Source organism: Melozone crissalis, unplaced genomic scaffold, assembly GCF_028551555.1.
Source record: "Melozone crissalis strain CALT ecotype California unplaced genomic scaffold, PUWL_Pcris_2 ptg000019l_1, whole genome shotgun sequence".
In the NCBI taxonomy this organism is placed as follows: Eukaryota; Metazoa; Chordata; class Aves; order Passeriformes; family Passerellidae; genus Melozone; species Melozone crissalis.
Window position 1 is genome coordinate 15,736,748 of NW_026535797.1, and position 71,936 is coordinate 15,808,683.

Genomic DNA, 71,936 nt, shown 5'->3' on the forward strand with positions numbered 1-71,936 from the left:
ATGATGTACTGAGTCTGTATTCTCTCAGAAGCTGAAAGGAGCCACTGCAAAGGTGTCTGTGTAAGCTCTGTGATCTGTCTGCTGTTGTTGGCACTGTAGAACAAGATATTACAAAAAAAAAAAAAAGTAGAACGGTTTTAAGAATAAAAAAAAATACAGGAAAGTGGAACATTGTTCTTGTCCCCTCTTTTCACAGTAGTTGTATTTCTGATGCTTAAGAACGTTATGTTTATCATTGTCTCCTAACAGCAGCCAACTTTTAACGTCTTCTTAAGGTATTTGTGCCAATGATGCCTTGTAGCAGTAAATGAATTTTAAAATTAATACCTGAGTGATTTGTTTCTTTTCCAGTTAATTGAAGGTCCTTTGTTTTGCTCTTATTGTTGTTTCATAGTCTGTGCAAGATTAAGTTGGAGTCATGTCAGATTTTTAAAATAAATTTACGAGATTAATATTTTCTGAGTTGTCTGTAGATTTTACTTAACATAAAATTTCTGTCATTCAGAACTGAAGAATTTTATGGGAGTGGGTTTTTTCTCTGTCAATAGTATGCTTTAAAAAGGAAGCTTATGTGAGATTTTTTTTCCCCCTTAGTAACCTTGGAATGGATGTGTGGGATGCAGATGAAGATATTATCCCACCACCACATGCAATGGAAGGATCTGTAGAGCGGTTCCCAAATGAAGATTTTCAGGGGTAATAGGCTGAAAAATGGAATTCAAAACAAAACAAAAAGCCAACTAACCAAAAACAAACAAACAAAAAAAGATAAAAAACCACAAAAGAATTGTTTCTTATTGAAAATACCATAGATACTCAAAAGAGATTTTATTAATATAGCCTACCCATGTAAAATGTATTTACAGAATTTGACAAAACAGCAACAAGATACGGGTAAGAAAGGGAATGTATGCTGTTAGAAGTCTGTAAGTAATTAGTTCACTTAGGAAAATGCAGTTTTACTTAGCCTGTCGTTCTTCATTGTTCTACAATAATCTGCAGTTATTTTTAATTAATTTTGAATCACTGGTTTTGCCTGTTTAACAAGTACTGTAGAGTTACAATTGAATGTTTGTCACAGCTTCTGCTTTAACACTGAGGGTTTTATAATCTTAGATACAGTTTGGATTATTAATACTTTTGATACCTTAATATTTGATGAAGGTCTTTCATATAAATTCTTGGTTAAAAATGAATTGTTTTCATTAATGACTTGTAGCACTTTTAAGTATGATATTCAATACTTCTTAACAGGTCTGGGAAAAGATTAAGAATTTATGATGACCACTCTCACAATGATTTGCAAGGACAGATGCAGCTGCGAGATTTTGACTTCGTTAATAAGGGGCCTGGACAAAGACGAAGGCCATTTCATGACCATCAAACTCAGGATGAATTAAGAGCATCAGTGCAGATGAGAAATTGGGACTACAACAGGGGACCAGAACAAAGAGCCTTTACTGATCACCAGTTTTATGATGATTATCAAGAAGACACGCAGCTGAAGGACCTAGACTTCAGTAGCAAGGGACATGGACAGAGTTTGAGACCTTTTCATGGGCACCAGTTTCATGATGATTTGCAAGCAGACAGGCAGTCTTTTGACTTCAACAGAGGACGGGATCAGAGGCAGAGATCCTTTTCTGACCATCCATCTCCTGATGATTTCCAGGAAGACAGACAGTCAAAGGATTTTGATTTCGGTGGCAGGGGCCGTGGCCAGAGACGAAAACTGTTCCGTGACCACCAATCTCATGATGAATTTCAGACTCAAATGCAGTTAAAAGAATTGGATTCTGCCAGTAGAGGTCCTGGCCAAAGACTAAGATCCTTCCATGACTATGAGTCAAATGATGGCTTGCAGTCACAGATGCAATTGGGAGATTTTGAATTTGTTAAGAGGGGTCGTGGACAGAGGTCGAGACCTTTCAATGATCACCAGCCTCGTAATGACTTAAAAACAGAGATGCAGCTGAAAGATTATGATAATAAAGGTCCTGGACAAAGGTGCAGACCTTTTCATGACCCTCAGCCTTATGATGGCTTACAGGAACAGACTCAATCAAAAGATTTTGATTATGGTAATAAAGGGCACGGACAAAGGCCAAGACCTTTTCATGATCATCCAGGCCACAATGACTTGCCACGTGAATGGTGTTCAGACAGGTAAAGCATCCTTGAGCTGTACGAACAGAAATAGAGCATAAAAATGTAAACCTCAGCAGTTTTAACTTAAATGAAGTATTTTTTTAAATTATTTTTTTAAAAACCAATCATCCTTTTTCTGTATAAATGATCAGTTCATTAACTTCTTGTTTTGACTTACTTGACTTAGGGTTTGATATAAGCTGGAGTGTTGCAGCTTCAAAAGCCAGTGTTTCCTTAATTAGAAGGTTGTGCGTCTTTAAAATTTGTGTTTCCTTTGCCTTTTAGTCAGCTTGAAACAAAACTCTTGTCCCACTTTGTTTTGTACAGAAACTTATGCTTAAAAAAAAGTCCTCTGGACAAAAGAGGATATGAAATTTTATTTATGCCTTCAGCCAAACACAGATAAACAGGAGCGCTACAAGGAAGTTTGATTTGCCTTTGTTTATCCCATGAGTTAATAATTTGTTAGAAATCTGCTTCAGAACTTGCATTATATTCTCACAGATACATACATCACTTACTAATAAACCTATAGGGTTCTGACATATTTCAAAATACTTTTAATATTGCAGAATGTATTTCAGATTCATTGGACTAGTTAAATTTGATTTGTTTCATTGTACAGCTAAAACAGAGAATGTTATTACAGTGAAGCATATGATTTTGAGGTATTAAATGAATACAGTTATTTCAATTTTTATTAAGTAATCTATTTTAAAAGAAGAAATATTTTATTTCATTTGATGTGTATTTTTCCCCAAATCTTACAACTGTCTTCTTAACATGCAATTCTTTTGGTTATTTGCAGAAGTCAGTCCTTTCCTTCCCATGAAAATGTACCAGAACCTCATTTCTCCTCATCTCCTTCACTTCACAGAGATTATGGGTCTGATAATGATGACTTTAACAGAAATTACAGGTAAGTGTCAGATATATACACTGTTTTCTGACTTACCTTTGTAGTATTACTCCCCCTGTTTCCAGCTCAGAAATACAAATTAACTGCACAGTGTAAAAATCTGTGTTAATATTTTTGCTTAAATGCAGTTTAACCCATTGGATCTGAGCACTGAGCAAATGAATGTGACTAATTTTTCCATTGATACTGAGTTTTGAGTGTTATTATTTTGTGAATCTATGACATAATCATTGACATGGCAAGCACAGTTCAAGCTAATGAACTACATAATGAAAATGGTGTGTCAGTGAGCAAAAAAGCAAAGGACAGATGCTATATTTAACTCAAGTGCTGTGCACAATGAGCTAAGGAGTTTTACTGTGCAGGGTGGGCAGACACTGAACTGGGTTGCCCAGAGCCATTGTCCCACATCCTTTTAAGAATGGACATAGCCCCTGTACAAACTCATCTAATGAGACTTAGTTTGAGTGACCCTGGCTACTTCTAGAGATCCTTTCCAGTCTGAGTGAATCTATGGTTCAATAAGGGAGAAGATTTTAAAATTTTAAAGATTGTTTTGAATTGGCTTTATACATCACTTACTTTACCAAACATGGAAGGTATTTAGAGTAAAGAGAATTGAAATATAAATATAAATACATATATACAGTATCTGCATTTTAGACCATTCCATGTGTATTTTATAGGAGAGTGAGTCTTCTATTGCAGAAAAATTAATAATTAAAATATTTTCCAAAATACATTATTGCCTGTTGAGGCTATGTACTAGAGAGCTATTGTTACATATTGTACACAAAAATGAAAACACAAATTTAGGAAAAAAAGTCCCCTAGGTAAAGATATCCTCAGTAAACCAGTAATTTTAATTGTAAACAGCACTTGAAACAAAACTTCATCTAGTAGAATTACTTACTGTAAAGAGCTGTAATTTTAATCACTAGAATTGGAAAGTTAATACAAACAAGTTTGCAATATCCATAGAGAGGATTTTAATTTCAGGGGTTAAAAATGAGAATGAGGGTTTGAATTGTTCTTTCAGTGTTAGACACAGTTCATTTCTATTGGTGGCCAGCAGCAATAAATCAACTGCTTTATTTCTATGAATTTCACTGTTCATATTTGTTCTTGCAGTAATCGACCACATTGTCCTGAAGACAATAGGAGAGTGCATCCCTCAGAGGAATTTCATAGAGGAAAAAACAGATTTGCACCATACTCTTCACGGACAATGCACCCATCTTCATCCATACACCAAGAAGATAGTTCAGTAGACTATGAAAGAAAGCATTTTCAGGGAGAAACTACCAGAAGCATGGAACAAAATAAAAGATTACCAGTTGTAACTGTTGATTACAATTATGGTCTGCCACTAGACTATGGACGTGAAGAGGATGAGAGATCCCATTATGATTTACCACCAAGAGACCACTACAACTGGAACTGAATAAAAAGGACAATGTTTGCTCAGCTTAGAATTGCTTTCACACATTTTATTTTGTATGTGGACCAATTTTTTTGAAAGCAAATTAGTTAAATGAAAATTTCAGTAGTAAAGTACAGGTCTCTATTGTAAGATTAGCTTCTACTGATATTTGGGTCTTTAAATTTATTAGGCTCTATTTGTTAAGTGTCATTGGAGACAATGTCTCTGTACACATGGAATTAAAGCAGTCCTTCCTTTTAGTAAAATCGCAACCCTGAAAGAAACAACCCCTTAAAACAAGCAACTTTCTGAGTGATTGTGTTTATTTTTTGTTTTACAGTTCTTTAAAATATATGTGATTTCCAGATGCATAATAAAACACTGCACTATCAGGTAGACTAGCATTGCAAGTATAGGGAAAATACTTAGAAATGAATGAAGCCAGGTTATGTACAGTTTTGAAAACAGAACTTTGAATTACTGCTAAAAGTCACTGCAGCACCACAGTTTACTTCCATATTATCTATACCATCCACTGAACTGACCTAGTTGCATTCTTTTTCATAGCAGAACTTTTCCCAGATTGCTAAGAACATGTAAACACTTGGAATTTGAATATTCTAAATGTCAAACTTGCTTTTCAGTAATTGGAATATTTCATCCTGATTGTGTATTTTTTCCTGATCCCTTAGGTTATCTATGTTTCAGAACAGCCCACTGCAGGTAAATGTCACCAGTTTCTCAGCAACAAATCCTAAGGAAGGTAGGTCATGTATGTCACCTTCACTGTCTCAACTGGCCAAGGACACTGGTGCCCATGTACTTGCACCTCCTTGTTTGTCAGTCACATCTGCCCCACTCCTCACTTCTGTTGTGTACTAGTTTCTTCTTACAGCAGAGCAATGTAATCAGAACAGCAAACTTATTTCTTCAGGTGAGCTCCTTTTAAGGGTCATGTATTGAACAGTCTCCTGAACTGCCTGTGGCTCTCACAAAGGCAGTGCCACAAGCTGTAACTGAATTTATGCCAGCAGCTGCCCAGTAGCACCTAGAACTCCTGCTATGGATAAGGAAATTGTTCCCTAGGATGAAAAGCTGTAGGTATTTCAATTTACCTAGTTTAATTACTATTAAACTTAGGTAAATTGAAATACCTACAGCTTTCATTACTATTACATTTTTAAAAAGTAATACTTGAAAAGGCATCACAATAAATAAGGATAAAGGTAGAGCATTATATTAAACAATTCAATGCAGGCTACTTAAGTCATACAGTTAAAACACTGCCTTAAAAGCAAAGCTTTAAAGCATCAAGCAAGAGAGCAAGAGGGTCTAGGTATACTCTAGAAAACTGGGGAAAAAAAGTGTTTGTACCAAAACCCAGAAAAGTTTTTTTTGGCTTTCAATGGCAGCATAAAACCCAGACTTCTGAATTCATGGTTCTGTACTAAATAAGAACTAGATTGGAGTATCTTGTAACTCCTGTTGTTTGGTAACACATGCAAACAGTTCCCCAAGTCAAAGGACTCCATGGGTATAAATTCATACTGCAAATGCTTCATTGCCTGTGCAACTGGTAGAACAACTTTGGCTTTGTTCATTGTACAAAGTAAATAGTTTTCTCATTTTCACAGCAGCTTTGTATTTCCCATTAAATTGTATTTGCCATCAAATCTGATGGTCAGCTCCATTCATGTGGTCTCAGGAATGAAGCCCTGTCTATATAAACCAGTTGTGGAACTGAACACTAAAAGTCATGAAAAGGCATTTGTTCCTTCACTTGGCTTTCTTTTTTTTTTTTTTTAACTTGAGCTGTAAGATGAGAATCTTTATCTACACTTCTTTATTTGGAAGAAAGAAAGATCTGCAACATGGGCTACTATAGATCCTTTTAAAAAATCAACAAAAAACACCCTTCCTGGCATTTTCCAGCAGGGACTCAAGAATTACAGACTGATATTATAAGCATTTGTTTGAGGTTTTTTCCTACTATGTATGCAGTATTCATAAAGTGAATAAAGAGCAGAAAACATTTGCCCTTTGTATTTCTGTTTTGGGGTTTGTTATTTAGGATTGCAGTGACCCTAGAATCCATCCTTTGCTACTTCAGACTGGAGAGCTGAAAATATGCTGCACTGGAAGGCTCAGTGAAGAAGAAATATGGCATAAGAAGTTAAGATCAGCAGCAGCTCTTACCAGCCCTTGTCAGTTCCTGCAGGACCCTTTGAGGGCCAGGTGCACACAACCAGGTGGTGCAATTCTGTTATCTAACAAAACAAATGTCACTTTGCTGCTATATTGAATGCCTCTCTTCAGGGAATATTGTTAGACATGATGTTTCCACAAGTGGTTTTGAGAAGTCTATATGGAAATAAACATAGTTTTGTTTGTGTATTTATTTATTTATAATTTAGGATAAGGCTCTCCACCCTATTGTTCCTAATGGAATTATGCAGAACTAAGCCCACATAATGTATTATGAACTCCAGCTGACATTTATCTCAAATTCCACAGATTGGTTCATCACTGTGTGTTCACATCTGTACTATTTAATTGCTAATTAAATTCACATGGTAGAGAATGAAATTAAATGTTTCTTGTTTTTTAAGGGAATATTATATTACAGCAGCACTCATAACTAAAACACAATACTTTTATTTATTTCACAGTTGTACAAAAAGGCCATAAAATTTTGCTGATGTCTTTCATGTATGTTCTCAGCAAACACAGAACTAGCTGCTGTTGTTGTATCACAGAGCATAAAGAAGCCAGATAGTGTTGGTTTCCCACTGCCCTGAGTGTGAAATTCTGAAGAAAAACACAAGAATACAGAAAATTCAGACTGAACACGAAATTATTTAATCAAGTTGTAACAGTTCTAATATATAGAAATGTTGAACTCAACTCTCAGAAAACTTTTCTGTTGCTGTCCTGATGTCTTGTTTTCATAGGATTTTTATCAGATGGTGAATCCTTCATGCCAGTTTGCCCTGAGCTGTGATCATCCTGAGTTAGGAAATGTTCAGGTGATTCCTGGAAAACCCTGAAAATTCACATGAGCTCTGTGCAGAAGGCTGATTCCCAAGAATGGCTAGGGAAAAGGTCAGCTCCAACAGGAAACCAGAACACAAGGATAAAACTAAATTTATATGTAGTAATCTACAGTGTACAGCATTCAATTTTCTGTGTGAAGAACAAGGTTACCTATAAAAGGGCTAGAAAGGTTTGCACGTGATTGTTTTTTCTCTCAGCTGAGGCAAAAGGTAAATGACCTACAAGAAGCCACAAGTGTAATTGGGATCCTTCCCTGTTTCTTTGCTCTGCAGTAACTGCTAGCAAGCTGCAGGCTTTCTCTTTGTGTGTGCAAGAATGATCAGTGATGTTACCCATCAGATCTGGGGGGCACTGCTCAACCAGTGTGCTGGGACCACCAGTTCAGTGACCGGAGCAGCATCTTCTCAAAGATCAATTCTTTCTTCAAAGAAAGAATTCTTATGCGAAGCATCCAGAAATGCAGGCACCCAAAGGTCATTTGTGGCCTAAGAAGCTGCTCAGTGCTAAGAAGGAAGGTATCCCCCATGTGGGGCTAAGCAAGGGGATAGGAATCCTTGGCTGCTGTGAAGAGCAGTTTATTTAAAATGTGTGTGCAAACTAAAAGCAGTAGCTTCCATGCTGTCACCAACCATAGAGCTTGTTTCCTCTCCAGGCTGACTGTTACTGGCTCCAGTTGTCAGCAGACTGTGCCTTACTGGTTCCAGTGGACAGCAATTACCAAACCAGCAGCTCCCTTCCTTCCTCTTGTGGAGAGCCAGAAAAACAGATGACAAAAATGAACCAGGTGAGGAAACAATTTGATTCTTTGTCCTCCTGAGATGAGAAGACAATGCAGGGGTTGTGGGGAAAGGACAGGAAAAGAATTGTTTTAAAAAAGAAAAATGAAGGAGGGAAAATGAAAATGCAAGTGTTAGGGGGAGAGAGTCACCATTGTGAGGGAAGAAAGGTACAAAAGGTGCATGTGTAAAAAGCTGGTGAAGGATTAGTGGGTATAAAAAGAGGACGCATGCTGGAGGAGCAGTTCCTGGCAACTTCTTATCTGGGTCTTCTGAGCTGTGCATGTGGCTCTGTGTGAGCTGATGTAAATAACAGTTATCAAAAAATACAGGAGCACTCAGACCTCTAATCCTAAAGTAAAGTCATGTGGGATCTCAAAACTAATTAAGGCTTCTCTCTAAGCCTTAAATCTAGTCTATGTGTAGTATAATATCCTGACGACATTCCCTGTAGAATCCAATGAGAATTTCAGACAATCAAGTAAGTAACTACTCCACAAACCTATTCCACATGGAAAACAAGTTCAGTTTTTACTGGGTATCAGGAATCCATGAATAAAATTCCATTTGTCTATTACAGGTACATACCTATTTTATCTCACTCTTTCAGGACAGCATAAAAACACACTATAATGTTGCTATTACTGTACCCATCACACAAAACTCACAGTTATAAATTAGTTAAAGTGTAACAAACAAATCTGAAGTAACTCTCTAAGAAGTACAAGCAGGTCAATACAATACATACTGAAAGTAGGAGACATTTATTCCTTTATGAGGAACACTCAGGACTGAATGTTCCACAAAGGAAGATGAAAGAACCCTCAACATAGATAAGTCTGATAAAGTTGTTACAGATGAGGATGTTCCCCATGTAGTTCTTCAAAGGGCCTCCTCTAACATAAACAGAAAGAAGTTTTTACTTTAAGAGTTATACTACCAAACAAAAATCCATAAAACAAGATTAACTCTTTCAGGAGAAGAAAAGAGATATCATTAATATCTGTTTATCTCAGTCCATCTTTGAGATGTACACAGTAAGTTTAAAAGAAATAAAAATGGGTATATCCAAGACCTGATTGATCCTTGTGTGCAGACTTCAGATGAAAAATAGGATGGTCCCATCCTGGTATCATGTTGTAGATATTCAGTAGCAATTCTGGTATACAGTAAATGGTAAATTATGATATTCACACAACATGCTGGAAATCTTTTATAGGCCTAAAAAATATTCTGAGAAACAATATTTGCAAATTAAAGTAAAAGAAAAAAAGTTATTGCTTTCTGACACTTAAATATAGGAGTTAAAATATATAGAGAGCAAAGGGTACGTGCACCAGACTTGTTTTTAAATCTAATTTAAAATCATTAACTGCTGCAGAACTTGTGATGATGGCCACAGATTAGCTTTCTTTTTTATCTTTGAAAAGCAACAGCTTTTGGAAAGAGCTGGACTAAATGTGAAACCTCTGGCCTTGTTTATTCAGCATTATAGTGTGCTTCTGAATCCTTATGTCCCTGATGACAGAGGTGCTTTTCTATTTATGCTCTTTGTATTCAGTTTGTGCACACTGGAATTATATGCACTTTTTTTTTTTTTAACTGCACAGACTAATGTCCCTCTTGCATTAGGTCATGAAAAAATAAAGAACAATCAGAGTACTGAAATTAAATAAAGAAAAAAGCCCTTAAAAGCACACAACTTTAGATAATAGAAAAACTTAGTAAAAGGACTCTAGTTGTTTCTGTCATGTTATTTTCATGTTGCATTTTTCCATGGGGCTATGTAGAAAGACCTACAGACTTATAGGAAGAGTTTGACCTCATTATTTCCCTTTCTCTTTGTGTCTGACTGGCTCCTTTGTGTCTGTTACCTTGATCCAAACAAGCCCAATTAGATACTTGACATGAGCTTTTCTCCCCTTCAGTTTTCTGTCTGGATATGAAATACTAAATTCATTTTTATATAGCTGTATATATGTATGCATATCTATGTATAAATGTAGGTGTATGCATATGATAAACATTAAATATATATAAATGTATATATTTCTATGTATAAATGGAGATCTCTGCTGTCATAAATGTCAGTGAAAGAGCAGGTATATATAAAGATGTAATTGTCCATGGAAGTTATTACTGTTAATCCCTTAATAATGAATTATTAAGTTTATTTACTGAATGTAAATTTACTTTAGTTACTTTCTTGACATAGGAAGTGGTGCAGTTCCATGCACAGAGGGGTCAAACAGGGAGGCTTTAAATGTAAACATAACAGCTTGTTTGAAAAAAAGACCAACAGTATGCAATGCATAGATAACACCATTTCCTAAAAATACCACAGGAACAATAAACTACCCAAACTATAAAATATTTATTTAACTTAGGATAGCACAGATAACTGCTAGACAAAACTAAGAAACTTACAGTTTTTGTACATAAAAGGTTTCCAAAGGGTATCGGTAATTTATGTCTCCATGTGTTCTAAGATAGGGTGGAAAGTAGAGCTGAGTTAGAAAATGGGAAGTTCATAATCATGGAACTAAATGCTGAAGAAATTATAGTGCATGGCTACCAAAAACAAGGTGGTTGTACAACCTTGTACAACAAGGTTGATCAGTTGTACAGAATTTCTCTTTAAAATGGAGATGAGCAAGAAGCAACACTTCTGAACAAGTCTGTGCCACCTCATGAGATAAAATTCCTGAGAGCAGAAATCCACAAGAAAAGAAACACAAGTTTTCCCTCTCTGCCATATCATGAGCCTCTCACTTGGGAAAATTGTCTAAAATTGACAATGTAAAATATGATCAGAGGTAATGAAATCTAATGAGATCATTACACAGCTCTGGTGACACTGGGAATCTTTTAGATGTTGGTGATTTTCACTACCCAGTGGTTATTGCAATTTTGTTTGATGTTGAGAAACTGAAGCCCATCAAACATTTTTCAGAGATGTTGCTGCTGCATGTTGTGGGTGGCAATGCTTTGCCCTGGTTTGTCTCAGAATCCAGCACTTCCTTGGTATCTGAGGTGTTTCTAAACTATGAGAGCTGTCAGTCAGCATCCAGCCTCCAGCCACCAGCACTTACTGTGAAGAACTTAAAAGGAAGGCCATGAACAAGTTGACTTTCTATTAAGAGGCTTTTGAGAAGGTTGTGCAGCTACTAAAAAAACTCCTTGGAATAAAAATAAGACAATTAAAAGCCATGAGAGTTGGCATGGAAACTAGTGAAAAAATAAATACACCTTTAAATAAAAATCAAGCAGAATAGCAAGAGACACTATTAGCTAGCAAGAAAAAAGAGATTACTCAAGAAAAAAAATCCTTCAGCAGTCAGAACTCTGATTTTAACAACACTGCTAAAGGGGGGCCTAACCTACAGAGATAAAATGTCAAATAAGAACAAGGAAGATTAAATAATACTTGAAGAAAAAGCAGTTAAATATATAAAAACAAACAAGAATTTTAAAGTTTAAATGTTAGAAATAGTCTACAAGATATCTAGTTAGTTTGCAGACCTCAGAACAGAAAGTATTTTTAAGAAATACATGTTGGAAAGAACCTGCCCAGTTTACCTGCATCAGTTCATTCTGCAGAAATGTATCTCTCAGAAATGTTTCACCAGATTATCAAAATAATCATAGTGATTAAGACACCAGCAGAGAAGCTGTCTAAGCAAACTCCCAAGCAGGGACAAGCTTCTAAGACTAGCTTGTCTTCAGACAAGATTTCCAAGGGAATTTGGAAATCAAGTAACATAGACACGAAGATACATGCAAGCTATTATGAAAATAATATTTTTTTTATCCGACCAGAAGGCAGCAAATGTTAATACCTACCACTACAGAGAGGCTGGTGTGATGCAGAGCAATACAAATCTACAAACCTTCAGGACACAAAAAACTAATTGGAGGTCAGTCTTCTAAAATTCCAGAACATGTAAAAGATTACGTTATGTCAGGTCTAATCAGGGGGATTCCACCTGAAAAACAGTGCCTCTGTCATCTGCTATTTGCACAGCTGGAGCTCTTGGAGGCTGCACCTTGTTCTGCCTGGGCTCTGGCAGCCAACAGGGCCCATACCCGAGCTGCTGTCACTGGGAATCTGCAGCCCAAGCAATAAGAGTCTGCAGGTGAACACAGCTGGCAGGAGGAAGAAAGGAAAATAAAAACAGTTGAGATGAATGCAGGAAGTACTGATTAAAACATACCAAAGGAGTGAAATTACTGAGTTTTATTTAATTTAGGAGCAGGTTGGAGAGAGTGTACTGGCACACAACAAATTTTCAGGGGGAATTCTTTTAACAGAAGAGGGAAGGAAATGTATAGGTACTCCTTGAAAAACAGGTCAATAAAAATTGCAGACAAAATTGGTGTGACTTACAGAGGCACTGAACAGATGCATGGACAAAGAAGAATTAGTTTTCATAGGGTGTAGGGAAAGGATTGAGCAGAAGATACAAGTGAATGATGTGCTTTACATAAATGTCACATCAAAATACAAATATATATGATGTGATACTTGAATGAATTGTGTTTGTCCAGAATGCCTGCTATAACAGATCATTCTTTCTGTCTTTTGCAGACTGTTTTGCTGGAAGTGCAGTTTATCATAATTTCAGTAAGTACTCAGTGCATGTGACCCACCACCAATATCTTCCCTGCATTTATTTTTATCAGGTAGGAGCTGTTCAAAACAAACTTTATTTCATGTTTGATGTGCCCTCTGCCTTGACTGCTATTAAAACTGTTTCTAAAGAACCTTAGAGGAAATAGGATGTTAGAATTGGAAACATCACCTGAGGATCATTTCAATAACAGCCACAGATGACAGGATGGCTGCTGATTCCTGGCTAAACAAACACGGATATACTATCAGGGATGTTTGCTATACATCCATGTCAACAGCATCAAACATACCAGGAAAATATCTCCACCCTCAGTCTGTTCCTTGCTACTCCCTGCCCCAATTCCCTGCTTCCCTCCCATACACAGCTAAATCAAACATGTACACACAGAGAACAGGGGCAGGCATGTGCCTGGGATCATGGGCAGGGACCCAGGCAGGTGCACCTGCAATGAGGGTATGGGATGGCAGAAAGGAAGGTGTGGGGAGTTTATGGAGTACTCTGGTGAGAGGCCCTTGCCCTCCAGCTAAATCCACTGTACTTTTTGTGTGTATTCAGCTACAGAAGGTATATTGAGCTATTTGAAGGTAGTTACTGCATCAGAACCATGACAAGCAAAAGGCATTACCTGGATCATTGAGCGTAGCAGTGTGACAAAACCCACGTCCACCACTGCAAAACAGGTCTGTGCTTTGCTCTGGCCACACTCTGTGCTCAAAGGCCTCAGGCTGACTCTCATTGCCAGTGTTTGGGGCCACTTCAATGCCAGTTTCCAGCTGCCACCGTGCTCCCACCAAAGGACAGAAGAGACAGGCAGGAAAGCAGCACCCCGGGTGTAGGAAAGGCTGAAGTCTAGGTGGGACCTGCATGGAGAAGGGCAGATTGAAGCATTATCCCAGTGTCCTGATAGAACTGTCAAAAGACAGTGATAATGCACACAGCATTAGAATGTTTGTTTGGAATATGTGCTCGTGGGAACGGAATGAGTGAGCCCAGACATGAAGAGTTAACTCTCTGGGGAGAGGGAGACCAACCAGAAAGGCTGGGCGAGCAGAAATCCCTGGAGAAGGGTTGGGTGTGAAACACGCACAGCACAATGAGCTTCAGAGGAAAGCTTTATCATACAGCGCTATGCAAATTCATGTGTTTATCCAAGTATATGCCATCACAGGAAGAAAAAAAAAATCTATTATTTTGTTTCCAACTTATCACATGAAAGGTTACCTGCGTCAGCTAACTTTATGTACCAGTCTGGGACCATTAATTTAAATGATTAGTCGAAGGCTAATTTCTTAATCTGGATCTGATGGAAGCTGATAGCGAGCACTTGGGAGCCCGGTGTGCCTGCCGGGAACAAGGGGCACTGCCGGGCGGGATTCCAGGATCCTTCAGCATCGCCCGGGGCCCGCCCGGCTGGGAGGGAGGACGGGCCGCTGTCCCAGCCGGGGCGACGGCAGAGAGCGGGAAAGAACGTGGCCCCTCACAGAGCCGGACCAGCCGTCCCGTCGTTGCCTGGCGTGGCCGGCGACGCTTAATAACCCTGGGGTGTTGCCACCCTCGTGTGCCATGGCCCCTCTGCGGTACCAGCCCGCAGTGCCACAGCCGCCCCTCACTGCGGGGGCTCCAGAGCGGCGCCCGCCCGCCCGCAAGGACGGCGGGGCCGCGCGACCGAGCCCGGCCACAGCGCAGGGCATGCCGGGAGTTGTAGTCCCACGGGCAGCGACTTCGCGCCGCAGCACCGGGCATGGCCGATGGACGGCGGACCTCGGCAAGAGGGAGGTGCAGCGTTGGTTCGGCGAATACCGACCGCGCTGTCCGGCCCTGTTGGTGGGGCAGAAGGGCCACCACCCAGTGGACATGGAAGGGAAAGCGTTTACTCCGCGTTCTCGCGTCCTGTTCTCCCCTCGGGGTTCGGGATTGGGGCGCTCTCCTTTGAGTTCGCCCCCCTCCATCGCCCTGCAGATGGAAGGCCCCGGCACAGGCCAGCGCCCCCCCAGCCGGCCCGGCGGGCTCCATGGCCGATCCTGCTCAGTGCGGGCGCTGCGCGCTCCCGCCCTCCTTGCTCTTAGAAGCGCTCCCGCCATTGGCTGCGGCTGGGCGCTCTTGCCAATCAGGAAGCGGCTCTCATGGAGGAAGGGAATAAATACAAGATGGCTGCTCATATAAAACCAGGCATTGGGCTTCGCCCCGGTGATGGGGGAATCGAGGCTTTAACCCGCGCTCCGAGGGTCCTTCGCCGCTGCCGCCCACGCCGCCGCCGCCCCGCCCGGGGGAGCGACACTCCGACCGCCGCCGGCCTCTGCCGCGCTCAGCCGCTGCCCGCGGATCGCCGGCGGGGCCGAGGCCGGGTGCGGCGCCCCAGGCCCGAGCGAGGCCCAGCGCCCTCCGCCGGGGCAGCATCCCGGCTCCCCCGTCCCGCCGCCCGCCGTCAGCCCGGCCCGGCTCCGGGCGGCCATGGCCGTCTCCAGGTCGGTGGGAGCTGGGAAGAATAGGGGAAGTAGGGCCGACAGCGGCGACCCGGCGCTCCCGGCTCTCCGTGTGGCCTCGTGCGGGGGGGGGGAGGAGGGGTGCCCGCGTTCCGTCTCCTTTGGCTTCGGGAGCCCGCGGAGACCTCGGCAAGGCCGCCCCGCCGGGCTCTGGGGGTGGCTGCGTGCTCTGGAGCCTGGGTTTGTATCCCGGCCTGCGGTGACTCCCGTGCCCCCTCCTCCCTCGGCCCGCAGGGGCTCTGCCTGGGGCGTCTCGGGCTTCCTCCCGAATTCGACACCTTCGTTTTGTTGGCCAGTCTTTCCTAGGGTGGTTAAACTGCTAGGGAGTAGGAAATTAGGATATTGAGTCCCAAAAACTGGCAAGGAACTGTTTTTGCGTTTCAGAGCCCTCAGTTGTAACCAAACCAAAATAAAATAGGCTTTCATGGAGAAAAGTGATCCGTGGATTCTGGCTCTGCCTCAAAATGTTGGGCAGTATCTGCTTGCACACATGTGCTCTGGGGTGTGCCAGCGTTTAAAGCATTCACAGATACAGAGGTGTGTCTTAACAGCGCTGTTTTATAAAAAATGCTGAGCACAAATTCCTGGGGTTGTTTTTCTTTTCTTTTTTTTTTTTTTTTCTTTTTTTTTTTTTTTTTTTTTTGTGTGTGTGTATGTGAAACGGGCGGGTTAAGCTTCCAAACAGGATAATTGAAAGGAAACTATAAATCCAAATTAAGCTTGTGATAGATTAGCTCCAAGTCACGTGTTATAGTATCTGTACTTCCAAAGTGCTATCACAAAAGTAAATTCTGTTTCAGTAGCTTTGTGTGAATAAGTTTGCGATTCTATGTAGCAAGGTAAAGGTGTGCACATTTATAATGGAAACCCATTCTTCATCAAAAATAATGGCAGCAATGCACCTTTTAGGGACTTCTAGTAGCAGGTGTTTTGTTTTAAGCTTTGTGGTTTCTACAGAGTATCCCTTTGTTTTATTCTACTCTTATTTTTTTATCAACTTGTTATATGTTTGTTGTGGCTTTTTCTTATCCCCCCAATCTATCCATAAGAACGTGGAAGTAGTGAGGATTGCTGTAACAAGATTACCGTGTACGTTAAAATAAGTCATCATGTAAAGTAGAGGAGTTGTCTAATTACATTAGGTCTGGTCAGTCTGCTTAACCAACTTTGCTAATGTACATGTGATATGGGGGCTAACAGGAATATCAAGATAGAGCTTTTCACTGTGTGCTGAGGCTGTGGCTGCTCTAAAGGCTGCTTTCCATTTCAGTTACCAAGGCTGCTTTAGTGGAAAGCAGCAGTACAGAGATTTGCTTAACACCTTTTGGGAACTGAAAGTAAAACTAGATGTGCCTCATTCTAAGATTCAACGTGAAGCATTGAAAGTTGGTGTGTTAGTAGTATTGTTCTATATTGCTTCAGATGATAGTTGTAGTATCCAAATGTTGCACAACTGAGCACAAGGTACTGAACGTCAGTGGAGGTGCTGTAATACTGGTGAGTCGATTCAGAGTCGTTTCAGCTTCACGTGTAACTTAGGTAAAAGAATACATGTTTCACTGTGCTGTAACATCTTGGCTATTCTGGTGAGCACCAATGTTTCTATAATTGTAAGAAGTGATAATGTGTAAATTTTGTCTGTCTCTCTCCCTTTGAAGTTAGACAGCAGCTCCTGATAAGTTGAGTTTCCTTTCTGCTGCTGGACCATAGGAGCACCGATACAGTGTCAGTGCTGCTTTTGTAAATAAAGATACCTTTCTTCACCTTTTACTTCAGAACATTGAACTCCAAAGGTCCTTTCCTTTCAGACATGTTACAAATAATTGTTTGTGCACTTGTGTATGTAACCACATAACTACTTTTGTTCAGTTTAGTTGGTCCATCATCTGTTCTAATTCCACTTTTCCTCTAGGTAGTTACAGTTACTTTTTTTTATGGACAACTGTAATATTTCATTGTTGAATGCCTCTGTACCTATACAAGTTTGGAGAGTGAGGAAGAGACTGACTCAATTTAATCTTTCTGAAAAGCCCACAGTCCTTGTGGGCTGCATACCAAGCATTACTATTAACAATCGTTTCATTAGGGGTAGTTCTATATTGGAGCAGCTATTTTAAAAATATCTTTTTTTGGAAGTGAGGGTTGGAGTAGTTTTACATTCTTAAACCAATAAATTATCAGGTGGTTGTTTTCCCAGAAAGTTTAGTTTTTGCTTTTTTGTCAATTGAAAACCTTTCTCAAAACTCTAATCTGTTGAGGGAGATCCAAAAAAGCATAGTGAATGCTTTGAAATACCTTCATATTAGATTGAGAAGTTGCAGCTTTGCTATTAGTAAGGTCATCTTAAAAGTAATTGTAACTAATTGTAACCTATTGACAAAAAAGTCTGGTATTTAATTCTGCGTTTGATGTTACATGGATTGAAGACTTCCTTCTATAAAACATTTGTGTTGATGCTCTAGAAAACAGACATAAAGTGAAACAGTAGATACCTCATCCCAAAAGATGTTGCAGAATCTTTGCACTGTACATGTTCATCTCTTTGGTAGTTTATGCTGGAGAGACTGAACACCATCCTCCAGAAGCAGGGATAGGTGGGTGGGAAGGTTGGTATTCCTTCTGTGAATGTGTCATTTGGTAGGCCTTAGCTTCTGTCACTTAACATTATCTTACAGATGAAGTGGTATAATGTTTGCATAGCTAATAAAAAAATCCCAATGTTTTTGATAGTAGAACTGAGAAAGAAAAAAGGAAGTGAAAAGTTTTGGTTCAGCTTCATTCCTACAAAGTGCATGATCCAAGTGAACAATTGCAGTGGCTCACCAGGGATCTTTTGAGATACTTCAGAAGGGAAAGTAATACTTCTAAGAGGATGACAACTGATAGATTACTCAGGATGGTAGAGTTTGAGTAGGTAATAAAATGGTGATAGTCCTTCAGTATCTAATAAAACTTTTTTCCAGTTTCTTAATGTGTTCAAAGGCACCTCATGTTATTCTAGCACCAAGGTGTTAATGCCTTTCTCCTGTTTTGAGTGCCTTTGCAGTATGAGGGAGAACCAATGTACTTTTAAAATGTAAATGTTTTAAAATTAGGAGTCTAATTAGTCTAAAATTAGAACTTAAAGGATACACCAACTAAAATAAAATTGTTTACTCTTAATGTACTCTTAAGGTACATTAAGAGTAAACAATTTTATTTTAGTTGGTGTATCCTTTAAGTTCTCCCTGAAATACCTTGAAGGCAACCTCTTCAGGGTATATTCCAGACAGTTCCTTAGAGAAATATTGAGAGCATTATTTGCTGCTCTTGCAACCCATTCTTGATTTGATCTATATAAGATTAATACTGTTTTCTAGAGTTTTCAGTGGTTTTGTTTACTTGAATTTGTGTATGACTTGTAATATGTACATTAGGGACCTAGTTTTTATTTTGAAACAAATAACGTCAAAAGACTCTGAGAGTAAAGCTCTTGTGAACTAAGCAGGCCCCATGTATTGCTCTCAGCTTTTGAAGTGTGGGGCTGTGACTTCCCAAGAACAAGTGGCTGCACTGGCTGGCATCATTACTGTTGGAACATTTCAAATTGAATACTGCATCCAAAATCTCTTATGTGCACTGCATACCTTTTAGAAATCTTTTTGAGGTTATCACAGACTTTCTCTATGAAGAATTCAGCTTTTAGCTTCTGTGGAAGCTATTACTTCATGGCTGCTCTTGCATAAAAAGCAGGAATTAACCTGAGCAAGTATGTGTTCACTGCTGCTTAAAGGCCTGTGCCCAAAGCATTGGAATAGATGTTCTAGAACCAATGTGCTTATGGGAGTTCAGACTCAAACGGGGGGGAAGAATAATGTAACTCTTCCCTTGTTGGTGGAGATTAACTTGAGGACCAGAACAGGGGACTGCCTTTTGTGCTGCTCTTTGTGGAGGGCTGATACAGCCATGGGAAGGGGGGAAGCAGAGCTGGCATGTGCCCTGCTGCCCAAATGAGACAGAGCTCTCAGTTTCTCACACACACTTTTCTAATGGACTGAAAATTGAAAGTCAGGATTGTGTGCTGATAAGAATGTCAACCTGCTCCTGCAGATGGAATTTGAATAGTCACTGAGGTGTTCACTTTGTAACTTACTGATACACATCTTGTGTTAGTCTGTCCTGACAGCTGCTTCAACTTGCAATTCTCTCTCCCAGGTTTTGTAATGTAATTGGTCTCATTTTGGAGTGCATTGTTAGTTGCACTACATATGTAATAGTTAACAAGTAAAACTTGTACAGCATGAAGTTGTAGGTCATTCATGAAATACATAGTCCATATGGAATCAATTGTACTAATTTTAGCATTTGGTTGGATTCCATATGCAGTGTATGGTACTGTGACCTGGTGTGGTCTTGGAGCTGTTGTTTCATTCCAGATGTTACTTCAGCTGCTGTGTAGGAAACAAGATTTCTTCATTGTCCACAATCCCACCTTCATAACTGTTTGCACACCTAGGAGAAGTAAAATCACAATCCATTCTTTGTGTATCATTGCACTTCTGGGTCTTGTTCTGAATTCTGTTGAGTGGTTTATTTTCCTCTTACTGGCTGATTCTATATTTGAAAGTTGCTTATTTGATTACTTAACTGTTCATGTGAGTGAGTGTTAAGAGCTGACGAAGCTGGGATTTGACCAAATGATGAAGTGACAGCAGAGGGCTGTCAGGTCAACAAGAAAAGTCAGACTCCATTAGAACTTAGGTTGAATTTCACCCTTGTCAAGTCTAAAGTTTAATTTAGGGATGTTTTCAAGGTGTCTGGGCTATTTCTGTATTAAGAAATAGTGCCTGGGAGGAAGTTTTCTGGATGTTGAAAATATCAACTCCTAAGAGGATTCCCTTGCCTTCTGATGGGTGCTGGCTAGCAGCTTTTCACAGAGCTCTAGGCAGAGCTTGACATTACTGTTCCAGGGACTCTGCCACTGAGGGTTTTTTGTAGTCACACAATTTTCATGGCTTGGAGGATATGCAGAGGTAGTTGCAAGGTGTTCATACCAGATGTCCTTTACTATTAGAGATTACTCTCAGGACAGTTTAACATGCTGGGGCACAGAGATGTAAAAGTCCAAACAGATTGTTTCATGGGCAGCAGTGATCAGGTCACTGTTCCTTTTAAGCCTCCACTCACTGAAAGCAACAAATGGAAAGTTTCATCATCTCAAGTCCTGTGGGCACCCAGTCCAGCCAGAACACTTACACTGGGACAGTTGGGATCTTTATACAATGCAGCTGCAGGTATGTTCTTTAGCAAACATTTTGAAGAGACTGTTGCTTACACCTGTATCTTGACATTAATTATGCAGCTACTAGCTTTGTAATGCCTCTGGAGCTGAAGGGCTCTCAAATGCATGCCATCCTGTTTCCTCAGGGGTGCCATGAAGTTCACTTTAAATAGTATGACAACTGCCCCTTCAAATGGAGATCAGCCCTCTGTTTGGGGCAGCAGCAAAGATCTGCAGATCAGCATGAGGAACAGAACATGTCATTCATTGCAGCATTTGCCTCCTGTGCCTGGGTGAGGGTCATGTCTAGCCTGGTTCAATGCTGAATGTGCAAAACTGGTGACCAGAGATGGAATCACTGTGGTACCTGGAGAGTGCCCCCACCTAGGTGTGGTGGCTCTTCTGGAGGTGAAGCATCTCAGATGATAGTGATGTTTCTTCTGAAGCACCTGCATTGATGTCTGTGTCAGAAACATTTCTAAGGGACTCAGTGTAAAAGGTGTTTCTTAGAAGAAAAAATTGAGTGGAGTGCTGATCGTAAGAACCTTGAGTTGTTGCTCTCAGTTGTCTCTTGCTGATACATTTCAACAGAGACTAGAAAAATCTTGAATTTCTAAAGTGAGAGGAAGAAATTATCTCTTTGAGCCAGGTAGTGCTTTATGCTTGCTCACACAGCATGAGTTGATATCAAAAGTGTGTGGTTGCTGTCCCATGGATGAGAAGTAGTTAACATGGTATTGGAGGATGACAGAAGGATATGAACCATTGTTTAAAAATTAAAAGTGAAGAACTTGGTATTTTTAAGTTCTGATTGCAGCAGAAGTAATTTTAGAGATATCTTTGATTTTTAGCTTGCATTGGTATTTAAATTTTCATAATAATTTACAATTATTTTCATAATAATTTATAAACATTTTTGTTTTAATCTTTTTTTTCCCCAAAGTATTGGGGGGAAACATTTTTGTTTTATAAACATTTTTGTTTTAATCTTTTTTCCCCAAAGTATTCCTTGTGTTTCTATTGTTTGTTTTTGTCTTCCATAGGCTTAGAACAATTTTTTTTGATGGAGTTGACAGATTTAATAAAATAATTAAAAACGTTATCTGCATTGTAGAGCATCTCACTCTACCACATTGTTTCACACTTCTGGGAATGATGTGAGGCACGTGGTGCCCTGCTTACAGCACTGTCTAGCGTCAGAAGCAGAGAACCACATGCCCCTAGAAAACTTGGTTCTCTTTGGCTTTAGTAACTTGTTCAGAGGCTGCTAGTTTGTTCTGAAAATGAAAACCTTGTCAGAACTTCCTTTTTAAGCTGCAGGTACTCAAAACTAAGTAGTTTGGAATTTTTAGTGGTTTTTTTCCATTCTTAATGAAACTCTAGACTGAAAGCTTTAATTTGAAAAACAAACCAACTAGCAATGCTGCTCACAGACAACTTTTTCAGTGCTACCCTTCCAACTCTTGCAGAATTCAGGCTCTGCCATACTCTGCTGCAGCAACACCAACACTCAATTTGAAAATCTTAATAGCTCCAAAATATCAGTTTGGGAGTTTTGCATCCTTCTGCAGGAGGAGAAGAGAATGATTAGTGTGACCAGCACTATGGTTAGTCAGATGTTGGCTGTGTTTGCTAATCTTGTTTCCATGTATTTTGCTGCAGTTGAAAGCTGAAACCTTCCTGTAGTGATGTCAGACAAGTGAAAGATTTTTTTTTTTTTGTTTGGTTTGCATTTGTGTGTAGGTTAAGCAGATTACAGTTTAAAATAACAAATTCCAAACCAAGCACACTGTAGGTTAAGGACAACTCCAAGAAAACAAGCTGTATTTTGCAGGTAACACAGCTTCAGAAAGTTGTGGGTTTTAGGAGTGGAGATGTAGTGTTGTAACTACGTCTGGAATTCAGGTTGAGTTTTTGAGGGTAGGCTGACTTAGTGGTTTCCTCCTGTTTTGACTCATGAAGAGTTGTAGCTGGGGAAGTGGTCACAGTTACACATGGTGCTTGATTTTGAGATAAAAAAGATAATTTGATAATTAAAGGAGCATGTGGTACTATATGGCAAACCTGAGTATGGAACACCAAAGTTTCACAGAGAGCAGAAGAATGAAAGGGGTGAGAACAGGCAAGTTGGAGCAAACAGTGGTTCTTCTCAAAGCCACTGTGTTTTGTATTGAAAAATAGTGACTGCTGCAAATCAGGTTGGGTTATTACTGCCAAAAGTACAGGAGAAAAAATACTGACAGCTAATGAGATACCTAGTATGTTTGTCATGACTAGTCCACTATCAGGGATTCAGAAGTGTTGGATCTGTAAAGCTTTTTTCTCCTTGACTGTATGATCAGACAAAATTGCTGGATTTCATATATCTAGGGTTTAGTTTTTGGGACTTTAAAACAACTTTCTAACTAGTAAATCGTAGCAATTGAAACTTTAGTTTTAATCTACAAAGATTGAAATAAGCTCACCTATTTTAGTAGTAGGAAGAGAATTATTTCTGGGATGTCAGATAGCAGAATTGTCTAAAAAGTTATAATTACTTTAAATCTAATGAATACTTAATCTAATACCTCCAGTTATGAGAGTATTTGGGTTTTGGTATTACCTTGGCCCTGCACTGCAATTCCTATTGTATTGTGAACCATTAAGATAAACTCTAAGTGCAGTTTAAGCATGCCAAAGAAAATACAAAATCCAGTGATGTTGGAAAGAGGTTTTGGTGGTTTTTTTTCTTTTTATATTTTTTGAACTAATGTCAAAGGCAATTTACATGAAATGTAATTAGTAGCAACAGACTAACAGGGACAAGGCATTTGTTATTTCCTGTGTGTGCTCAAACCAAGGATGTGTGGTTATGAAGACAGGTTGTCCAGGATACCTGTATCTTTATTGTGCCAGGCTGTTCTAGGTGAGCTTCACTGCTGTGCAAGGTCTGGTTTTGTATTGCTGCAGTTCTTGGAGGAGTACTTTTATGATAAAGCTGGAACGAACTATTTTAATTGCACTGTGTGAACAGGTTCTAGATTGATACTCAGTAATAACCTCATACTGCCCAATAACTAAAGCATAAGCTTGGCACTCATTAGAGAGCTCTGATCAACCACTGATAGTAAGGGAATAATGAATACTTGAAACTCCAGTCATGGATTTGAGTATCTAGATTGTTATGTGAATATATACATAAAGACAGACTTTATTTCTCATTCAGTAACTAAACAAGGAAGAAATGAATTGTTCTACAAATAGATGATTGGAGTCTTTCACTAAATACAGAGTTACTGTGGAAACAGATCTGCTGGTTAAATCCCTGTATTTTGAGGGAAGAGCAGAAGCATCGGATGACTTGCAAACTGTAAACACAAGAGGTTTGGTTTTGTGTATTCCAGGTAATTAGGGGGAAAAGATGTGAAAAGTAAAAATTTGTCATCCTGGAGAGGCAGAGTTTGGTGTTGCAGATAACAGGCTGTGTTGTCAATAGAAGTGATAATGTGCAATAGGAGCAGCTGAGCCCTCTGCTTTTTCTATCAAATAGAATTTGATGATCACTCACAGCATATTTGTTTCAAGATTGAAAATGTTCTATCACAGAACAAAGACAGGAGCAATTAATTTTTTTCTTGTAACTGAAGATTTTTTAAACTAGCCTTTCTAACCGTTACTTTTTTTGTTGCCAAATTAAATGTGCTTTTAAAACAGCTATGCTTGGTGTTAGAAAAATAGTACATTATTCACTCTGCCAACTGACAGTCTTCAGACAGACATCTCTTCTCTTTGAGTTACATAAACTGCAAAATGTGGGGGAATATTAATAGAAATGGACAACTGAGCTATGAATAGCATAACTTTTCGGTTTTTGTCAATCACATTTAGGCTCGATCGTCTCTTTATTTTACTGGACACTGGGACAACACCTGTAACAAGAAAAGCAGCTGCACAGCAACTTGGGGAAGTAGTGAAACTACATCCTCATGAACTGAATAATCTCTTATCTAAAGTAAGCATATGTTTTTCCTTAGTACTTGAATGGTGAGAATCAAACTAGTTTAAAGGGATGTGCTTCTGTGGGAAGAAGAAAATGCATTGTGGTCTTGGGTTTTTCAAAAGTAAGAGAATGAAGAAAATTAGGGGCTGCTTCTGTTTAAGGTACTGTCCTGTCAGCTTCTGAAATGATTATGTGAGGTTTCACTTAGTATTCAATATTGATATTCAGCATTTGCTGTAAGTTCAGAGCTTGTTCTATAAAGAGAAGCTCTGCTGCCTTACAAAGATTTTTTTTCACTTGTCTTTAAAGGTTATTACTTGTGTGATAAAACATTAAAAAAGAGGCTGCATGCCTTTAAAAGGGCTGGAAATTGGGAAGAGTTTTCCATTAGCTTGAGACTTCAGTCTGACCAAGTCTAGTAAAAACTACCAAAAATAGTCCATCTCTGACAGGTGGAATGGTTCAGTGACCTCAGTTCTGTTCTTATGGAACAGGTGCTGTCACCACAATTGATGCTATCAACAGAGTGGCCAAGGAATCACGAATATCAAACTGCTTTCAGAGAAAGAAATAGTTTTTCCAGATGTGTGACATAGTGATAAATTAGTTTAGAAGAGCATATATTGCTTCAAGTGACCCATGTTGTATCTCTTCTTGGGTTAAATTACTTCAGGGTTTTAAGGTCTGTTAATCAATTTTGAACACTTCCTTATAGAAAAAGACAGCAACAAACCAACCAACCCAAAAAATAAAAACATGTCTCAAGCCTTGTTCAGTACCTGGAGGAAATCAAGTTTCAGTTTAACTGATTGGACTAAATATATCTCATAAAGTCTTAAGGTCTGTCTCTGGCAAGTGTTCTGCTAAGCAGTGAGCAATATAGAGAAGGCTGGTGGCATTTCTTGGTTTGTTTTTTTTTTTGTCCTTTATATTTTTGTTCTGAATGTTTTATTAAGTCATAGCATTAAAGTAATTGTGTTTTAATAGAACATAACAGCTGATGGATTGTTTTGGAAGTACATTTTGAGCAAATACTTATTATTAATCTCTCCTTCAAGGTGTTAGTGTATTTAAGAAGCACGAATTGGGATACTCGTATTGCGGCTGGCCAGGCTGTCGAAGCAATAGTGAAAAATGTACCTGAGTGGAATCCAACTCCAAGATCAAAACAAGGTGCTCCTTAAACTCATTCTGTAAAACTCATTGTTCGTCTTATGCAAACCATCTGTGATATGAGACTTTTCAAGGCATTTGTGTCATTTGGTTTTTTATGAGCGTAGACTTTTATTTGCACGTAAGTTGTTTGGAGCAGGGTGCTAATAATGCCAAGGTCAGGGGTTCAGTCTCTGTTTGGGCCACTCACTTAAGAGCTGCACTTGATGATCCTTGTGGGTCCCTTCCAACTCAGACTATTCTATGATTCTGTGAAGTAGGACTGTAAGTAAACCTCTTTGGCTTTAGATGCTCCTGACCTTTATTTCTTTCAGAATTCCTGTTCTTGTCCTTTGTACTCTCATAAAGCTTTTATAAAGAAAAGGAGTAGCTTGTAAAATGGTAATATGTTTAACCAATCAACTTTGTCACGATAGTTTGCAGAAACTCTTTTCTTCTCTGTTCCCTTAATCTGAGCACCTTTCTGAGGAAGGTGAGATAGCAGTTTGCTTGTCTGTTCTGTTTCTTTTCATCTGAAATCATCGTGTTAGGGATGTTAGTTTCCTTAATTGTTGAATTATGGACTAAGTGATTTTGTCCAAATCCATTGGTACTGTCTGTGTTCACAGCTTTGTGGTGCAGATTCCAGGAATTCACCGACTTGTTTAAAAACAGACACATACACACCCTAAAACAACATCAATGAAACTCACATCTGTTTGAGGTGATCTCATATTTGTTTCACTTGGTGCCTCCCAGTTCTGTTGGCTTTGAATTTGACAAGCAAGTTCTGCATTTTCCTTGTCCATTGTCTTTATTTTTGTAAACCATCATTTGCTCTCCTCCAACAACTGCTCTCCATATTGAAGGTTTGCATTCTCTTCAATCTTTCCTCACAAGATGCTTTGTCTTTTAGATAACTTTTTTTCTCTGTCCTTTCTCTTACTTGTGTCCTCCGTGAGATGCACAGAACTCCACGCAGTCTACCTACATCTCTAGAGTACTGAAATTTACACATAGTGACAAAATGATGTGCTTTGTCCTGCCATCAGTGTCCTTCCTGGTGAGACCCAGTACTTTGTTATCTGCCCTGGGTTTCACTGCTCAGTAAACAGATGAGTACAGAAAGCTGTCAGAAATGCCTCCAAGATTTTTATTGAATGCTGTGTTGTGTAGGCACGGTTTAGGTTATTCATTTTACACCTTGTGTACTTATTTGCCCATTAGTCTGTTCTGAGAGTCCTCCTTGGATTCCTTAGTGCCATTGTGACTTTAGGCTACCCAAAAGAGTTTGGTGTCACCTGTGTGCTTGCAGAAGAGTGCATTAGTGAATGTCTTTTCCATCAATTAAAGGATTGGTGCCCCAGAGGACTCCAGAACTAATTTTTACCTTTCAGTTTGTAAAAGGATGTTCTCCCCATCTCTGTGCTAACTTGGTTCTTTTGATTTATTCTTTCATATGAATCCTTGCCAAAAGCTTTTAAATGTATTATGTTCACTGGATGCCCTCTATCCACTTGTGGCAGCTCTTTAAGGACATTGATAATCAGGTTATTAAAAGGTGTTTTTTTCCAGAGCAGTTCTTTTTCCCAGTGAATAATATTTGTCCATATGCTTAATCAATTGGTTATAGAATCATAGAATAGTTTGAATTGAAAAAAACCTTAAAGATCATCTAGTTTCAACCTCTTCTACCACAGGTGGGGATTTTGCTACTGTCTGCTCTGTCTTACCAAGGAGAGAAGTTCATTTCACTTGTCTAGTTCAAGGATTACTTCTAGCATGCCTTTTGTACATGGAAGTTGGGTAACCTGTTAGTCTTAGAGTACAGCACCCTTTTAAATGAATTGTCCAGTTCTGGCACCTCTGCCTATCAGATTGTTAATGAAATTGAAAAGGTTGTGTGTTTAAGAAAAAGGTACTGTTTGACAAGAGCTCACAGCTAGGCATCAGCAGCCCTTTCTCCCACACCTGTTTAGGCACTCTCTAGCGTCCCAGCTTTGGATGCTTGGCTGGTAGGGACACAGAGCAGTGTTGGTGTGTTTGTGATACTGTTGTGAGCTGTGTGCAGTTCAAAACTCCAAGCTGGCCCTGTGTGTACAGAGAAGGCCTGTAGGTCAGTGTCCAAGATTTTTAAAAGCTAAACTTATCAAGGGAAAAACATTTTTTTTTTCTCTTCAGGTACATTTAGTGACCTATTTCAGTTTGTCTTTGTGAAAATGGAGCCTTTATACTTTGAATTAAAATGCTGTATGTCTGCTGATTCTTTGGAGGAGAGATATTATATCTTGTTTTTCCTTTATCTTCTGCCAGAATTTTGAACAAAAATTTCATCATGTTGTCCTTAATATTTATTTCCTACCTAGAACCAGGCTCAGAAAGTCCCAATGAAGATTCACCTTCCACAGACCGGTTGCGCTTTGACAGGTTTGATATCTGTCGCTTGTTGAAACATGGTGCATCTCTTCTTGGATCTGCTGGGGCAGAATTTGAAGTCCAAGATGATAAATCAGGTATCTAGATTTTACTTGCAGACAAAAAAACTTAGTGATTTGAAAAAGTTAGTTGTGGCAGCATTATGACTCTAGCCACTCATGGATTCTCAGAATGTCAGGAAATAATGGCAGAACCTATTCCCCAATGTGTGGTTTGCATTTTCTTCCTCAAGTAACACAGTTTTTTAGGAGGGATATATTGTTTGTTTAGGTTTTTGCCATAGCAGTATACAGTGGGGAAGAAGGGGTGAAAACCTGAAAAAGCATCAAAGATTTCTGTAGACATTTTTAGAAGGGGCAGGCACTTCACTGCTTGTTCTTTACCTGAACAGTGTTCCCACACACAGAAGTAGGATGTGGCTTATTTAAAAGCTTGAAGGTTTCAAGTATAGAAAGACTGTATGAAAAATACTGTGATAGGACTGACAAAGTTGGAAGATCAAATACCAGTGTCTGTGTGATGTTTTTTTGTTTCAAGTGACTTGTCTAACATTTTTCTGTAATTTTTTTAGCTGAGAGTTGGTTTGTCAGTGTAATGGCACTGAATTATTTTAATCTAAGCTATTTTTTTGCTATTACTGTACTTCCCTGTTCTTAGTTCCAGGCCATCTACCAGTTTCTGCACCAAATTAAGTGATGCTTTTGATAAGAATCTGACTGTGTAGCCCTGATTCCTTTGTTCCCTGTGTGTGATGGGTTCTGTGCTGTACTCAGATCAGTAGCTCAGCAAGGAGCAGAGCTTGTGGCTGCTGAAACTTGAGCAGTGTCCTGTCTCTTCAGGCTGGTTGCTAATTTATTGCTTGCCATCTTTTAAGCTAGATTAATAAAGTGGTGTACAAGTTCCACCTTGTCTAATGAAACCCAACACTTCAGTTCATAGAAGCCTGATATTTATTCCAATGTCACATGATTTCATCCTTGAAGTTTTTTTATGTGAAAATAAATAAGAAATACAATATCAAAAAATAAGAAAATGAAACAAAAATCCCTAGTTGCTGCTTTTTTTATTCATGAGAAAATGTACAGTCTGCTTTCTCTTCTGTGTTCTGTAGCAACTTCCCTTTTCAAGTAAGTAGACAACATAAATGGACATAATGTAACTTAATCTTTAGAATTAGCAGTCTTTGATAATTATTCCTGAGATGATGTTAGAAAGCAAAAATATTTTTTAAAGAATGGAAGTTGCTTGTCTTTGCTTGTTAGTTAAATGCAGTTTAAAAAACTTACTGGTATGCACAATACTAACTACTAGTTACTACTCAACCTGGTGTACACCCCAGAATTGTATCAATATTGGTCATCTACTTAAAAGTTTGTGCTGGTAATTGAAAAAAAAATCCCACCACAACACCAACAAACTAAAACAGCAACTCCTTCTGACTGGTTTCTGTACTGTGCATGTGAAGTGAAGTCTGACAGCCCTACCAGCTACAGGTGTTGGGTTGCTTGGAGGTTTTATTCTACTTGGGTGCTAAAATCTTATATTTGTAATGCAATTGTCGGTGCTCCCAAAGCCTAGGTGTTCTATAGTTAGTGTTGAAACATTAGACATTCTTGAGGTGGCATCTGTTGATTTCCAAAATGAACCTTGCTCAATTACAGTTGAAGTACTTGTGTAGTTACAGTAGCAGAAGAGGTCTTCCTGGTATCAATGTGATTTGTCTTAGCAGATTGTATTAGCCAAGTGCAATTTAATCCTGTAAATTTTGGCTTTGTTATGTACATTGAGCAAGTCATCAGTAAAATATCCAGTTGGAAATCTGACACATCTTCTTTTAAAATCCCTTTTTAAGGTGAAATTGATCCTAAAGAGAGGATAGCACGACAGAGGAAACTGCTGCAAAAGAAACTTGGCTTAGATATGGGTGCTGCAATTGGAATGAATACTGAGGATCTGTTCAATGATGAAGATTTGGACTATTCTCCTTCTCCAGTTTTACTAGTAAACAAACAACCTGTAGGTAAAACCTTGGGCTATTTGACTGCAAGAAATAATACAGTGGGTTTGCTTTATTTGAGCTTCTGTGGTTACAGTATTTCTGTTTTAAGTAAGATGATTGGCATCTAATGTGGTGTGCTTTGGCTTCCTCAGTTCTTACATCCCATAGTTGCTTGTTAGTATTATTTCATGTCAAGCTGCTGAAATGTTTGAAATGGAGGGTTGGGGAAGTTGAGAGCATTGTGGGTTTGAGAATTTTTCAGGACTTCCATCATAAGAAGAATTGACAATGAATGACTTTTCTTTCAGACTCTTCAGGCTGCTGAGTTAATTGACTCAGAATTTCGAGCTGGTATGAGCAATAGACAAAAGAATAAAGCCAAAAGAATGGCTAAGCTATTTGCAAAGCAAAGATCCAGAGATGCAGTGGAAGCTAATGAGAAGAGGTATAATAGTGAACTGGTTTCCTTTTATTTCTGTTAAGCTGGGATTGTGATTTGATTTATCTGTTGAGAAACTTCCTACAGTCTTTGCATCTTAAATCTCTTATGTGCTAATTGTGCTGATGGTGGAAAGTTTGCATGCAGTGCTTGTTCCCAGGAGAGCTTTGTTGAGGAGCCAGCTTGAGGCATCTTGACATAATGGGATGCTACAGCTGAAATGTGTGGTTATTAAATATGGCTTGAGAATAAATGCATGAAAACAGGGGATTTTAAGAAAATGAACAACTGAAAGTTTAGGATACAGTTTTCTGATGTGTGCTGTGTTCTTCGCTGTAGTTTATAGTGGCACCTTATTGTATCTACTGTGTTCATAATGAATGATGAACAAAATTCTTGATCTTATTTAGGAATTGCTGGGTTTCTTGGATAAATCTGAGACAGATTGTGAATTTGGGACAGCGTTCTACTGTCTCCTCACTGCATTTTTTGGTTTTACATATAAACTCAGCTAACTTGCATATTTCACAGTGCTAAGCCTCTTTGTTTTGTATTCTTGCCATACTTTATTGTATCTGAAGACATCAGTTGTAGATGTAATTACTTGCCTTAAAGCATACCTTTAGTTCATAAACATGTACTTGCTCCTTCTCAGCAATGATAGCACTGATGGGGAGCCAGAAGAAAAAAGAAGAAAAGTTGCAAATGTTGTCATCAACCAGCCTGCCACAGACTCAAAAACATTGGTAGAAAATGCTCAGGAAGAGGTATGATGTATTGTTCTGCTGTTAGCAGGAGAGATCATTCAGTTTTTCAGCAAAGTAATTTGAAACAAAATTCCTTCATGTGCCCAAATTCTTTAGTCCATTTAGCATTCAAGCAAGTGGAATGAAGAATGTCATGGCCAGCTTACTTTTAACATAATGAAGCAAGTGAGCTTTTAACTGTTACAGCATTGAGGAAAACACATTTAATCCTTTGGTAGCAGTTTGTGACCCAAATTAACACGAGTAGGTGGCTACAGGTGTCAGACCTGGGTATTAAACTGGAAAACTGTGCTAAACACTTACATGGTAGGATTACAGTGAGCCACAAATAATTTGATCTAAATGCTTATTTAATCTTTATTTAATCTTTGCTGTACTTTAATTAGGCTTAATTTAGAATTAGATTCTATCTTTAATAGTTGAAGATTAAAACAATTACCTTAGTCTTGGAAAAAACTTTATTTGTTTCAACAGACTGAAAAGCTAAAAATTAAGAAATGCTAAACCAGAATATAAATGATGCATAGAAGTTTATTTGAGAAGACTTTATCTAGAGAAGTCTGTATCCTACAAAAATAGCTTTCCAGACATAGTTCAGTAATTAAAATTTTATTTGCATAAAAATGGTTGGAAAATTAATCTGAAGTATTAATAACTACAGGCTGAATATATGCTGGTTTTTAAATGTCTTCCAGTTGCTCTGTGTATGTGATGATGTGAACTTACTAATGGTAGTAAAAATTCCTTTCCACAGCCATGTCAGTTTCCTTGTAGAAAATTTTGAGATGGTGGATATCCTTTGGTTTTCAAAAAGTAGAATGTGTTTGGAAAAGGGTGCTGTTTATTGCTGGATTCATTGACCCAATTTCATTAATGTAGTGTGTTTTCAAACTGAGACTTACCTGTTATGCTCTTTGAAGGCAAACTTCATAAATTTAAAGGATCACTGGATAGAATAAGAAACTCTGCTTAATTTTCTTTAGCATGGTTTCTGAAGGAAAGGTGAATTCTAGAGCATCAAAATTAATTCCCATAGAGAAGAGGTTACACTGTTAACAGAAACTTCATAAACTTCTTAAGACATCCAGTGCTAATCAGTGAAGTTTCTCAGCTGGGGAGGAAGATTGTTTTTTCAGTTCTGTCCAGTAATGATAAAAAGTACTTATGCTTTTGGAGTTTTTTGTATGCCATTGAAGTATGCACAGACAACAATATAAGAAGTGTTTGTTCATGATTCCTCTCTTTTTCAATCTCATATTAATAATTTTTTATGGATTTAGGCAAATGAATGGCCTCTGGAAAGCTTTTGTGAAGAGGTGTGCAATGATCTCTTTAACCCTTCTTGGGAGGTAAGACACTTGGACAATTTAAGGTGGAGCTAATAGTTTTTTAAAAAGGGCTTCAACAGAAATGCAAATGTTGTATGTGTAGAACTTGAGAGAATTTTGCCAGATATCAAAATTTAAATCATTCATGCATACAGATTACATAGCCAAGACAAATTTGCTTCTAGCAAACTTAAGTGTTTTTTAGACTCATTTAAAGGGGAATGGAAAACGTGTAATGTATACTTGTGGAGAGTGAGAAAGATATGACAAGTAATCATTACATAAGTGAGAATTATGGGAGTGTTGAAATTCAGGCAAAATAAAATCACATCAATCTATGGCTAAAAGATAAAGCAATTAAATTTGGGTTCATCAAGACTTCAAAGGAATATTATGTGAGTCTGTTGCTGCCATCAGTGGTATGTTTGTCTAATGCTATGCTAGTAGCAAAGGAAGGGGAATCAATCCTTTAATAACTACAAAAGCTATATGTTTGGTTGCTTAGACAATTTATTTTCAAGATTCAAAATGGTTCTACTCACCTTTTTATTCAGTCCTTATACAATTGCCCACAAACTTTGGTAGAAATTTCAGGTGAAAATATGAAGTAGCTGATAATGATCTAACAGCTTGTGCAGAAGGTGGACATAACTGTTGTCAACTAACTTCATTTTCTTGGGTTGATCTTGTGAAGGGTTAAATATTAACAGCAACTCTAACATCCTTATGTGTATCTGTAGCACAGTCTCGGTGATGTCAGTATGGGCAGAGCCAGCTTGCTCTCAAACTTGGAAACAGAGATAGATCATATGCAGCCAGCGCAATTATTTTGGTCCCAGAAAAAGAATCATTATATTTGTGTGGCACATCACTGCACCTGAGCTAAAAAGCCTCACCTTATTTGAAAGCAGGCTGTTTGCAGTTGAAGGCCAGGTCCACTTGTCTTCTGGTATGTAGATGTTCTCATAGCTTTCTTAGTACATTTGATATAAGGCACATGTATCCTAATAGGGGAGGTAGATCAATACAGAGTCATTATTTCAGTATGTTCTGGGTGAAAAACAGGCTAATCTGCCTCAAAATGTACGTTTAAAGTGGCTCTTTGGAGCATCTTGCAATGTCTAGAGGTCACCTGGGTGACTACTTCAGACTGCTTGCCATGCTCACAGGCAGCTGAAGTCAGGCAGGATGAATCCTACTACTGCTATTGCCTTTATACATCTGTGTCTTGCTGGTTTGTATTTGCAGAAGCTGAGACATCAGCTATCAAAGTCTCCTTCTTTTGACTTTTAAAACCTAGCTCATGATCTGTCTTGGATTTATGAACAATTAGGATTTTAAGACTAGACTCTGGTTTTTTATTGGCTTGCTTATAGCTTTAACCAGCAGGCACTGAGCTGTACATAGGGGTCATATATGTTTGCATTTCATGTAAGATGTTCTGGTGAAGGGAGGAGCTACCAAGTACTCAGTTCTAGTTGTTACTGCCATGAAATGAAATGCAGCCATTTCCTGCTAGCAACAAGCATGTATCTGAGCTGTTCTTAAAAAAAAGTGTTAATTCTCTTCTAACTTATGTAATGGCCTCTCAATGAGAGCCCAGTTCTGCTTTTGCAGCTTTGCATATCTCTTGAGTCCAGTTAGGTATCAGAAATCCCAGAAACGGGTGTGTCTTTAGCACATCTTTCTACTGGTCTTTTCTTACTTCCAGAACTCTTCCTAGTGTGTTCAACTGTTCAAGTTTGGTGAGAGCATGCAAGTGCCTATAATTTGCGTTCCCATATTGCTTGTTCACTTATTTCTAAAATCCAGTCAAGCAAGGCAGGTTTGTAAGTTATGCAGAATAGTAATTCCCAGAAATTTGTTTTGCAGACTCCAGAATACTCAGTGAGGATCCAAACTCTGTTTAAGCAATACAGAGAGTGATAGAAAACATTAAACATGAAGTGCTTGAAATTATAATAATATGTATTTGCTTTAGCTTATAAACTTAATAAAAACAGTAATATCTTCAAACTTCTCTTTGACAACTAGTGCCACTATGGCACTAGTTGTCAAAAGTAAATAAATGTTGGCTATGTTGCTGTAGATGTCATAATGTGTTAGAAAATAGAAGCAATTAAGAACTGCTTCTGTTCATAAGCTGGCAAATACCTGGGGTAAAGAAGGTTGATTTTTGGACAGGTGAATATTTTAATAGGTGGTTTGATCTTAAAATTCCCACAAGTCTAAGTAGTGCTAGTTCTGCAGCTCTTGAAACATCTCTGTTAAGAATACAGTAGTATTATTTCAATTTTCCAGCATGGGTTTTGTCTTCTGTCCCCTAATATTTTATTTATTGACTTTTTGCTTCACATTCTTAGGTTCGACATGGTGCAGGTACTGGACTGAGAGAAATACTTAAAGCTCATGGTAAAAGTGGTGGTAAAATGGGAGATAGCTCTTTAGAGGAGGTAAGTTTCCAGTCATGTAGACTTAATATTTTACTTAAATGAAGCTTAGAAAAGAGACTTCTTAAATTACTTTGCAATAGGTGTGTGATAGGGGGGAATAATATAAAGACTTCTCTGTTCAGAATCATCTGGATGACATCACTGTGTGCACTGACAAAACATTGTTTGTTTTTAAAAGGCTTATGCAGAACCCAGTACTACTGTATAATTAGCCATTAATATGTTGGTTGTGTATAAAGTTATTAAACATTAGCTTCCATATTAGAATATATTGTTTTCAAGTCCTGGTAAGACTGTACTGAAACAAAATTGACAAGTTAATTGTGTTACTCTGGTAGTGTCTCAGATCATTTAACTCTACTTGCTTAAATAGTTAGAGGACTCTATCAACTGGCTCTCTTTATTATGAGAAAAAGAATTAAATTAGTCTTCTTAAAAGGACAATAATTTTTAAAAAATATCCTGACAATAATAACTTGTTTACTAATAGTGAATTTCATCCAGATTCCTACTGACTCCCTTGCTGTAGAAGCAGTTGGAAGAGCTTGTAGCTTAGAGAGTTGAAGAATGAGATCTAAATCAGTGTACTTCAGCATACTTTGTAAATAGTGAGAGCAAAAACTCCCTGCTTGCTTCCCGCTAGAGTAGTATTTGTTCCATGGAGATGGCTGGGTGGGTAATAATAACACAATCTGCAATAATAAAATACTTTAAACCATTTCTTAACTATTTATGGAAAGTGTGTGTACTCCAGCTAGCTTCAAAACCTGCTATGTATGCCCCCCTCACTGGCAGAGCATGAGACATTCAGAAGTCTCTGACTTAGGTCAGCATAATGTAGCAGCAACCAAAATTTCAGTGTGGTGTCACCGTTATTCTTACACTGACTCCAGAACACAGCGCTGTAGCAGCTACTGAGAAAAAAACCCAACTCTGTCCCAGCTGAAAGCAGGACACTAGCCTTTGATAAAAGTACTGTTTTTAGAGAAGAAAACATCCAAGTTATGATGTTTATAATAATCCAGGTGAGTTGAATTAGTGCTGACTACTTGGCCTGGACTGTCTCTGCAAGAGAACTGTATTGAGTCAATGTGAGCATTAGTTGTCATGTCTTTTACAGATTTTAGCTAAAGTAAGCATATCAGAATATGCTTATGAATAAGTGTAGTCAAGGTGTTAAACTTTTCTCTTCTTACAGATGGTTCAGCAGCATCAGGAGTGGCTAGAAGACTTGGTTATTAGACTTCTTTGTGTGTTTGCACTAGACAGATTTGGAGACTTTGTTTCAGATGAAGTAAGTTTAAGTTACCTTTGCATGAACAGGTAGATCAGCAGGCTTCTGCAGGAGATAACACTGCAGCAGCTTAGCTGTGCCTTGTGTAGTGCTGCTGCATGTGCCTGTTAGAACTGCTCAGAGTTGCTTATTAAAAGGCAGCTGATACATGAACTTCACCTTGTTTGTATAGCAGTTTGGTCATCTCTCTTAAAGTCAGATTTCATACACAAGTATCTGTTTTATCGTTTACTTTTTCCTAGGTAGTGGCACCAGTACGTGAGACTTGTGCTCAGACTTTGGGAGTAGTATTGAAACACATGAATGAAACGGGTGTTCATAAAACTGTGGATGTTCTCCTGAAGCTGCTTACACAGGAACAGTGGGAAGTGAGACACGGGGGTCTCCTGGGAATAAAGTATGCTTTGGCAGTACGTCAGGTAATAACCCTCATGACAAATTGTAGAGAGCTTGGGATCAAAAATCTCTGCTCAAAGTAGAGGATGTGGATGACCAGTAGCTAGGTGTGATAAAGCAAGATTGCTTGCAGTGCAGTCCTGTGGGTTGAGATGTGTGACTGCACTTCTATATCCATGCTGCAAGTATATAGTGCAAGCTGTGCTTGCAGAAAACATTAGAAATAGAGATATGCCTGCCTGGTCTGGGTGGTATTCCCATATGTGAGGTAACAGAGCAGAGTCTTACAAGAAGGTTAGACTGTCTGTGGTATTATTCTGTAGACACTGAGCTTTGTTTATACCAAAACTGAGCTGATTTACAGTTCATTAAATGTGTAACCTATGTTTGATTTCATGAATGGTAACTTAAAATACTTAGATTACGATGGTGGACCTGTAGCATCCCTTTGAAACAGTCAGGTTCATTCACACACAGAGAATGCATCGTAGTTGATTGTATCGTTACAAGCTTTCTTGGTTTAAAAATGCTTTTGATCTTTTTGGCAGGACATGATCAACACTTTATTGCCTAAAGTGTTGCCTGCAATAATTGAAGGTCTGCAAGATCTGGATGATGATGTCCGAGCTGTTGCTGCAGCATCTTTAGTACCGGTAGTGGAAAGCCTGGTCCAACTTCAGTCTCAGAAGGTGACTGAACTGTTTTAAGTTCACTTTTGGTCTAAGTAAAGAAAATAATACTTAGAGGCAGCACTGCTTTTGTTGTTTTTTTTTTTTTAATGATAAACCTCCTCTGCTTATTTGTGTAGGTGCCTTTTATTCTTAATACCTTGTGGGATGCACTTCTGGAGTTGGATGACTTGACAGCTTCCACAAACAGTATCATGATCCTTCTTTCATCCCTTCTGACTTACCCTCAGGTCCGCAAATGCAGGTAACTTTTCAATTAGTTTTTCTTCATTATTACAGATCTGAGTGTCCACTTACTGTCAAATTGGAATTACCAGTTTCTTTCAAATGATGTACCAAGGAGATGATTAATGTAACTCAGTATTTCATTTCTATTCTGGTTTTTCCATGAAGTGAAGGTTACGATAGTGCTTCTATTTTGATGACATTAGTGAAATGCAACAAAGGAATTAAATGTACTAGACATGGTTTATATGTGGCTTTTTTTCCCCCCTTCTATCTCTGTCCATTTATCTTGGGTGTTTTAGTAATTGATATTTGCTTCACTCACATGGTGGTCCTGCCCACAAACATCTTGTTTTTTAACAAGGAACAGACAAAACTCCAGACGAGACCAAACTGTTTATTACAACACATTCATGAGCCTGTAGAACTTTACTATTGGAACAGTTCTGAAATAAGCTACAAACATAAATTCACATCAGTAGCACAACCAGTAATTCTGTGACTGGTTGATGATGCTGCCTAGTTGCTATCTGTTTGGGACTCTAAACATACTAAGATGCAGTTCCTTTAGTTTGTCAATTTTTCATAGTACACATGGTAAACTCACAGTATCTGCACTTAAGGTAGATACTATACACATTTGGTTTTTCTCATCCTATATGATTAGCACTGCTGAAGCTGATGGTTGCCCAAATCTAAAATAAGGAATGAAGTTTTGTTACTAATGCAGTCTTAAATTCAGCATGTACTACTTGAATCAGCTGGTATGCCAGTTGCATCAGTTGATATGCCAGTTCATGCAAAAAAGATGCAAGCTTGTTTTAAATTATTGGTAAAGTCATAACTGCCCAACAGCAACTTCAGAACAGAAACAGCTCCTCCTTTTTTCTAAACAGTTGAACAAAGCCTTAGGTATAATCTGGGGAAAAACACGGTAAAAATACGTGCTTAAATTGACTAGTTCTCTATACCAGTTTTACAAACCCAAATCAGTATTTTCCTGAAAAAGGATACCAACTTGAAGTATTTTAAATGTGTAAGCTATAGTAATTTAATCCTTCACTTAAAATCCCCAATTATGTTAAATACTTTCTTTTCTTAAAGAAAGTATTTTCTTTTCTTCTTTTGGATAAAATGAGAATAAACAAAATGAACTTAGCTCTGTGTGTATGTATGTTTTTATCCCTGACACTGCCTCTCCCTCTCCTGTAGTATTCAGCAATCCCTGACAGTTTTGGTCCCACGTGTGTGGCCATTCTTGCACCACACGATATCTTCTGTGCGAAAAGCAGCACTGGAAACATTATTCACACTGCTGTCTACCCAAGACCAGGTAAGAATTAGTTATTAATGTCTTACTGTGATGCATATTGGAGTATACTTGGTCATATGATTTCCTTGTTTCAGAGTTCATCAGCATGGCTGACTCCAATTCTGCAAGACATGTTGAGGCACATATTTCAGTTTTGTATCTTAGAAAGCAACCAAGAAATTCTGGATCTTATTCACAAGGTATTTGCAAGATTTCTCCTGGATATAGTGCTTGTGTATCCCACTCTTTCAAATCCTCTTTACTTTTGTGCAGATGAAGAATAGTGTGCTAATGTTAAATACTTCAATGCTTTACTGTAGAGTGGATGAGAGAGTTCCTGCAGTTTCTCAGCATGTGTATGATCTTATGTAGACCATGTACAAATTTGTCATTATTTCTATTGTGATTCTTTCCCAAGGTGTGGCTGGAATTGTTAAACAAGGCATCTGTACAGTATGTTGTTGCAGCTGCTTGTCCATGGATGGGAGCCTGGCTCTGCTTAATGATGCAGCCATCTCATTTGCCCATTGACTTAAACATGTTGCTAGAAGTAAAAACCAGGTCCAAAGTAAGTGAAATGTGGTCTCACTGACTGTTCTGAGGAAAGTAGGGAATTGCTTAGCTGTATATAAAACACGTTCTAAGGGTGTTAGAGGGGAGTGGTGGTGCCTTTCTATAGTTCTAAATGTAAACTGTCTTACAAGTCTCAGTTCTGTAGAGCAGAAGGTTTCTTGTCAGGTTATCCATGAAGAATTAAGTTCTGCTGTGTAGTGTTCTCTGTGTAGATACTCAAGAAATCCTTACTTACATGGCTCTAGAGCCATCTGTTTGCACGACTGAGTTAAATCCAGAAGCATTTTGTTGTTTCTGAAAAGATGCTGAGAGAGGCTTCCTTTTTCCTCTGTGTGTTTATCAGCTGTATGTCAAGTATTAGCCTTAATGTTATACTGAAGGAATGTAGCATACATTTAACTGGACTGCAGAATGATGACTACAGAGATGATTTCCAAGTATTGACTGCTTTAAGCAATCTGTTACCCAAGAAGTGTTCTGTCTTAGTCCAACTTTTTCATGGTGTGGTGATTATTTGCACTGTTATGGAATATGAATTTATCTTTTCATTACGAACACCCTTTCAGCCTTTCCTTTATTCCACAGGAAAAAGCAGGTGCTAAACTGCGTCAAGGTCAAGCCCAGAACAAGGAAGTGATTCAGGAATACATTGCTGGGGCAGACAGCATTGCAGAAGATCCAGCAACCAGGGACTACGTTGTCATGCGTGCTCGGATGATGGCAGCAAAGTCAGTTTACTGGAAATATGAAAAAAATACTTAAAAGCAATGTATTTTTTCATAAAATATCGTGGTTTTGTTAAAATCTAATTATCATTTTTACATCTTCATGTTGAATCATTGATTGCAGAGTAATTATGACATTGAAGTGACTGTTCTTTTTCATCTTGTCAGGTTGCTGGGAGCACTTTGTTGCTGCATTTGTGACCCAGGTGTAAATACTGTTACTCAAGAAATAAAGCCAGCTGAATCATTAGCTCAGCTACTGCTCTTCCACTTGAATTCTAAATCTGCCTTGCAGAGGATTAGTGTTGCGTTAGTAATCTGTGAGTGGGCAGCCTTGCAAAAGGTAGGATGTTTCTGCAGCAAAAATATATTTTACTTACTATCTCAATCCACTGCTTGTTGTGTGGTACTTAGCTTGAAATAAGATTTCAGTAGGTAAGCTAAAATGGTGTTTATACATCTAAATACCAAAATCTTGATCGTTAGACAGTGGAGGAATACAGGACTCAGTAGATAAATGCCAGCTGTCAGAACTATGAATCAGTAAATATGCTCACATTTTTTCTACAAATAAATCTATTCTCAAGATGCCTTTTATCTAAGGTCAGTGATTCCTTTTAAGATGACTGTCTTTTATCTGCTCACTATCATTTCTAGTGGCAGACTTTTTGTTCTTAATCCTTTATCTTTAATATTCTGGTTTATTAATGTTAATAGTCCCTCTGGAAACTGGATTTTTGTAGCTAGATTGAGCTGCCCAAGACTGAACAAAGACACTGTGATTATTCAGAAATGCAAATTGTGTTTTTCTGTTACAGGAGTGTACAACTGTGGCTATTTGTGTTCAACCTCGTTTACTTGGGGTCCTTTCTGAACATCTCTATTATGATGAAATTGCTGTTCCTTTTACGCGGATGCAAAACGAATGTAAACAACTCATCTCATTGCTAGCTGATTCTCACATTGACGTTGGAAACAGAGTGAACTGCAGTGTATTTACAATAGATCAAGCTAATGAGCTGGTAAGTAGAGGCATGCCTGCCTTTCCTCCCAATCTGTTCTTGTCTTGAAAATCACCTTCAGCATAATTATTACATATACATTAACTTGCAGAAATAATGTGGTGACCTTTGCATATCTCATGAAAAATGTGTAAAGATGCTTACTGTTTCCCCTGAGGTGTGTTTACAGTCTGACTAAAATCGAGTGCAATGCAAGGTACATACTTAATGGGAGAATAAAAGTGAGTGTTCTGATCCCAGGTGTGGATTCACTATTGAAATCTACACACAAGTAAACAAAGCAGGCTTCAAAACCATTGTCAGAAGACTTGTAAATAGACTATGTAAAATCTATACCTTCCCCCCACCTTGCCCCTGACCTTTTAATCTGCTTTTAATCTTTTCCCAGTGAAAGATTTAGGCAACAATAATCAACCACTTATGAGTGGGGAAGGATATGGAAGGTTCTGCAACTATTTTGCTGTGCTTTTTTCTTAGATTTTTATCCCAGTCTCTTTCCTCAAAAGACAGTCAGCTGAGAAGCAATTTGTTCATGTACAGGACCTTGCACATCCTTTCTGGATTATTGTAGTCACATTCTACTTTGCTGATCTGTTAAATGCTTAAATATTTCCAGAATATCTGGGTAGAACCAGCATGGGATATGGAACAATCTAAATTTGCACGAGCACATAAACTGCTCTTGTAGCTTTGGGAATCTAGACTTTAAATGTCTGTGATGTACCTGATTTTCTCTTTGATCTGCAGTTCAGGATTCCCAGAAATACATTTTGGAGCATTTCCTGTTATTTACTGGGAAATGGAGATGGTGATATGTGGTCAAGTGACTCATGTTATGCCATGAGGATATCCTGTTTTACAGTCAATTAAGCAGATTTGTAATTCCTTCTTTTCCTTTCTCTTAGGTTACTTCTGTTTTCAATGAGGTGACATCATCCTTTACTTTGAATCCTAAAGTTCTGCAACAGTTGGACAGTAAAAGGCAACAAGTCCAGATGACTGTTACAGAAACAAATCAGGAATGGCAAGTGTTGCATCTGCGAGTCCATACCTTTGCTGCATGTGCAGTTGTGAACTTGCAGCAACTTCCAGAAAAACTAAATCCTGTTATAAAACCCTTAATGGAAGCTATCAAAAAAGAAGAGAATACACTCATACAAAACTATGTGGCTTCATGCATAGCAAAGTTACTCCAGCAGTGTACAACCAGGTCTCCTTGTCCCAACTCAAAGATCATAAAAAATCTTTGCAATTCCCTGTGTGTGGATCCACATCTGACCCCACTGGCAGCATGTCCTGCACAGCCTCAGAGTAGCCATGAAAACTCAAAAGGTAGGACATCTAAGATTACCAGGATTCTTTATATGTCTGTGCTTATTTCTGAGCTGATGAAATGAATATTTGAATGAGGCTTCTTTTCACTGATTTTTAAAATGCCAGCGTCTGAGTATTTATTAATGATTATTTCATTTAGCTATTTTAAACTGTGTGCAACTAATGTGTATTATTTTATATCTACATATCTATATATATATGTATAAAATGCTATCATTCCAATTTCCAGGTATGGACTGTTGTCTGGTTAATATCTAGTTCTGATGACATTTCACTTACAGATGTTAATGAGTAAAAATGGAAATTAAAGTCAAAAATGTGTGGCTTGTGTTACATTCCACGGGCTAATCATAAGATAAAAAGATGAGGACAGTGTTCAAAATTAATAAAATAATCCTATGCATGCAACGGTCATGAATTTTTTTAAATGGCTGTCCATTATTGAAAATGTATGGATTGAATGAACTCAGATTAACCCAATTAAGATCTTAATAGTCTCAAACATTCTAACCTTCTTTAAGATTTGACCATTGTACATTTTACTCTTTCTTAATGAATGTGTCCTCCTTTATCTCAGAGTAGAATAACATTCACATCTGATTGAAAATGAAGCTTTCTAGTATAAATGGAAACATCAACAAATGCAAAGATACTGATGGCATCTTTTATTGTATCATGACAGAAGTATTGAACTGTTTTAAAGGACACAGAACATAAATTGGGTGGAACTTTAGAACATAATGTGTTCACAGGTAACATACATGTTACCTGTGCCTCTTCCTGAATTACAATTTCTGGCAGTTTGCACACTTAACTTCTCATCCAGAGTCTGTAATGTGGTCCTAGCACAGTAGCACAGTAGCTGTTTGTACTGAACCTCCATCGTCCTCAAGAGTGGAAAAAATTAGGGGTTTTTTTTAAAGCACAATCAGCAGATGACTTGTAGGTAGCTCTCACTTCCCCCTATGTGTTAAACTACAGCTTAAAGTGTTGTCAGCTGTTCTCCCTTTTCTTTTAGGGCCCAACTCTGATAAAGATGGGATGCAGCACACAGTTACTAAGCACAGGGGAATAATTACACTGTACAGACATCAGAAAGCTGCTTTTGCCATCACAAGTCGGCGAGGTCCTACACCAAAAGCTCCAAAAGCCCCTATTGCAGATCTCCCCACAGGCAGCAGTGGAAGCATTCCTACAGAACTTGATGAGGTACATTTCAAAAGCTTGAATTTGCAACTTCACATCCACCCCTCCTTTCCATTACTTTGAATTCACTGGAGTTGATACCTTTGTAGTAGGGATGGCAGGGGTTTTGCACCACAAAACAGGAAGTTTTGTGATGCAAGCAGGTTATGTTTGATGTTTTAAATGTTTGTCGTTAAGAACATTAATAACTCCTGAAATGTTGCATTTACTGTAGAATATGAGTATCAATATAAGTTCATGGAGATGGATTTCCACAATAGGTGGAACAAACACAAGATGACATGACTTGTGTCCTGCCCATGTTAGTGTTGGTCCATCTCAATGCCTGGTGGATGCTCCTGAAGCATTAAAACCAGCAATTGAAATATGGTTGTAAAACAGCATGTCTGTGTGACTTCCATACTTGGTGTCCTAAACACTTCCCTTTTATTAATTTCAAACTTCAGCATGTTTTAATGAGGTTCTAGGCAGGATTGTGAACTCCTAAAACAGTGTTGTGGATTTTATTCTTAATTATTAATGTTTTCTATTAATTCTGCTTGCCAGAGAGAGCAAGAGAGAGGGATAAATAACAAATCAAGTATTTTAAGTTTTCTAGTAAGTACTGTTCTTGGTGTCACTGTATTGGCCATATCTAAGGTTCTGGAACCAGAACCACTTGGAAACATCTTGTTGAAATGGACCGGTACCAGCAAAGGCCAAATCTCAGATTTAGAGACTTTAAATAATTGGCTCTGACAGAATTTTTGTTTTTTACACGTGTATAAAGAATAAAGGAATTAACTGAGGAAAAAATCTGTTGGTGAATGTGTTGTAGGTAGGTATAAACACAATGAGAATTGAGTTCTTATGTAATGAGAGGTCACCCTTGACAATAATTGTTATTAAATGTATCTAACCTTGCTACTTTGAATTGTTTCATTCTAGGCTCAGAAACCTTATGTTGTACAGAGAAGAGGAGCTGAATTTGCCTTATCTACTATAGCTAAACATTTTGGTGCTGAAATGGCAACGGGATTGCCACATCTCTGGGATGCCATGGTTGGTTCGTTAAGGAACAACATTCACATAAATAATTTTGGTAATTGCACTTCTGATTTAAGCTGGGGAAGGGTGGCAGGCTGGAGTCAGTATGTCAGTCTGAAACTGAGCACCGTTTCTGTTTTTACCAGACCGAAAGCTGTTACTGGAAAAAGGAGATGCTCCTGCCCAGGAGCTGGTGAATTCCTTGCAGGTTTTTGAAACAACAGCAGCTTCAATGGACACTCAGCTACATCCTCTGGTAATCAGCTTTTGCATGAAACACTTCAGTCTCTTTATTGCTAGTTTAAGTCTTTATTGTGTCTTGTTGTGTTACACTGGAATCAGCATCTCTGCTCTGCTTTATTCTAACTCTGTATTTCCTAGTCCTGGAGAACAGACTGGTAATATGATGCCTTCTGTTTGTTATGAAAGTGCAGATTAAAATGTGGTGATGTAGCATTGTGTGGCTGACTGAAAGACTTTTTTAATACGTGCCTTTTATGTATATATACATAAATGTGGTATGTGGTTATTGTGTAAATTGATTTTGGTGCTGCTAATACTGTGTGCAGTTGAAAAGAAATTTGTAGAATGTCAGAGAGGCTGAACTTGGTTCATCAAACTAGTATTTAGGGACTTGCACACTAGGAAAAACCTGACCATCTGTTTAGGTGTCCAATACAAAGGCATATCTGCTCTGATTAAAAGGAAGACACGTACACACACCAGAGACATTCATGTATACCCTGCTGGGGAGATGCAGATTTCCTTCTGGGTGTCCTCCTTGTCACACAGAATTATTGAGATTCCCAACATGAGTAATTAATCTGCATAAACACAAATGGAATGAGTCCAGGACAAATTTGCTAGCTGGAAGGAATTCTTAAATCTGTGTATCTGTATTTAAGAAATAATTATTTTCTCTTTAATAAAAAATACTGGGTATTTAGTACTATCTTTTCAGTGTGAAATACTTCCTTGCTAACTAAGGGCTCAATTAATTTTGATTTTGACTGAAATGCTGAATATTTTGTGACTCTGAATTTTGTCTGTATTGGGGAGTAATACATGGTCAAAGTTTCAATTGCCTTTTTCTTCTGAAATAATTTTTTCATTTTAAACAATTATATCTTGCAAAGGAGCCAGTCCAAGCATTCTTAAATGACTTTAAAAGACTCTGTAGTTAAAAAAAAACACTAATTTTTTTTATTATTCATATTAACCTTTACTCCCTGCACCTTTTTCTTTTGTTCAGTTGATACAGCATTTGCCTCATCTTTACATGTGCCTTCAACATCCCAGCACTGCTGTGAGACACATGGCTTCCCGTTGTGTGGGTGTTATGAGCAAAATAGCAACCATGGAAACAATGAATATCTTTCTAGAGAAAGTTCTGCCGTGGCTGGGAGCAATAGATGACAACACCAAACAGGAGGGTGCAATTGAAGCACTTGCATGTATCCTTACTTGGGTATTCAAAAATGCAGAAGATTCTTTGTTGTTTCACTTGGGTGAACAAAAACAGTTGCCTGAAAAAAATGGGAGGAGGAATGAAATAAAATACTAAGCTGGTTTTTGTTCTGTGGAAAGAAACTGAAGAAAGTCTAATTTACATTGCCCGTATTTTATCTGCCATGTGACATTTTGGTGGAGGTAATTTGGTTTCTCAAACCATGCACTTTGCTGGCTGAATGTAATTGGGTAGATCAGATTTCCTTTCTTCTGTGTTGCATTGCTACTAAAATTTTCATTCACCTGAGTGTAACAATTAATGACTCTGAGTGTGAAATCTCCTGGATGTATATTTGTCAGACAAACCTGAACTATTAAAAACTATTTCCTTAATGAGCACTGCAGGTGTAATGGAGCAGCTGGATGTTGGTATTGTTCCATACATTGTTCTTCTGGTGGTTCCAGTTCTGGGCAGAATGAGTGATCAGACAAACAGTGTGCGTTTTATGGCCACTCAGTGCTTTGCCACACTGATCAGACTGATGCCTCTTGAGGTAAGCTCCAGCTGTAAGTATGTGGATATGTGAGCTGTCCTGCATCCACTCTCACCAGCTGCAAAGTCCAGGCTTCTGACTTATTAAATGCTGAATGAGTAACTGGTTTTATAGGTGTTGAGTCCATATCAAATAATAGCTGATGTGCCCTTTAAAATGAGCAAAATTGGATCCTGTGTTAGCAATTTTCGAATTTAATGTTAAAATAAAGTTTCTCTTTATAAGAAGCTCATGCCAGCTGTATCCACAAAATTAAATGGTAGATTTACTAATTTTGTGTGTAATGCTGCTTTTCTTAGCTTGGGTTTAAAAGCTTTAGGCATTCTGTGTGCACTCTCCTTAGGTATGTGCTGCTAAGTATGTTGTCAAGAGAAATGCACAAAAGCAGTACTGGTTTAAAAGCAAAATCAAAAATAACAGTAATAGAAATAATGTGGGGATAAGTAGGGTCACTTATTACTAGTTCCAAAAATCAAAAAGCACCACCCTACATATAGAGGTAAAATATTGTATATTATGATGCAGTAGTGAGCAATCAGTACAGATCTGCTTCAGTCTTTCATTCCTGCTACAACTTGCATAGCTCAGACAACTCCTGATGTTGTGCATCAAGGACTACAATGCTTCTAAGTAACTTAATGTGACCACCAGATGGTAATAGAAGACAGTTTAGAATTTCCACAGCAATAATGAAAAGCAGTTGTCAGCTTAATGCATTTTTTATTCTTTCACTTTTTAATTTAGCACTATAGAACCTCAGAATATGATAACTAGTGATCTGCCTTAACAGGAGCACACTTACTTTGTGTGCTTACACTGAGATGTTCAACTGGTTGAAAGGGAGCAAAGAACTTAATTTCTTGCATGCTCATTGCAGTACCATTTGCACCAGGCCCTTCTTCATATGCATCCTAAACACAGTCCTGTGGAATACACCTAGCTTAGGGCTTGGGGGAGGGTTAAAGCTATTTTAATAAAGTTCAGTGAGAATCTCTTAAAATATACTGTATTTGTTTTAATAATTGCATGCATATGCATGATCATTTCATATTTATTTTCTATAGTTATGGAAGAAGTGCCTTCAAATTTCCATTTCTGGTTAAGTTCAGTATCAGATACTGAACTATATTAAATATGTGAGCATAGAGTGAAGCAGATTAATAGCGAGAGAAAATACTTGTATTGTCATGGAACAGTATTTTATTTAACAATAAATAAATAGCATTAAGTGAATTGGGGCAACTTAACTATGCTCTGTTTTCTGTATCTTTATGCTCAAATTGAATATTCTTGCAACCATAAAAATGAAAGTATTACTGAGAGAAGGATTGAAAGATAAATGGTTCAACTTGATCAAACTTGTATTGATAAGCAATTCTGCTGCAAGCTGACAACATATTTGAACCAAATGACCTGCCACACTGTTCATACTGCAGGTGGGATCTTCTAAAAGGGAGTGTAGGCAGAGCATTGAACAAGGAGGCTGCTGTCCCTGTCTGTGTGTGTATTTAAATATCCTGTGGGGCAGTACTAACATCCCCCTTCCTTACTAACCACAAACATGGTGGCAATATTTGGTAGAGGATTTTTTTAGCCAGGAGCCCTCTGTAAGTGCTCAGTAAGATGGGTTTTGAAGTAAAGCTGAGTAAATGAAAGAGGATGGAAGAGGCCCAGAAAAATGGGATGATAGATGTGATGGTGGTGAAATGGCAGTGCCTCTGCTGCTGCTGTATGTTATTTGCAAGCAAGAATGAGTATATTTGGCCCCCAAACGCCTTCTTTGGGCTTCTGGCCTGGTATGGGGAGTACCTAGGAAGTAAAGGTCTGCTGTTACAGACCTAGAGGGGTTCAGGTTTTGTTTCTTTTCTCCCAACAGTTTCCAACTGCTTGAATTCATCCTGTGGGTTTCAGTATCACTTTAGATCTAATTCTGCTAAATAGGAGAAAAATCCATCAAACTTTGGATGGTAGCTTGTGGCTCAAGAGGAGTGGGTGTCATAGGATTCTCTAGCCAGCCAGATAAACACTCTGATTAGGGGTAGAATAGCTCAGTCTTTGTAGAGTCTTAGCAGGCTGACCAGAATTTTCTATCTCTTGTGTAATTTTTATCAATCTTTTCCAAGCATCCTTTTGGGGCAGGATTTGTCTCTTGAACCTTGCAACCCTGCATGTGTTGACCTGCAAGTAATCAAACAAGTACAGCTAAATATAGTATTTAACTTTTGAGTTTAGAATCATGCAGTTGAGAAGATTGCAGATATTTACTGTGTGTTTAAAATGTCTGAGTAATATGAGGTTCAAGTTCTTCTCCTCTGTGTGGCAGTTCAGTCCTGTAGCTCTTACATGACTGCTTTAAAATGTTACCCTAGGCTGGTATACCAGACCCACCAAACATGTCTGAAGAATTAATCAGGATGAAGGCTAAAGAACGTCACTTTCTGGAGCAATTACTGGATGGAAAAAAACTGGAAAACTATGAAATTCCAGTACCAATCAAAGCAGAGCTCAGAAAATACCAGCAGGTAACAGCTTATACTTTTATTTTTAAAGTTCCAGTCTGATATGGTTTCATGGGATAGTAGGAGTTGTTCAGATACATTTTTCTTGTGAATTTTTTGAGTGTTCGGTTTCTGTTGTGCAGTGTGTATCTTGGACTCTGGCTATGGAAGAACAAATGAAGCAATGCATCCTTTCTATACTGTTCTAGTGATATTTTTCCCCTTCCTGGATTTTGCTTTTTCTGGGAATGGTCAGTGGGCTGTGCCTTGCTAACACTGACTGTGGCAGCCCAGCACTGCAAAGCCAGGCCTCACTGTACTATTTGGGTGTTTGTTTTTCCCTTTATTCCCCCTGCTTTTAGTGAATGGGCTGTAGGGGATGCATTTGTGGTGGGGAACCAGCTCCTAGTTTGGCAGTGCTGGGTCACTGAACACAAGGATGTGTGAACTGAAACTCAACTAGCAAAAAGCCAGGTTTTATTGAGTCACTCTCCTTTTCTGATTTCAGGATGGAGTGAACTGGCTTGCATTTCTCAATAAATACAAACTTCATGGAATTCTTTGTGATGACATGGGTTTAGGAAAAACTTTACAATCCATTTGCATTCTTGCAGGTGATCATTGCCTCAGGTAAGCTTAAACAAATCACATTTTGTCTTAGACTTTAATTATAAGTCTTGTGTGGTAATGAATCTGGACATAGTCCTGAGCAACTGTGACTGTGGGTGGCTGTGCTTGGATAGAGGGTTTAGACCAGGTGGACTCCACAGATCCCTTCTCACCTCAACTCTTTTGTGAAAAACAGTTTTTTTAAACTCTTATTTTATATTCTTCAAGGGCTCAGGAATATGCAAGAACAAAACTGGTGGACAGTGTTCCTCTTCCCTCCTTGGTGGTGTGTCCTCCTACACTCACAGGACACTGGGTGGATGAAGTGGGCAAATTTTGCTCAAAAGAATATCTTAATCCATTGCACTATACAGGACCTCCTACTGAGAGAGCAAGGTAACCCATCTTGCACTTATAACTGGTTTACAGTAAAATATCACACATGGAAGTTTTAAATTTATTTTACTACTACTGAAGCATAGTTTGTGGGTATGGGAACATTTGTGGTGGTATCCTTAAAGGCTGAAATAATAACATGTAAGGAACACTTCAATTAACTCCTCATTTTTTTTTTAAAGATTGCAACACCAGGTGAAAAGACACAATCTCATAGTGGCTTCATATGATGTTGTAAGAAATGACATCGACTTCTTCAGGTAAGAATTGGCTTGTTTTCTGAGGTTTTTAATAGCTTACAATTTTAAATGCTACTTAAGTCTGTGTTCTTCTTTTCCAGAAATATTAAGTTTAATTACTGCATTCTTGATGAAGGCCATGTAATAAAAAATGGAAAAACAAAGTTGTCAAAAGCAGTAAAACAGCTGACTGCTAATTACAGGATAATTCTTTCTGGGACACCAATCCAGGTAATTGATTTTCTATTTTGGATGAATAGTGGAAAACAAACAAGATGGGTCTGTCTTGCACTCAGCTTTATTGTACCTTTTAACAATCATCTTGTTCAAATTATACATTGTAAAACAGCTTTTCATTTCTAAATACTCAAAACATCATTTTTCCCTTTCCTGGTATACCTGTGTATAGGGGAATGAATGCAAGTTTTGTGGTATTAATGGAGCTCAAAAGTTGGCAGCAAGACTTTCTGTACCACTTTCTCAAGTAAAATTAGCAGGAAACTCAATTCTAAGATCTCCAGATTTTGAACTTTGTCCAAATGACTTGGCTCTGCAGTATCTGTCTCACCCAGGACTAAGACCACTGGTGTGTCCTGGGTTTTGTTAATCAGGAAAACTCTGGATGTGGCTTAAGGCACTGGACACAGTGGGAAGTCCATTTATACATTCAGGTGCATGCAGAGGTGTTTCTGTTACTCAGATGGATGAAAGAGCCACCAAACTCCAGGAGCTTGGGACTGAGTTGTAGTTTGAAGTTTGTAGGGTTTTAAATATGTATGGAAATATTTTCTGATACCTTGCAACAACTTATTACTTACGAAAATAATTTATCAAATGTTTCTTTTATGTGCAGAACAACGTGTTGGAGTTGTGGTCGTTGTTTGACTTCCTAATGCCAGGGTTCCTGGGCACTGAGCGCCAGTTTGCAGCTCGCTATGGCAAACCAATCCTGGCAAGCAGAGATGCCCGCAGCTCCAGCCGAGAACAAGAGGCTGGTAAGGATCAAGTGTTTCATCTTTGGGTTTTTGTTTTAGCCTTTTAAATGAGATCTGCTAATGAGAAGAAGTGCGGTTATTTCTAACATCAGAGATTGAGGGGGAGCTGAATGGTTTGAAAAACATGTTTTTCTTCTAAAACACTGCTGCTGTTGCCCTCGCTAGGGGTACTTGCAATGGAAGCTCTGCACCGCCAAGTCCTGCCATTCCTGCTGAGGAGAATGAAAGAGGATGTGCTGCAAGATCTTCCACCAAAAATTATTCAAGATTATTACTGTATTCTCAGTCCTCTACAGGTATGCTTAAAAAGTGGCTGAAAGTTTATTTCTCAGCAGAGTTAAGACCACAAAGGCATGAATTCTGTATTCCTGTGTCAATTTGATATCAGCTCTGACAGTCTCTGGGTGTACTAAAAGAATTTTGTAGTATGTGTTTAAAACACTAATTCCAGTCCTGTATTAATAGCGTGTTTCTTGAGTTTAATTTTGGGCATTGTTCAGGAACAACATGTAGGTATCTGCAGATTGTTTTTCAGTAACCCTTTCCAAGTTGAAAGAGAATAAATGGCAAGAGATTCTGTTGTTAAAGTTTATGTTCTGTTACATATCAAATAGCTTTCTTGATGTATGATAATTCTGAATTTTAACTTGAAATTAAACTCTGAATAGATCTATCTTCTGTCAGAAAAAACACACTCATTCTCTGGTCTGCAGGTTCAGCTTTATGAAGATTTTGCCAAGTCTCGTGCCAAATGTGATATTGATGAAACAGTTTCTTCAATTTCACTGAATGAAGAAACTGAAAAACCAAAGCTTAAATCTACAGGTCATGTATTTCAGGTACAGTTTTTTTCAGTAATTTTTATTACCTAGTATATACATTTTTGGTAACTGTATTTATAGGTTTAGTAGAAAATTAATATCAAAATAGTAAACTTAGACATTTGTGGTCATATGATCTAAGTAGAGTATTTATGGCTGGAATGTGAAGTATAGCTATGTTTAAATTATGAGTTTGTGTCTTACGATGCATAACATTGCCTCATATTTTAATGTGATCTGCTCAGTTCTGCTGTTTTGTGGATCTTGTAAAAACTGAGTACTGAGAGAGCAAAACCTCAGAATGAGGGAAGTAATTCTGATTGCATCAACTCTTACACTTCAACATTAAGATTCTGAAACAAGCACAAAATGTTTCCTTAAGGGTAGATCTGAATTTTTGAAGGTTCATGATCTTATAGAACTGAAGATTAACTCTTGATTAATTGGAAACGATTATTCTCAAAGTGCTCCCAAACCCATTTCCTCTACTGCGACTCAGATCAAAGTGTGGAAAATGGTAATTCTTGCATTTTTCCAGAAAGAAGTGACCAAGATCACAATGAGTGTAACAGTGTTTGGGTACAATTTGAAATGCAGGTTTAAAATGTGTAACTTTGATGAAAATACACCGTAAAGTCCAGATTGTGGAATGTGGCAGAGTGACCCCTGTACTTATAGCTAATTCTGTTAATCCTTTTTCTGTAACTGTGTTTTTGCTTATCATTTCTTTGAACTTCATTTCTTCAATAATTCCAGGCATTGCAGTACTTACGGAAGCTCTGCAACCATCCAGCATTGGTGCTCACAACCCAACACCCAGAGTACAAGAGAATTACAGAGCAACTTGCAGCTCAGAATTCTTCCCTTCGAGACATCCAGCATGCACCTAAGCTGTCTGCTTTGAAACAAGTGAGTAGACATTTGTTGTGCCTTAAATTCCCCAAATGTCTCTGCTGCTGTTACAGTTTAGGATGCTTTATTTAAGCTTTCATCAATGGGAAAACTCTTTTTAATAAAATTAGGTAGTAAGTGAAAAGAATGCAAGAGTGTTTCAGGGATATGCCCTATTTTCCCTGATAATTTGAGAAGGAGGGGGAAACACAATCTTCATGGTGATGGTGTCTATATAATTTGTTGGCATATGAAAAACCTTACTTACGTTTTTTTCTTGTCCTCCTTGTTGCAGTTTTTTTTCGTTTATATTACACAGGAGACTACTTGATAAAGTTAGATTGCATTTCCATAGCTTTACTTACAATAGAGTTTAAGAAAAGAAAACGGGGTTTTTTAATTTTTTAATGGCTCTTAAGTTTTTCATAGTTTGACATGGAAGCCAAACTTTGTCTCCTTGTCATTTAAGTGACTGTCAATTAGATACTTCCTTCTGCAGTTTGTTTCTCTAATTTCTACTTTTGATAATCAATGAATGTCAATATTTATATGAGCTCTACGGTCATTTTAATGACACACTTTAATGTTCTTTTACTTAAAGCTGCTGCTAGATTGTGGTTTGGGGAATGGTGGATCTTCAGAAAGTGGTACAGAAGCAGTTGTGGCCCAGCACAGAGTGCTTATCTTCTGTCAGCTGAAGAGTATGCTGGACATAGTGGAGCACGACCTTCTGAAACCTCAGTTACCTTCGGTTACGTACCTGCGGCTGGACGGCAGCATTCCTGCTGGGCAGAGACATTCCATTGTTTCCCGGTATGCCTCGTCCCCTACAATCACTGTGAGGCAGCTTTGATCAACTGTGTTATTTAGATGGTGCAAAATTAGGTTTTTTGTCTGCCTCAAAGCAGATAAGGTTCATAAAGTCTTTATTTATATGAAACTTACCATGCTTAACCTTTTCTTGTATGCAGGTTTAATAATGACCCATCTATAGATGTTCTTTTGCTCACCACTCACGTTGGTGGACTGGGACTTAACTTGACAGGGGCTGACACAGTTGTGTTTGTGGAACATGACTGGAACCCGATGAGAGACCTGCAAGCCATGGATCGGGCACATCGCATTGGGCAGGTGAAAACCTCTGCATTTCCCATAAGGGTGGCTTTTCTCATGCTGAATTTGCTTGAGAGAGTTTGTAATGTATAACAAAGTGACATCTCTGGGTTTCTATCAAGCTTCCATTCATACTTACTTCTTGCAAATATACCAGCTGCTGAAGTGCATTCTTCCTTATTCTGCCCCCAACTTGATAAGTCTTCTCTTCTGTACTTCCTGATCTGCTGGGGAGAGGCCAGAGAAGAATCACTCTTTGGTGGAGGAAGAGAACTCAGGACTGAGACAAGGAACTGAAGGGACAGCCTGCAGGGTTGTGCTTCTCTAGTGCAAGAATGACTGGTGTTAGTCTTCCTCTAGAGCTGTAAAAATCAGTAAATTCTTTCAGAGTACAGAGGCAACTGAAGATGTTTCTACTGTATAGTGGCACAGTCTTGTGCTTTCCATCTAATGTCTGTCAGACTGAGTAGAGTTACTGAAGGGTGGCTCCAGTCCAAACTGCTTTTAGACTGTCCATGCTAAACACTAAAAGCTTATGCTTTCCTGAATATCTGAGATGATACTTGTTAGCTAAGTGTGTTTTTTTCTTTCAGAAACGTGTTGTTAATGTATATCGCCTGATAACCAGGGGAACTCTGGAAGAGAAGATCATGGGTCTTCAAAAGTTCAAAATGAATATTGCAAATACAGTGATCAGCCAAGAAAATGCAAGCCTGCAGAGCATGGGAACAGAGCAGCTTCTTGATCTGTTCACTCTTGACAAGGTAAAGAAACAGTTTTACAAATACCTACCAAAAATAGTGTCAGCTTAGGGAAAAGCTTTGCTTTGAAATGTAAAATTTAATCACACAAATGCTTAAGTTGGACTGATGAATAGTAGACAGCTCTCTGAACAACAGGAGGAAGTGATATTTCCCCAGAAGAATTATCAGACTTGAAGAATTTATTAGATTGTTGAAAACATTATTCTGAATACTAACAGGAATTTTTTTCTTTTGTGAAGGATGGCAAAACTGAAAAAGCAGATACCTCTACCTCTTCTGGGAAAGCATCAATGAAATCAGTACTCGAAAACCTTGGAGAACTATGGGATCAAGAGCAGTATGACACTGAATACAGTCTTGAAAACTTTATGCATTCATTAAAGTAACCACCACATATTTGTAATACAACTGCTGCTAGTTCACATATTTTTCTGCTGATATTCAGCAAACTTCAAAGCATATAGAGTGAACCTTTAGCTTAATGTGTAAATAGACTTACTGAAAGAAGAATCTTCAAAAGACTGGCATGAAGTAGTGTCAGCTGTTTCACTGGGAAGTTATTCTGTCTTAAACGTTTGCACTGTATAAAAACTTTAAATGTAAACATTGTGAGGTGGTTCAAATTTTACTTGTTCTGAACAGCTGCAAATTCTTACTTGCTATAAGAATTAAAACATAGCAGGTTTTACATCTGTTAACAAGTGTGACTTGTGTTTGCAGTTAAGTCCACCATTCTTTCTTTCTGTATCTATAATAGTTTTGTACAGTTGTTTCAGTGAGTACTTCAGGTTGTTCAGTGTACATTTTTCTTTTAAACACAACTTACTTTTATGGTATATTTAAAAAGCAGTTTTCAACTTAAGCTTTCATTCAGATCATTTCAGGAGTTACATCACCAGAGGCAAAGCCTAGAAGCCTTGAAAGTATTGAAGAATGGAATGGCACTAGGCCTGTGCACCCACCTTTGTATATTGACTATATATATATCATGCTCTTCAGTCTTTTGACACCATCTTGTGAGAACAGCTGACTTGAACTTTTTAATGTAATGAGCTCTATTAAATACAGGTAATGGCCTATTTGAGGCCATGTTTGCATCCTGTTAGCAGGGGTGTACTTTTTTAATTTATCTATAAGGCTAGAATATAGCCACTTTGAGAGATGCATGTATTCCATATGTTTCAATCCTATATATTTTTTGTAACTAAAAGAAGAAATTAAATATACAGACAGACCTTTTCCAGAAGTAGATTTTACACTGTCTAGGATTCTAAAATCCATGCTAAAAGTGACTGTGTACTAAACCAATGCATGATTTAAAGCTTCTTAAAGGAATAGGGAGGACTTTTTTTCTTTAGGAGAAAATATACATAGAAGTACCTACATTCAGTTTGAGGTAATTGAATAGTTAAAGTTGTGTAACAAAGATAGTAAAAGACTTTAATAGCAGTGAGTGAGAAAATATGGCTGTATGTTATGCAGCTTTTATAAAAAAGGGAGGCAGTATAAAAGTGTGTTTCTAGATGTGCATATGTACCAGTATATGCACTTTTTTATAAATATTAAGTTATAGATAACTTACAGCAGTTGTCTGAATACATAGAATATATGTATAAATATAAAACCTAAGGTTTATAGCTTGCTGTGTGCTTAAGCATCAGAGCTTAAAAACCACCAGAGACCTCAACTATTGTAAAATAAGATTGTTTTAAAACTATATAAATCAAGACAGTTCTATAGCATTGGAGAAGAATTAATGTCACATTTCAGTAGTTATGAACTGCCAGATTGTAACTGAATTAGCATTCCATAAAAATAAAACAAACTGGGAATATATAAGTTGCATGTTGGGTTTGTCCATGTTTAGTTTTGTTTCTCTAGGGAAGATTCATCTGGCTGTATGAAAAACCTAATGCTTTTGGAAATTACAGCTGGATGATGAGTGTTATATTGGTTAATTTCTACCTTCAGACCATTTCTGTTGTGCTTTCAGCTGATGATCCAAGCAGGGGAGACAAGATGGGTCTTGGTGGTGTTTGCAGAGAAGTTACAATGCTGGAATAATGCGTACTTGAAGATAACTTGGTGCAGTAATTTGGTGATAGTGCCTAGAAATAACAAGATATTTGAATAAAGAAACTTCTTTAGTGGTAAAAATTGCATATGTTTTTCTTCAAGAGTTTTATTAGGTGCAGTGATAAGAAACTTTGGGTTCTGTTGGGAAAGAAATAGCCTAGGACTTTTTAAAGCCATTTATTTATCACGTTGTGGTTGCTATGCAACCATAATAATTTTAGCGATGGCTCTCTTGGATATCACATCAACAAGACTCCTGCACCTGAAAAACAGGGGAAGGCAGAACCTAGAATAATTGTTTCAAGAATATTATATGTACTGGCTGATGTTAAGTGTTCTGTGAATTAATGCTTTGAAATGTAACCCAAGAGGAACACTGCACCAACTATATAAAAAGTTGGATTTTGTTACCTTAATATTTAACAAAAAGCTGTTGTGTGCTTTTCAGACTAGCAGAGCATTTGCCAAGATCTGGCTTGTTTGTGCAGTGTCCTCAGTGCACAAACTGGATTCACTTACAGCGAAACTCCAGCAAGAAATAGCTCTTAGAATGCTTCTAACTGCATTTGATCTCTTTAATGGGTATTCAGCTGGACCCCACCAGGGTCTGGGCTGGAATAGGAAAGTTTATTTATTTCTAGGCTGAAATGAAACCTTCAAATATGTCAGATTCTCAGCACCAGCCATTTTGCTCCCCAGCTCTGCCCCTAGTACAGGTTGTTACCTGCTAGTGAGGATACAGCCTAAGCCTTGACTGACTGCAGGTGGAGTCACTGGAGGCCCAAAGAAAGATGAACTGAGTAGAACCATGCACAGGCTCAGAATGCTTTGAGTTGGAAGCAACCCTAAAGCTCATCCAGTTCCAAAGCCCTTCCATGGGCAGGGACACCTTCCACTACACCAGATTGCTCCAAGATCTGTTCAACCTGTCCCTGAACACTTTCAGGGATGGGGCATCCATAACTTCTCTGGGCAGCCTTCTCCCACTGCCTCATACTCAAGGTTTGATGCATTGTGCGTAATTTGCACTGAGTTAAAATAGTCTCTCTCATCATTTAATAGCATCAAAAAACCACTAATAGTCACCAAAGCCAGACCTCCAAACTAATGTAGTTCCTGATTCAGAGCTTGCTAACCTGTGAAAACTATGTACCTCTGACTGGTGGCCACATTCTGGGCTGGAAAGAATGACTTTCAAACAAGTGTACACATAATGCTGCTTTTCAACCAATCTTAAGGACTGCTTGAAATCCTACTTAAAACTAAATGGAGAACTACCTTCTGCAAACAGGTCTGCATAAACACACCTTCTGCCCTTCTGCTGTGTCTGTTGTACTTAGATAAACTAAGAATTCAGTCTAACAAGTCTGTCTTTCTCCATGCGTGTTATATTTGGAATACACTTAGGCAGGAAGCTGCTTGCTTTCTGCAAATTTACTTATAACTATTGCAGGTTTCTAGGGTTTTTTTAATCCTTCTGCCTGATGCTTTTGTAAAGTTTTTTTTTCCTAAGTTTAACTGAAATTAGTTCAAGTTGAGTCTTTTGCTTTAGCCCATTATCTTTACAAATCTTATATTTTACCTTAAGATTACCAGATTTAAAGACAAATGCTTGCATTTGCCATTAGTGGTATCCCCAACTTTCCTATTGTCTCGTGGTTCTGCAGGTTGTAAGGCCAAGAGCACATGTTTCTAATTAAGCCCTAATTCAAGCAGTAGTAGGGCAGCTTTTAGGCCACATTAGAAACTGTGGGAAACTTCTAAGATGAAAACACATTCACATACCAAAGCTTTTATTACCTTGCTTACAAATGGTAAATAATGAAGTGTTAAATCTAGCTTGGTGTGCAGTGTTAATAGAGCTCTGGCATAGGGCAAGCTTTAAAGCTCTTAAGCATCACAGCAGCAACTGACTTGTGCTAAGTTGCATTGTAATCAAAAGCTTGGAAGATGGAGTTCTTTCTTTAAACCAGGCAGAGAGATGCTTTAGAGTAAAAAATATTTTTCAAATCACATTTAAGTGAATTACTCTCAAGGAAAGTTCTCTGAATGTAAGGATTTTTATAGAGATGATAATCCATCTAAATTCTTTCAGTGGTCTATTAAAAGACATGACCTTTGAATTTGTGCCAGGAAACACTTTCAGTTGGCTCCTTATCTTCTAGTAGCTTCACTAGTTCTCCAGTATTCTCTTCTACAGCAGGTTTGAAGTATCTGTTCAGTTACACTGTTTTTAAGGCCAACTCCCTGTTCAGGAATCAGGATTTAATTGATTCTGGCAGCCAGACCAGACTCGGGGATTGTGCCCAGCAAGGGAAAGCTTCCTTTGGTGTGAAACTGACAGCACCACCCTCTCCAGTACAGGAGTGCCACTCCCCTCCTGGGAGGACCAGATAGCAGCAGGGTAACAGAGCTCTAAGTTCACACTGACAATCCTGTGATCTTGGATGTCACTCAAAAGGAGATGCTCTTCATCTGTGTGTGTGCATGGGCAGAGCTCTGCTGGTTGGAGCAAGCATGGTGCTCATTATGCCAAGTCATTTCCATTCATAAGCCTTATGCAATAACAACAAAACCTTAATTTTCTTCAATTGCTAACAGGTGCCTTTAATTTAGCATAAAGAGTAGAAGGTCCAAGCTCCTCTGTATCTTTTTTTTCTTGGGCAACAGCTAAATACACTATGCTGAATACACTGTGCCTATGCTGCAGTAGATAGCCAAGAAGACAAGAGAGAAAGTTGTCCTTTGCCAAGGTTAAGACATTTTAATTAACTTGTTGAAGACACTGGGATCCAAGCTTGCAACTTGCTGGTGGGTACATCTCGAGTTGTACCCACCAGCCTTCCATCTGCACAAACCAGCACATGAGGGTTTAGGAAATTTGTTAGGCTATTCTTCCTTAAGGCTGTCAAACCTTTAAAAAGTCATATGTTCAAGACTTTGTCTGCTTTCTTAGCCCAGTCATATGGGTAGCTAACTTGGAATTGGGTGTTTGACAATTTACAAAGTAATCAACAATCACAAACTCTTTCAGATAATGACCTTCAGTATTTTCTTTTAAAGTAAAATTCAGACCAGGATTTGCTAAGTTGTAAAAGGTATTCCACATACTAAAGGAAAACATTTACTGCTCATTTTCCCTTTTCAGATGAGGGAAGGAAGTTGATCCAGAGAGCAGAAACTTCAAACCCATAAATTCAGCCTCAGGTGCAAAAGCTGCAGGAAGGGGGAGAGAGGAAGGATACACTGCATCCTGCCAAATGGCTGTTCCAGGGATGCAGCAAAGTGAACTTCTCTGCAGTTCAGTGAGAGGCTCAGAAATAGCTGAGCTATCGGAACATGCTGGCCACGTCTCCAATGCACTCCAGTTCCAGGGGCCTTTGCAGGACTATGTGTGCTGCCCATGCCAAGGCTGTGCCTGCCAGAGTTTTCCCATATAGCAGGGTAATTACATTTCACAGTTTATGCAGGCTGGGTGCTTAGATACTCCATTGAGAAAAGGGAATAGTGCTCAGTGTAGCGGCCCAGGCGTTTCATGTGGTCAACTTGTGTGCTTTTTGCTGCTGTTTCAATGTTAGCTCTCTCTGAGTAAATACTGTGCTCTCCAGATACACATTTCTGTATTCTGACTCTGTTTCTCGTGACTCATACAGCACTTACAGGGATTTAATTATCAATCACAGCCCAGCATCTGAGAAACAAAGCCTTCAAGTAGAAATCTGTAATGGTAAGCCAAGGGAAGAGCTAACGCAGATGTTAAAATCTGCTTTTGCAACAACAGAGCTTGAAAAAAGTCAGTTGAATTTGTCATGATCTCTGCTGTAGCCAGAGAGGGAAGACATTAAAAATGCATCGACTCTGAGAAAATTACACTTTACAATTCCTGCCTTTCTTCTGAATGAGAGCTGCCTCACCTAACAGCAAAACTGACCTTTAACTTTGCATTACCAAAACAAGTGTGTGCCTTTAGGAAAATGCTGCACTGTATTCTGATCTATTTCTCCATGCTGTCCTTGCCTCCACAAAAATTTATATTATAAAACTTCTGGGACACTTGTAACTGCTCATTCTTGGCCTCTATTTTGCAATTATTATCACTCACAAAGCACAACAATCAAACTGAATCAAACTTGTCAACTAAACTTTAGGTACTCAGGTGCTATTTCATGTTCATTTGGACACATTTGGATTCATATAAACACAGGCAAAGTTCACTTCTTGAGCATAAAGTCAAAATGTAGCCCATGCTCATATTCAAGAGAATGTGTTTTCAAGAGATGGCAGAGGAAGGAATCATGCAGAATAAGAAAACCCACGGTAAGTGCCAGCCCACCAGTGTCTGTCTTCATTTATGACTAATTTAAAGTTCACCCACTTAGGCATCATATCAGTTAAATCATCAGTTCATTTGCAAGCTGGAAAGGACAACATGGCAGAATTCAAAGTTGGTACTTCTGCTTTCTTTGCTGCCCTGGTGAGAGCTGCAAGATGTGATCAGCATTTCAGGCTTCTCACAGCCGACACAGTCAGCAGTAGTTAATTATTGTTTATAAAATGCAGAACTCTGTGTTCTCACAGTTAGAAGTTGCATCACTCTTTGGCTGTGCGTATTATTTATCAGCTGAAGAGCAGGGCAGCAAACAAAGCAAGGAGAGTGAAAAAACACCAAAACCCATGACAATTTACATGGGCTGTGTAGGGGCAGGAAAAGTAAAGGAGGAGGAAGGGACATGGGATGCACTTGCCATCAGCCTATTTTCCCTGGCTCTGTTTGGTTTATTTCTCTCAGTTTCCCACTGTGCAGTATTTTTGCCTCCAATTCAGATGTGGTCACAGCTGGCAAAGCCACCGAAGTACTGCTGTGGAAGAGATTAGAATGCCTTACCACTGGGAGCCTGGTGTGTGCTGCCTCATCCCCTTCCCACTTAAGCAGGAAAAGTAGCTCCAACAACCACCACAGGAGCCTGCTGTGCCACCCCAAAGGAGAAAACAAACCAGCCAGATTCAAAGTTCTGATAAGTTTAAGTGGCAGATGGCTACAAACACCCCACAGCTTCTTGCACCTGCACAGAAACCCAGAGAGAAACAACAACTCTTCCACACGAGCTGAGGCCCAACACAGGCCATGAGGATGTGGGAGCCAGCGCTGCCTTCACAGAGTCATGAAACCACGGAATATCCCCGATTGAAAGGGACCCACAAGGCTCAGCGAGTCCAGCTCCTGGCCCTGCCCAGCACTGCCCTAAGAGCCACACGGTGCTCCTGAAGGCATTGTCCAAAGAGCTCCTGAACTCTGTCAGGGCTGGGGCTGTGACCACTTCCCTGGAGAGCCTGTTCTAGTGCCCAGCCACCCTCTGGGTGAAGAACCTTGTCCTAATACCCAACCTAACCCTTCCCTGCCTTCATGCCCTCGCTATCCCTCACTCCCCAAATGGCATAACAGAAGAAAGGGTCTCAGAACCACCACTCTGCTCCTCGGGCTCCTGCCATGGCCCTCACGGGGGAAGGGATGGAGGGACGGCTCCTCAGCGCCCGTGGGGCTGCGATGGCCGCGGGGCGGACACAGTGCGGGATTCCCGCAGCGCCCCCCGCCCTCAGGGCTCCCACTCCGGCCGGCCTCAAACTCCCCGTCTTCCCATTTCAGCCCGCTCCCGGGTTTGCCATTGTGAGCCCCAGACACCAGCCCTCTCCCCAGACCCCGGGACAAGGCGGGCAAGGCTGGGGCCGTGCAGGGCCCGGCGAGGCGGGGCCCGGCGAGGCCTTTGCGCTGTTGGGGCGTTCAGAGCAGCACAACCGACGGCCTCAGCTGCGTGGATTCCTGCCAGGTGAGGATCAGCCCGGGTTTGGGCAGAGTTGGACACCTTGTGGGCTTTTCTAGTTATCCACCCGAGGTCTCTGAAGGCAAGGAGGGCCCCTCTCCGTTTCGTTAGTCTGCTGCTGATCTGTCACAGAGTAAGATTTGCATCCGTGAGAGATGTTTTCAAGGCACTAAATGGCTTTTGCAATTATTAGATGCCTTTATCAGCTTTGCTTTGGCACTTAATCAGCCGCAAAAGCTATTTATTGCCTCATAAACTCCTCTGCAGCAAACATTATCCTTTAATTAATCCCTGAAAATTACAAAGGCTGATGAGGTAACCCCATTTTCACACCACCCAGTCAAGATGAGGAGGATTTGTTGCTGTTTTCCCCTTTCATTTTGTTTTTAGGCATTTGTCAGCTGTCTCAGTCGGAGGGCTTGTCAGGACAGGTAGTAGCAATTAAGCAGCATGTCCCAGGTAACAAATACCAGCCAAATCACTGGGCTGTGAGGATTATTCACAGCTGAGAAAGTTAGGAGATGAGTAAAAGTTAAACCTTAATTTAGCTCACATTAAAATAGGAAAGGCAATCTGAATGGCATGTTGCTGCAGAGTTAAAGGATGTTACAGACTCATTAAAAGATTGGACCGGTTGCTAATTAGGATTTTTTGAAGCTAAGGACACAATGGCAGAAGTCTCTCTTGCATACTGAGAGACTTCAGATGCATTCTTGCTTTGTATATCATTAACTTTTGTATATCAGCACTCAGAGGAATTCAAAATAGCTGAAAAGCATCAAGATCTGTTTCTGCAACAACTCAATACCTTAAAATTTTCACTAGAATAGTGGTTTTTAATCTGGATACAAGTTTTCTTTACAACACAAACATAAAATGATGCTATTTCCACATACCCCAACCCATGCCCCCACCAGATTCAGACATTAGTTTTAAAGTAAAGCAGTTCACAAAATAACAAAAATGTTAGGCATCACTATTTCAAATTTCACTGACCTTATGAGAACTAGAATTATAGCTGGAAATTCAATGCTTTTGTGTAAATGTGCCCATTCTACTTTACAGGGGGGTGAGAGGAGCAAGAAACATTCCCATAAATATTTGGGAGTTGGCAGTTCTGAGTCCTATCTCTTCGCTTGCCATGGATGACTGGTAATTGTTGGGGAATTACCATTGGCTGCTTGGAAACCTGATGTCAAGAGAGAAGGTGTTTCATCCAGGTCAGTTGCTGAGTTGCAAAAAGGTGGTGGGACCATGTAATCAGCCAGCTCTCTGCAGATGTGCAGAAAATGTTTCATAAACTGTAAATTGTATCTTAGGAAGTACCTAGTGATGCAGGTAGTTAAGGTAGAATAAATTTGGTAGGGGACTCAAAGTATAGGAAGGAAGGTTGCTCTAAAAATTATTGCAACAAGTTTCCCCATCAGCATTTCAAGTTTCCAAAGCAAATTCTGAAAGGGGGAAAAAAATCTCTTGTGTTTGAGAAATAGGCAAAGAGAAAACTGGGAAAAGAGAAACTATGTCTCTTAAAGCTCTTTATTTTTCCTCATCATTGAAAGAAAAAACACAACCCAAACCCACAAAAACCTCAACCTTGTTCTAATCCTAGCTCACAGCTGCTAGGGAATTTACATCTCCTGTGGCAGGTGTTAATCATGGTGAGGCTAAAGAGCAGTTCCACTTCAGTGAGCCTTTCTGTGTGTTAGTAGGTGGTAGCATAGTCAGGACTCAAATTATAAGAGATTATGTTTTCAGAGTTGTGTTGAAAACCCCAACCCAGCAATTATGTTTTCCAAAGTGTCCATTTGTTACTGCTGGAGACATCCTGCATTGCTGAGTGGTGCCTTCCTGCCACCTGAGTTTCTGAAACACAAGTAGCGGGGGGAAAGGACTAAGGAGGTGAATACTGTTAAAGCAAAACTTTGGAAGCTAGAAAGTCTGAGGCTTTACATCCTGGGAGGAGATGTGTTGAGGTGCAGCTGGTGCAGTGTTTTGCTGCATTAGATGGTCCAGCATCCATCTTGCTGTCCTGCAGGGGGGTGGAGGGCAGGGCTCTGCAGCAGTGCAGTCACCTACTCTGGCCCCAGGAACAGTCACACAGGCAGAGGGACACACCCCAGGGTGCAGGAGCACCTCAATACCTGGAGTCCACAGCTTCTTGAAATTCAAGGAACCACAGTAAAAAAACTTGAGTTCATTGGGAGTTACAGTGGGTAACTAAGTTAGTTGTAATCTGAGGTACTTCTGAATTAACTGTGGTAGTGAGAACACATGCTCAGGAGCAGTGACATTCAGGACTCCCAGGTCTGTATCTTGCCCTTTGGCTAAAGATGAGGCCAAAGGTCCAGACCTGTGAGTAACCTCACCTGAGGAAATGCCAGTAGAGGTCCCTCACTGTGACAGGTTTGGTATTTGTATGCATTTAGTTGCAGCTTTCTCATGTGCCTGTAACTTCCTTTCTGAGCAGTTTGGTATTTTTGTCATGTCAAAACCAAAGGATTTGGATTCAGGAATGATGTTCCTCATCCTGGTTGCATAACAGAGCACAAATACCAGCTGCTGTCCTTTTCTTTTAGAGCACAGCTGGAGCACCAGGGGAAAATGGCAGTCCCAGTCATATTTCCATTTTTATGGACAAGAGTGATTGTTCAGTGATGTTGGTGTAAAGGCCTGCAAATGCTAGGATATGAGTGGATTTGTGTGGGATTCCTTTCACCCTGAAACTTTTCCACAATCTGAAGTATCATGGGGAGTATGGAATGTGAATGTGTAAGAACATCAGGCTGCTCACTCTAGTCTGGGTTTTATGTGCTTCCCTATGGAAAAGAGGGAGAGTGGTTGTGTCTCTGCATCACAGAGAAACTGTATCACAAAAGAAACTGTGGCTGTGTCTCTGCATCACAGACTGTTCATTTTATGCATGTTAAAGCAAAACTTCCTTTGGCTAAAATGCAAAAAAAGTCCTGGTAATGTAATTGCTGCTTACTTACAGCTACTTGAAAAACATTCTCCTGACTCTTCAGGGGATACAGAAAAAAAAACAAAGAGAAGGGATTTTGTTTTCCCCAGATTACATCACATCACACAATTTTCTATTAATCTTCTTTTCAGTGTAAAGAATATCCCTGTTGTTAAAAAGATGACAGCATGCTGCTCAGTGGGCCAAAGGAATGATAATGCACTCTTAGAGCATGAGGAAATCAGCCTTGTTAGCTCTTCTTCCAAGAATAAAGCTGAGCAAAAAGGTTAGCACAGGGTTGAATCCTTTAGAGTAATTAATCAAATATGTTATAATTTCTAAAAAAGAGAGGTTAGATCAGAACAACTTGAAATTAGAAACAATCTCAGCATACTGACTCTAGGACTTAGTAAGATATTGAGACAGAGCTGCCTGAAGAGTCCCCTGCCTCACTGAGCCCAGCCTTGCCCCAGCAGGAAATCCACAGGAGGAAGCTGCAGGTGAAGTTTCTGTGAGTGTCCTGGGTGGGGGGCATTGTCTCCTGCAGCTCCAGCAGCAGTGAGGTGCAAGAGGCAGACAAAGGCAGAGCTGTTATTCATGCTTTATTTGGTACAAACAATACATTTTAACCTGCCTAACAGAAACTGAGCCAGACTGAGTCAGAACTGTTGTCAACTTGTCTTCCTGAGTTGTTCCTAATGTCTGAGCAAACCTTTTCTTCCAGTTTCTGCCCATCTGATTTGCAATCCAAAGGAGTTTGTAGAGTCAACCTAAGTGCATTGAATAGGTTTTGACTAGCTCAGTCTCAGTTGGAAATGTGTATGTAATGGGATATTGCTGAGAAACAGCTTCTTGTATTGTGCTTTTCTGTGTACAAGTTTTGTTTGAATACTGCCAGTCCTTATTGGACATCACAGCCATGTCTTTGAAACGTTGACCTAATAAAATCCTGTGCTGGGGACAGAGAGCCAGTGAAATGTTCATAACCTCTCTACCCAACACAGTCCTTTCAAAGAGGGATCAGACTTTCAACTTCAGTTCTTTACACAGTGAGAAGGAACCGGCAATTAAAGCTCCTTATATCCTTGTAGTTGTTAAGTATAGAAATTAAATTATACCAATATGTGTTCTCTACAGTGGAGATGGAGGCAGAAAAATATCATCACAATAATTAGTTTTTTCTTTTGGAAAAAGGACTGGCTTTATTGAGTATTACAACTGACACCAGTGCATTCCTGACTGGCTGTAAGATCTCAGACAAGTTATTTCTTTTTGGTTACTTTTTTTGGTTACTTTTACATGCTCATTTTGTTTTTTGTGCTTAGACTGAAAGCCCTTCAGGACATAATCTCACTCTCTCTGCCTTTTTTAATGCCAGGCCTAACAAAGCTTTGCTTTGCTTTGGGGCCTTTAGACACTGATGAAACATAAATACTTTCAAAGATAATTAACTACACTGACTTTGAATGGAAAGTCATAATCAGGCCTGAGAAAGAGGAATCTTTGCTGCTCTACCCTATCTGCTGATGAGTATTCTCTTGGAAAGGAGGAGACTGGAAATTTTTGCAAACATTCTAAATGTTCAAGATGCTTTCAGAGTTGCAGCTGAGTCTGAAGGAGCTGGAATGTGAGTGGTTAAATTGTGTTTGGCTGAAAATCAAATTAGCTTGATACCTGCATGTCTCACTAGCACCTAAAGCCTAGAAGAGGTTTAGTAAAAATTGAAGAACTCCTTGTCCTACACAGACAGCTGTGATTGCTTATAAAACTTCACCATCAAGTGCCTTGAGGGGCACAGGGTTGCAGTGTGGTAATATTTAGGCTGTAAAACAAACAAATCAAATCAAAATAGGTTTTCCTTTGAAGAATTATATAAATTTTCCATTAATTCTTTTTTTTCCTATTATTTTTATCACAACAGCACCTGAAAGTTTAGTCAGCATAAAGAGCAATGCAACATACAAAATCTGCCATAAAATTCTGCTCTTCCTCTGAAGCACAGTTGGTCTTTGGGCACAGTAAGAGGGGCAAATTAAGTTGCTTAAGAGATGCTTGGTCTGACTACATTTTGTGACTTTTGCTTCTTCAAGAAGTTCTTGTCATGTCAGTTCTACCAGCTGATCTACTTTATTAATTATTTTTTCCAACTTAAGTTTTTTGTAGAGTGAGATTGCATTCTGTAGTAATTAGATAGATAAGAGCTGAGATAGCTGGAACTCTGTCAGAGAAGCAGGATTAAGTGTCCAGGGAGTGGAAACTTCTTAACTATGATCAGCAGCAGAAGACACAGCAAATGAACGTGCACTGATTAGATGAAGTCAGTCCTGGTGGCACAGGTGTGGGAAATAAGTGCAGTCAGAAATTCCTTCTCACTGAGTTAGTGCCAGGCCATGATGGGGAGTACCTGCAATGACAGTTACTGTTGCGATTACTCTGGCCTTTAATTTCTTTGTTTTAAAAGCTAAAGGAAGTCCCCCCCTCAAACATTTTAATAAACAGAGTGACTGATGTAATCATAGAAGGGCACATTTAAATATGGGTAGAGTATATACAGTTTGCTTCACCCCACTTCTCCTGTACAAGGCACTTTAAACATAGGAAGTGGCACTAATTAGTCCCCAGATGCAACACAAAAATTGTGGTCTGTGTGTTTTCCCTCAGAAGATTTGTGACTACCAAAATGTCCTCTGTAATCAGAGAAAATATTTCTGTCATGGGAGTGGTCCAGGTTTAGATACTCTGTTGGTGTCATCATGGTGGACTATTCTAATTTGCCTTCTAGTTCAGTAGCAAGCATTCCTAGTAATTGCAAGTTTTTTTAAGAAATAACACCAGGTCAGAAGATCTGCTGATCCTCAAGGCAGGCTCATAATTCACTTACCTGCAGTCCATATAGGGGCAGCTAATAATATCTCAAAACCCCAGTAGGGCAGGTACATCTTTATAGGCTGTTGCATGCTGGTTGGTTGGTGGTTGGTTGGTTATTGGTTGGTTGGTTGGTTGGTTGGTTGGTTGGTTGGTGAATTGTGAACCTGCCCAGTGTTAAGGGCAATTAATGCTTTCAGCCTTGGCAATGCCACTTCACCAGGAGCAGCCAAGAGGAAGTGGTGTGGACAGCAGTACACCTGACATCTTGCCCTTCTGTAGCTTGTGGGATTGTCATGTGGGACTCACACCTGTGTGACCTTGCAGTCAACTATTTTTTTTTTCCTTCTTCTTTAATATATCATTGCAACTGAAGCTTTCTTATGAATTGTGAGAAAAGGTGGAGGCTTGGTGGTGGGAAACAATGCAGGCCTGTAAAAGCACTTGCTCTTTGGATTTTGGTACTTTTCAGGCAGCTATTATATAGTGACCTACTCTGCTTTGCCAAGGCAGGTAGTTCTGGGCCTGTGCAGAGGCACCTTTAGGCAACTAAGTCAGCCAGAGTGTTCAGACAGCTTCAAGGTTATGCAGCAGCTGAGAAGGAATTTTCAGGAACAGTTTTGGACTTCAATTTTTAATTACATCCTTTTTTAATTTTTTCTGTTTGGCCCTACAGTGAAATTTGATTAAGACAGTACTAAAGATTTTTCCACACCAACAATTTCACCTTCAAAGGCATTTGCAGCTGTGACCTCAGATATTGTCCCTGTTTCATATATTTCTTCTCTACTGACAGAAGGAGGAATTCGTGTTCGCTGTTCGTAAATAGGATCATGCCAGAGAACATCCTGACTCTGTGTGCAATCTCTGCCTGCAGTCTGTCTGCTTGATCTGCCAACCCTGAATTTTCAGCTCCCCACCTGATATGAAAAGGGGCAGATATTAGTTTTTCTCTGAAATGAACTGCTGAATTAACAACTCTCTCATCTAAGGGCCACAAATGGAAATGAGCAGCTCTGAATGATGTGGCAGACGCTCAGAGCAATGTGTGTGATATTCTTAGAAACCATTTTGATGAGGTGTCCTTACATCAGCCGGGAGCAAATGCAGATGAAAGGCTCAACAGATAACAAACCAGAGGAATTTCCTTCAGTCCAAGGTTCATGTCCTCATTCAGAAGTTGGATTTGGGATCTGCTTGTCCTGGGTGTCATCAGAGTACATTTTGAAAGCACGCACACAGCTGTCCAGAAAATCTGAGAGGATTGCTGGCCAGCTCATTTGTCTTTACAGCTTACATCTGGCTTTGATGAGCTGCACATACATGCATATGATCTTTGTCCAGGTGGACAAATGTCTAGTTTAATGTTTAGCAATAGGTCCTTCTTAGCCTTTCAGTCAAGGGCTTCAGTTACATATTAATGGCACAGGTCTTTGTGCAGGTCCAAGAGCAGGAACACTGGGACATACTGGGGTAGGGAATGTTTTGGCTCACCATGTCAGACATATCTGTTGGCCCCAGTTTGGCAATTACTTCAGTGTCCCTGTAATTTTAAGCACATAAGTAATTCCAGACAGTCAGGCTTGTCTTTAAAAGTGCATTGCTGAGTGGGGAATTTCTGGCTTCTATAGCTGTTCAAATCTTGGCTCCCAGGAGTCTTCCTCCAAATTTAACAACGTTTCTGCTTTACTCTCTCACGGTACAAAACTGGTAGCCTGCTTTGCTCTGTCAGCACAGACAGAAAATCTGCTTTAGCTTCTATCCTGTGAGACTGTCATTTATGCATTGGACAGAGACCTTGATGGGAATAAACATAGGATGGTTTACTTGAGAGGCCATACAATGTAGGTTGCTGAAGCTGAGACTTGTTATTTAGGTTGAATGAAAGTGCAACCCAGAAAACTGGCAAAAATTTTATACACACTTCTACAAAGTTGGGTGCTTGTTCCACAAAGTTTAGAAGTAGGGCAGTACAGGAGCCAGAAGATGTATTGGAAATGGAATTGATTTTGCACGAGGATTGGGAGAGAAATGTGTAAGCCTCTTTGAACTGGTACATGAAGCTATATCAGCTCCATGCTGTATGTGAAATAATATTGTTCATGGCAGTGGGGAGAATATACAGCAGCTTAAATATTAAGGGAGAGGAAGGACTGTTTGGGACATTTGTAAGTAAGTAATGTTTAAATCTAAGGTGCTGTTTCTTGTCCTGATTTTTTTAAAATGGATCCTTCACTGTATTGCACCATAACCTGTGCAAGTGAGGGAGTTTCTTCTTTCTTTTGGGGAGTGATTTTTTGTATCTTTTTTTATTATTATTGTTCTCACGTACTAAGAAATGTCTGCAGGCCATCAGCCATTTCTCCTTTGGCCATGGAAGAATGGGCCTATAGTAGGAAGAGAGTTCTGCCCTATAGTGTACTCCTTTCTCTTCCTTTTTAAACACATCTCTCCCTTGAAGAGCAGAGCCTGTCCAACCTGACCCAGGTCAAGATGGGAGAGTGGCAAAAGCAGATTTCCCTGGGAAGCTTTTTTTCCTCATTTACAGCTAAGTGTGTAACTTCACATCAGAGTTGGTCTAGCTAAATGAGCACCTTGGTCACCACCCTCCTCACTACATCCTGGCTGACTTCCTCATCTTCAGCTCTTCCTCCAGCTGGAAAAGCTACAAGTAGTTGGGGGCTTCTGTCAGCTGTACTGACAGAACTACAGTCAGCAAATCCACAGCTGTTCCCAGGTGCACCCCAAATATCTCCAAGCAAAGCATCAAGAAGTGGGATTCAGTTTATGACACATTTTCCTGTCTACTGTAGAATAAATGGGAGCATGCAGCTC

General features: G+C 39.1%; 2 protein-coding genes across 4 annotated transcripts in view; both read left to right on the forward strand.

The window, feature by feature from the left end:
* The window catches only part of LOC128937378 (uncharacterized), a 19,362-nt gene extending 14,572 nt beyond the window's left edge, over positions 1-4,790 (forward strand). For all 3 annotated transcript variants that reach the window (XM_054277030.1, XM_054277032.1, XM_054277031.1), the window contains 4 exons: positions 595-696; positions 1,255-2,166; positions 2,957-3,067; positions 4,199-4,790. In XM_054277030.1, coding sequence (XP_054133005.1) covers positions 595-696; positions 1,255-2,166; positions 2,957-3,067; positions 4,199-4,511 — 1,438 coding nt within the window. In that variant the 3' untranslated portion in view covers positions 4,512-4,790. The remainder of the gene's footprint in view (positions 1-594; positions 697-1,254; positions 2,167-2,956; positions 3,068-4,198) is intronic.
* A 10,553-nt stretch (positions 4,791-15,343) lies between these two features.
* Positions 15,344-57,609, forward strand: BTAF1 (B-TFIID TATA-box binding protein associated factor 1). Its single transcript, XM_054277037.1, has 38 exons — positions 15,344-15,419; positions 24,565-24,688; positions 25,735-25,849; positions 28,195-28,341; positions 30,117-30,280; positions 30,572-30,708; positions 31,358-31,469; positions 32,750-32,818; positions 35,161-35,250; positions 36,449-36,544; positions 36,787-36,963; positions 37,489-37,629; positions 37,749-37,873; positions 39,067-39,187; positions 39,262-39,366; positions 39,585-39,734; positions 40,325-40,467; positions 40,633-40,807; positions 41,283-41,486; positions 42,392-42,818; positions 43,840-44,030; positions 44,955-45,108; positions 45,200-45,309; positions 46,306-46,507; positions 46,908-47,056; positions 49,426-49,578; positions 50,063-50,184; positions 50,392-50,559; positions 50,742-50,819; positions 50,900-51,029; positions 51,652-51,793; positions 51,959-52,089; positions 52,507-52,632; positions 53,371-53,523; positions 54,107-54,318; positions 54,477-54,636; positions 55,212-55,382; positions 55,622-57,609. Exons 1-38 carry the CDS (start codon positions 15,406-15,408, stop codon positions 55,766-55,768), a joined length of 5,535 nt encoding a protein of 1,844 aa, XP_054133012.1. The 5' UTR covers positions 15,344-15,405; the 3' UTR covers positions 55,769-57,609.
* The last annotated feature ends 14,327 nt before the right edge of the window (positions 57,610-71,936 follow it).

Coding starts and splice junctions, on each gene's coding strand:
- BTAF1 (XM_054277037.1), top strand. Junction 30,281..30,571: donor TACTAGTAAACAAACAACCT/GTAGGTAAAACC, acceptor CTTTTCTTTCAG/ACTCTTCAGGCTGCTGAGTT. Junction 40,468..40,632: donor GCTCGGATGATGGCAGCAAA/GTCAGTTTACTG, acceptor TCATCTTGTCAG/GTTGCTGGGAGCACTTTGTT.